The 72,089-nt window shown below is 47.1% G+C and overlaps 3 long non-coding RNA genes across 4 annotated transcripts; 1 reads left to right on the top strand and 2 right to left on the bottom strand.

Annotated features, from left to right (window-relative positions):
- Nucleotides 1-5,697: 5,697 nt before the first annotated feature.
- On the bottom strand, nt 5,698-9,561 carry LOC112653633 (uncharacterized). Its single transcript, XR_004814564.2, has 2 exons — nt 9,432-9,561; nt 5,698-6,384 (listed from the first exon to the last, which is right to left on the bottom strand). It is a non-coding gene; the product is annotated as an uncharacterized LOC112653633 (long non-coding RNA).
- Nucleotides 9,562-20,610: 11,049 nt separating this feature from the next.
- On the top strand, nt 20,611-41,838 carry LOC112653791 (uncharacterized). 2 transcript variants are annotated; one of them, XR_007409990.1, is made up of 5 exons: nt 20,611-21,577; nt 25,503-25,601; nt 30,760-30,895; nt 40,845-40,958; nt 41,066-41,838. It is a non-coding gene; the product is annotated as an uncharacterized LOC112653791 (long non-coding RNA). The 2 variants fall into 2 exon arrangements; XR_003132534.3 differs by having other exon boundaries at nt 40,845-41,838.
- On the bottom strand, nt 36,388-43,645 carry LOC118354320 (uncharacterized). Its single transcript, XR_004814667.2, has 3 exons — nt 43,574-43,645; nt 40,270-43,284; nt 36,388-37,272 (listed from the first exon to the last, which is right to left on the bottom strand). It is a non-coding gene; the product is annotated as an uncharacterized LOC118354320 (long non-coding RNA).
- Between the last annotated feature and the right edge of the window lie 28,444 nt (nt 43,646-72,089).

A 72,089-nucleotide genomic window follows, 5' to 3' on the forward strand; every position in this document is an offset into this window, starting at 1 on the left:
TGTGTGTTTGCGTGTAGGTGTAGTGATTGTCGGGCTGGGTAGATAAGGTCCCCGCCTTGAGGTCAGGAACAAATCACGTGTTTCTATCCCAAATTCCAAGAGCGCTTTAAGCTCCAATTAGTTATCACTCGGTGATGTTGCTATTCTAGTTTTCAACCGCCCTGTGGGGCTCCTCTGGGAAGTGGGGGAGGGGGCTAGGCTGTGGCCCACAGCACCCCCTTTCCACCCAAGTTGCTCCATGGGTATCTATTTTTGTGAGGCATTTCCTTACAAGGTGTCATTTGGAGCGAAGGGTCGGTGGCTCACAAATGCTTCAAAAACAGTTGAGAGGCAGGGGGAGAACGTGACTGAAGAGGCCTCTCCCCAGTGGCACAACAGCATACCAACCATTAAGCAACACCAACTGTAGGGACAGATGGCCTGGGTCCAAGCTGTGGGATCTTGGGCAAGTTGTTTCACGTCTCTGTGCTCTTTCCTGGGGAGTGAACGAGGATAACAGTAGCCGCCTCGTCGGGCTGCTGCGAGGGTTACACGAGTTTGCACTTGTGCAGCGCCAGGGGCTGTGCCTGGCACTGGGTGAGGGATCTGAAATGTCTGTGGTCCCTGGGAGCCGTGATGGCCGCTTCCCGGCCTTGCCACGTGCCGTGCTGGACACCTCCACATACATGTCTTCAGAGCATCTGCTCAGTGACCCTCAGAACTAAAAATGCACGTTGGCCCATTTTACAGATAAGGGCACTAAGGCTTGGGGAGGTCAGTGGAAGACTCAGCTAGAGCCCCCATCTTGAACCCCCCAAGTCCAGGGTTCCTGCGGCAGTACCCAGGCCTAGAAATGGGGGGCGGCCCCTTTCCGACACTCTGGCATCCTCTACCTGGCTCTGTGCATCCAGGTGAGTGGCCAGCTCCAGGGGTGAACTTGTCTGTCCCCCCGCAAACAGTAGGTGCAAGAGGCCCCAATCACAGCCAGCGGTGGGGCTGATGGCCGGCAGGCTCTCGGGGGCCCTTGTAGCCAGGAGCAGGTCTGAGGTTTTCCTGAGCTCTCTGTCCATCCATCCAAGTCAGTGGATGGACTACGGATCTCCGCTTCAGAGCCTTGGGGGGCTTTCATTAAAACGCGGGTATCAGGGCACCCGGGTGGCTCAGCCGGCTGGGCATCTGCCTTCAGCTCAGGTCATGATCCCCGGGGTCCTGGGACCGAGCCCCGTGTCTGGCTGTCCACTCAGCAGGGAGTCTGCTTCTCCCTCTCCCTCTCTCTCAACTAAAAAATAAATAAATCTTAAAAAAAAAATTTTTTTTTCATGGGAATGTCTTGGTCCCCAGAATATTAAATCTCAACCTCAAGAGAAGAGGCCCAGGAATCTGAATTTAACACACAGCCCAGTGGATTCCAAGATAGAGCCCTTATGTTCGAGCCCTGTGCGGGGTGGGGACAGGACGGGTTAGTTCATCTGAATTTCTCCCTGTACCTCTTGCCCCAGGCCCGGGGCTGAGCACCCCCTCCTAGAACCCTGGCCCCAGAGCAGTGAGCTTTCCCAGGCAGGGCTCAAGCCCACCTCACTTTGCAAAACTCGGCCTGCTGTGGACGGGCACTCAGACCCCGTGAGGCTCCCGAGACCTGGGCTATTCGGCTGCATCGGCCTGTCCTGGGTTTGGGTCCTGCCTCCACATCTTCTTCTCCTGCAGGTGATCCTTCCTCTCTTCTCCCTCTTGTCGGGTGCAAGGCCTTCTTCCCCATCCAACCATGACTACCCTTTTACCTTCTGTAGAACATAGGCATCGATTTTACATTATTCTGAGATCCCCTCCTAGAAATATTGAAGCAGCTGGGTCGCCAACACCTGCTGGCCCCTCTTCTACACGTGGCACCCCTACCTCACGCCGCACACATATATTTTCATGAAGTGATTCTGGTTGGGACCCCTAGGTGAGTGCTGGGGACAGACATGCACCCAAAGGGGGGGTTTGGGGCAACCACATCGTGGTTCTCTTCCTCACCAGGGGGGTATCGTGACCCTGACAGAACAAGGAATGTGAAGTGAGTCTGGTGAAAAGGTAACTTCACAGACAGTGTAGAGAATGTCAGTTAGGAGGGGCTCTGTTGGGAGGTGTGTTGTAAAAGGTGAAAATGCAAGGGGGGTCTTCATTCAGCAACCTGTCGTGGATATAAGAGGAAAGCAGGATGTGCTTTCATCCAACACGATACAGGTGAGCCGGGGGCGTCCTGAGGAAGGAGTAGGTGTAGTGGGACGGCAGGAGCAAGGGCCCGCTTTGCTGTTGGATCCGTCTGGGGCTTGATGCAGGCCCGTGGCAAGCTGTGTGGCCTCAGGCAAATTCCTGAGCCTCGCACCCCCATTTATACACTGTGACAGTCACAGAAACACCTCCCGGGCTTGTGGAGAAGACCACACATCAGGGGGGTGGTAGCACGCTCAGCCCAGGTGAGTGGCCCGTCCCACGTGTCCCGTGATACAGCCCGGAGACCGGGATTCCCAGGCTCCCTGGACGCTCCAAACCGACAGCTCGGGAAGGGACAGGATGTCTCCACTGAGTCATTGACCAAAAGACAATTGCAGGTTCTGGTCTCCGGGCAGCGAAGGAAAGGAAGCCATGTGACCACGAACGACAGTCATGTGATGCATGAAGCGCCTTGTCATAATAATACGGAGTCAATAAACGCCCCCACCCCGGGCCCTGCCACCGCCCGACCCGCAGGCACCGGCTTTGGTTCTGCTCGAGCTTCCAGCCTGTTCTCCCGGAGGCCGCTCAGGCTTCCAGGCTTTCTCTCTACCCGCTAATCTTCTGGAGGAAAGTTCAATTGTTTCACAAACAAGAGAATCAACCACACCAGCAGCAGCGACAGTGCCCGGGGCCTCGGGACGGTGCGCAGCCCTGTTCGGTCCCCGCGGCCCTGGGGGGGTGGGGGGGGCTGTGGCTGCTCGGCTCCATCTGCCCCCACAGGTGTCGGAGGGTGGCTTGCCCGGGGCCACGGCAGGTGCGGGCGGCCGGGACTCCTGCTGGGGCCTCTGCGGGCCGCTGAGCCGCCGGCCAAATGGTCAAAGGGAGAAAGTTGCCAGGGCAGGGGAGAAGGAGAAAAGAGAGTCTAGAAAACTCCAAGGGCGGGATGACAAACGACTACCCCCTGGATCATCCCTGGCGTGGCTGAAATGAAGAGGAGCCATGAGGAGGAGGGACGGAGACGGGCAGCTGGGCAGCGGGGTCGGGTGGGGGTGGGACCTCTGGCGGGCAGCCTCCTTTCTCACATGACCCCTGTGATCTCCAAATCTCTCAAGAGGTCAAACACTTTGCAATCAGATTAAAAATCAAACCAAACCTTGCCGAGGCCGGGAGAAGGTGGAGGTGGCAAGGCCGGCGGGGATTAAAGGGAAACTCCCAGAGCAAAGTTTGACAATGACGGCCTGTTTGTTCAAGGGCCACCAGGTCCGCGTGTGGCCAGCGGAGTGTGTGCGTGTGTGTGTGTGTGTGTGTGTGTGCAAGTGCACAAGGGCAGGGATGTGATAAACCTTCCCAGGCCGCTGCCCCCGGGGTTCCACATGCTGCCTCCCGAGTGGGGCAGGTGTAAGGGACAGAAGATGCTGGCAATGCACCAGAACCACAAGGGGGGACAGATGACTCGAGTGACGGGAAAGGAAGGACTTGACAGTGGCGAGGACTGAAAGAAGCGGGGCCGAACTTTCTGCAGGGGATGCGACAGTCAGCCACGGGACGGGACCCAAGGCTCTCCTTATGGCCTGCAGCCCGCAGCCCCCCGCCTCTCACGGCGCAGGAGCCCGGACACCTCTGCTCAGGCCACGTTGAAGGAGACCGTCACAGGATCACGCAGGAAGGGGGAGAAAGCACTGCATGGTGAGGTCTGGAAACCAGAGTTTAGAAGCTGGGGAGGGGGAAAGGGAGGGAGGAAGGAAGGAAGATGGAAGGCAGGCAGACCCAAAACAAAACAAAACAAACAAACAAACAAAAAACAACAACAAAGAAACCAACAACTACCTTAAAATTCCAGGCATTTGGTCATCCACAAAAGACTGCTAAAGCCCAACCCAACATACCGATGGTGTCGGTTCATAAGGAGAGGGAACGTCTCCTGATGGTGCAAACCAATGGGAATCCTACGTTGGGGTCAACTTAGGGGACTCACACATCCACACCCCAAGCCCTGGGTGATCAGAACCCCCAACAGAAATACGATAAGGAAGACAAAAGCTCACAGGAGTTATCAATGGGCCCCGGAGTCCTTTAGGCCCCGGCACAGCTCTCTTTCCACAAAACAAGCCCCAGAGCCACTTCATAGGCCAGCGCGTCCTTGCCCAGCGAGTGCTGATGCTGCCGTCAGGCGGCTCCGGGTACCAGCTCCAGCGCTGCCCTACCGCCACCCTCCTTGGCCTTGTGCAGGGACCTTAATCTCCTGGAGGCCCATCACTCTGGGCTCTAAAATAGGGTCCCCAGACCTGTAAGACATAACAGACGTTTTAATCATCGAGTGCCTATCACACGCCAAGCCCTACTCCAGGCAATAGGACTGCAAACAGGACAACGGTCTGCCTTTGTAGGGCTTACAGCCGCGAGGGGCCACGCGACAAACACGTAAACACGGGGTACACCTGGGTGGGAGCAGGAAGCAGGCGGGGCACGACGGCTCTTTGATTTAAGGGGCATCAGGAGAGGTTCGTGATGAGGAGACACGAGGCAGGGAGTCATGCACAGATCTGGGGGAGGAGGGTGCCGACGAAGGAACAGCCGGACAGAGATCCTGGGGCAGGAGCCTGCTCGTCGCCGTCCCGCAGCAAGGAGAGCACCGCAGCTGGAGCACGGTGAGTCAGGCGGGTGAGCCTGACGAAGGAGATAAAGTCAGACCGGGGCTCGAGCAGGAGGAGGCAGGAGAGAAGAGCTAAATGTTACCCCGGGGGGGCTAGGAACGCAGCCAAAGGGTACGTTTGGCTTCGGTGAAGAAAGGATCCCCTTGCCCAGTGCAAGGAAAAGAAGCTGGAAGGGACAAGAGCCGAGAGAGATGCCAGTCGGAGGCCACGGAGATACTGCTGGGAAGAGGCGATGGGTGTTTCAGGTACTTGGGCTGCGCGCGGGGCCGGAGACCCCGGGTTGCCACTGACTGAAAGGAGGGAAACTGCCCCAGGGGCAGGTCTGCAGAGAAGCAGGCAGCTTAGGGCACACTGAAGTTTGAGAAGGCCATCGGGCAAGCAAGTGGAGGCGCGGAGTCGACGGCTGGGTATACCTGCCGGTGGGTTGGGTGATGCTCAGCCAGGGTCTAAGTGCAGACAGAGAAGAGTTCAAGGACCCCAGAGAAGGCAAAGAAGACTAGGGGTGGTGGGGGAGGCATAGGAAAGCCAGGGTCCCCACGGAGTCTATGCCAGGGCTTGGCGAGCTTTTTCCATAAAGGACCACGTAAGAAGTATTTTCAGCTTTATCTGGTCTCTGTTGCTACCACTCGACTCTGCCACCGTGGTGGCCAGAGGTGATACGGAAACGAATGGCCATGGTTGAGCTCCAATAAATCTTTATTTACAAAAATAGGTGGCAAGGGGGCACCTGGGTGGCTCGGTCGGTTGATCGTCTGACTGTTCAGTTCAGTTCAGGTCGTGGTCTCGGGGTCTGGGCCTACCCTGGAGCCTTCCTGGCCCTCTCCCTCTGCTCCTCCCCTTCATCCCTAAAATAAATAATAAAATCTCTTTTAAAAATGTTTTATTTATTTGAAAGAGAGAGAAGAATGGGCAAGCTGGATCTGGTTTGCGGGTTCTGGTTTGCCAAACTCCGGTCAAGCCAGAAGGTGCCGTAAGGAGTCCTGCAGCGTGGAGACAGAGCTGAAGACACGGCGTTCTGGAAGCCAAGCCGTCCCTCCTGTTGCAAGAAAGAGCGACCTGATGGTATCAAATGCTGCTGACAAGGGGACTCCCACGAAGGAAGAGAATCAGCCCCTGGCTGTGAGGATGGCCGGGGTCACGGCGGCCTCAGCCAGAGCAGTTCTCCTGGGGCCGTGGGGGCAAAAGCCTGAGTGACACGGGCTCAAAAGAGGAGGGTAGGAGGGCCCGGGCCCAAGCAACTCTTTTGGAAAGGTCTAGCTCCCTGCAGAAAGGGGGTGCTCAATAAAGGGTCATCCCTTTTCCAAAGATGGACCCGTGATAGAGCACGGGTCTCAAGGCCCGTGTCGCGGCCTTGCAGTGATGGCACCAGGGTGCTTTCACGCTGCTTCAAGAAACTTGGTTGTTTGGATTCACAAGAAACACCGGGCTTTGGCGTCCAAAGTTGAGTTTGCAGCCACTAGGAGTTTGATGGTGTGATCCGCAGGCATCATTCAGACGAGCCGTCGTGTCCCAGATCCCGAGCACAGCGCCTATCATTTATGTCCGTCCTGCCCTGTGAGGAAAAATATTTGAGACAGGTGTCTGCACGGCGGTTAGAGCAAGTCCGCACCAGGCCAGAATATTCCATTCTGGACTCAGAGAGCAGCCTGCACAGACTGTATGGCCAAGTGAGTTTTGCATGCACTGGGGTGAGTTATTGGCATGGGGGGGTGGTGGCGGGGGAGGCATGCAGTGAAAAAGTCTAAATTTATGCCACACCTTGTTTCCCTGGGAGCCCAAACTATTTCATATAAATTACCTCATTGATCTCCGAAGCCCTTGTGTGAGATTTAGAATTATTATTTCTTTTTTGTCTTGACACCCGGTCTGTAGGAAGGCAATAAATACTACATTCTGATATTTATGATGTAGGATTGAGGACTAGGTGTGGAAAATTTGTATTGTAGCGGCCTCAGAGAGGAGCTCTGGGTGGGGAGAAGGGTCATAGTTGGGTGTAACGGATCATACGGGGTATGTTCCCTGGGCCCATCCACCTCCAGCTCTGCCTGGCATGGGGACCACATTTTGTATCTTATGGTCCCGCTTCCTTCCGCGTTCCCCCTCAACAAACTACAACTCACTGGGCCGGGAATGGATCCTAACCCCGGGGACAGTCAGTCTTCCGGCCGACCCGAAGCCCACGTCTATGCCTGGCATGACATGATGCCCGCCCCTCCTGGGAGAGCATAGCCCCGGTCAGACGCAAGGAGACGGAGGGGACGGGCCCCATCGCATCGACAGCGCAGCTCTAAAGCGAGATCCACGGATCTCTGGATGTAAGAGGTCCCTGGCACCGTCTTGGATACAGACGCCTGATGCATCTATTCTTACGGAGCCTGGGCCCCACTGCAGCCCCAGGTCCCAACTTTCCAGGAAATTCTGTCTCCATCATGACTGCACGTGTAGACCTGAGACCAGTCCCTGCTTTGTTTGGGGTTTTTTGGGGGGTGGTGGTTGGGGGCGGGGGGAGGAGTAGGAGGTCTCTGCAACCAAATGTGCTCAACTCAACCCCTGATAAGGCTGATCCACAATGACCAAGGCGTGGGAACCCCAAATATGAGACTATTTAAATGGCCTATTGCTCTCGAACTTCTGTCTGTTTAAAAAACAAACATCAAAAAAAAAAAAATCAAGTAAAGGGGGTGGAAGCAGGGTACCCAGGGGGGCCTCTCCTTTTGTCTGTCTCCCCCCGCCCCCCGTAAAGTTCTACATGATTCTAGGTCACCTCTGTCGCTTCTAGCCCAGAGAATCCACCTGCCCCAGCTTCTCATTTGGGTCAACAAACATTCACTGAGCAAGCACCTGCTGCGAGCCCACCACTCCAGGCCCTAGGGCTATGGACTGAATACGACAGACTCAGCCTCTGTCCTCCAGGGCTACCACCCAGATGGAGAAACAGACAATGGAATAAACCAAAGCACGCTCTGGGGTTGTGTGGCGTAACAGAGGATGATTGCAGGTAGAGGGAACCACAGAGCAGGGGAAGCAACATCCCTTCTGGAGGAAATCACGGAGGGCTTCCTGGAGAAAGTGGCGACTAAGCCAAGGCTTGACGGAAGGGTTGAGGTCACCCAAGCCAGAGGCAGAAGGGTGTTCAAGGCAGAGGAAGCCACACTCGCAAAGGCCAGGCCAAACCCCAGTCCCCGGAGCAAGCAGATTAAGGTAAAACATAATCGAGGGTCGCCCCCAGGGATGCCCCGTGGGAGACTGGACCAGACACACCCTTCTCACCCATAGAGTCCTGGTTCTCGCGGAAGCCTGGGGTTCAGTCTGGGTCCACCTCAGAGCTGCCTTAATTTCCTTCCTGGGCCCGGAGAATCTTTCGGCCAGAAAAGCAGAGCGAACATCGACGCGCCCCACTTGCAGGGTCCCCGTCCACCAGCCCCACGGCAGAGAACAGGGGCTGTGGCCACGTATCTGCTACCGGCGCAGGAGAGAACACACCGGGGCCTGGCTCCCTCGAGGGGCCGGGGACACGGAGAGTCACCCAGAAGAGGGTAATGGCACATTTCCCTAAGGGTCTCCCTCCCACCACCACCCTGAGCTGTGTCTGGGGACTGATTCCAACATCTCACCAGCCCAGGATGGGGAGACACAAGACCTGGATCTGGGGGGTGCAGGCACATCGTGGGGAAGAGGCTGCAGCTTCCTACTCTGCTCTGCTGTAGAGACAGCCGGCACCATGCACTCGTGTCTACATGCACGCGCGCACACACACACACACACGTGCACGCATGCATCCCCTTCTTTCCGGTGAGGTACTAGGGCTGAAGGGGGCCTTATCTGTATTGTAAGAGTCTGGAGTTCCTACCGTAGGTTCGCGCGGGGAAAACAGCCCAGGAGCCACCCTCGGCTCTAAGCTGCAGCATTCAGCTCCTGGCCCCCAAAGGAACGTTCCCATGTGCCAGGTGGGTGCTATTTTTATGATCCCCTTATACAGGTGAGGAAACTGAGGCCCAGAGAGGTAAAGTAACCGGCCCTCCATCACCCAGCTAGGAATGATGCTGGTAATCTGCTACTAGGGGGCAAGGGTCAGAGGTCGGGAACTACAACTATTTCATTTCCTCTGCGCAGCCCTCGGGGCAGCACCGCCAGGGGCCCGTGAGCACCCCTTGCGCGTGGGTTTGATGCTCACCCACGTGTTAGCGCCTCACTCCCGCTGCCCCATCCCCCCTCACCCCCCCACCCCTCCACCCCCGACCCTCCGCCTTGTGCAGCGGAGGTTCTGGACAGGTGGAGCAGCTGAGATTGCAGACACTCGTTGAACGAGATCATGCGGGAAGGAGGCCTCGCTTTGCCTTCACTGCCCTTCGTTCTCCACCCCTTCCGTTGGTTCCTCTCTCAAGCATCCTGTCCCCCAAGACACGCTTACCTCCCCGCAAGCTCCCCCTCTGCTTTCTGCCCAGCTCCACCACCTACGGGTCCCCTCTCCCCCCTCTCCGCGCTTCCCAGGCTCAGCTGGACTGTGGGGTGAAACCCCGGCTCTGCCTCTCACTAGTTCTGTGACTTTGTGCAACACCTATTAACCTCTCCGAGTCTCCGCCGAGCTAATAGCCCTACCTTCTAGCAGCGGTGGATCAAAAAGAACGAGGTAGAAAGTCACTCGCCAGTGCCCAGCCCATAGTAGGTGCTCAAAGGGTATTTATTCTCTTCCTCTTTCCCCTCCAAGCATAAACCTTTGGACTTTCCCCCTCTCACTCCCTTTATTCAAACATCATTCCTTTTCTCAAAATACCTGGAAGGCACATGATTTTTTGAATCTGGCTTCGAACCAATTCTAAGGCACCACACATTGTTGCGAAACCATAAAACAATTAGCAATACTCTGCTATCAAATAATTAATTATCAGGGAGTATAAATGTGTGCCCGAGGCTCCAATTTACGGACTAATAGGAGGGTTGAGCAGCTTGCAGTTCTCTGAACACTTGAACCCAATGGTTTCCTGGAAACTTGAGTGGCAGGGACACACAGCCGGAGGCCACGTCTACCTGGAGGCCGTGCCACCGGGAAGTGGCCGGAGGGACTTGGACCCGAACAGGCTGCCACCGAAGTCTAGTGATTGACATCTGGGGCCACCAGGTTCTCACCAGCGGTAGGAGCTGTGGGGCAAGGACGGTAAAGGGGCGAGTGGAACTCTGGAGGGAGGAGGAGCCCAGCACAAATTTGGGGGGGATATGGGGTTCTTGAGGAAGGAAACTCATGAGTTCTGTTTTTCCACCGTGGGCCCACGCTGCGTGACCACACTCGAAGTCGGTGAGTCTGAGTTCTCGGAACTGCCTTACCCGTTAAAGGTAGGCAGGCTCTCCAGTTCTTCCTTCCCCCCTCTGCCAGCCCAGATTTTTGAGATCAGCAGTAGAACTATCCCAAGGGCCCTCTCCCCTCCGTCTCTAACCCCTCCAGAGTACTTCAGCGAATGCCTGGCCTCAGATGACCCGCCGGGAACGACTCTTCACCTCGGATTTCCAGAACACTAAACGTTGTATCAGACCTAGAGAGAAATTGACATGTTCCGGAAGTTAAAAATTGAGGTGTTTCAGTTCCGTTCAACTTTTCTTGAGGGTTACTCCATGAATTTTAAAACAAATACCTACATCTACAGTTTTGTAATATGTCATTCTTATGTAATCTCTCCAGACTTCTGACCTTTAAGGAAAAAAAAGGCCGGAGATAAGTTAAATGGTTTCTGTTTGCTCTAATGAATAACACAAAGTTTGACTCAGTATTGGGGGTGGCTTTCGGGGTAAACACTACAACACTTTCCGAAGAGGATGAGTGTTGGCTTCAGAGTAGTTACCCTCAGAGGCATGTTTCGATACGGAACCGGTTGCAAGAGCTCAATCACCTTCTCCAACCCCTCCGTGAAGACGGCCTTCAACACCAATTTACAAGACTCTCCTAGAAACCTACTTTTGACCCCGACATAGCATCCGGTGACTTGCCTGCTCTGGACTGGTCTCCAGATTCGACCACAGATGATTTGTGTCTATGGCCAAACGTCAAATTCACCTTCAGAAGACTAAGCTTTGCCATCTTCACAGGTGTCCCGGCATCTAAAATGCACTGAAGGCTCTGAAGATGATTCTGGAGGAAGAGTCCCTGCCCGTGAAGAATGGACGCGCTGTTTGAAAAGGAAGCTTTCCCAGCAAGACCACATACCTCATTTTTATGCACCGAACCACAGACTGCCAGACCCAGGAGAGGCGGGATGGCAGGGCTGGGACGAGGGTGACGGGGGATCCCTGAGAACGAGCGCCTCCCTGCTCTGGGTCCATGTGCTTCCCTCTCAACACCCTCGTCCCAGCCCTGCGTCAAGACCTTCTAGCTCAAGTGTAGGCTGCTTGCTGCTGTCCCACAGCTTTGGTAAAAGTATCGATCACATTTTGGATTCCCATCTTATGAATGAGGTTCGAAACAGGGATACTAGCCCCACAAAGAGAAAGCCACCGTGCAGGCCTATGTTGGATTTACCGCCTCCCACAGCCTGGTGGCTGCTCAGTGACGTTGATGGAATGAACTGGTCTCCGGATGCGATCCTAGGAAATCTGTTGTAACTGAGAAATATGCTTTTAACCTGTTATCACGGCCAGGGTTAGTCACTGGTGCCACTGTCCTGCCTCGCAGACCTCACGGAGGATGACCGAGGTGCTGCTATTCAACCACCATGAACGGGCGCTTTGTGAATTTTTTAATTTTTATCTAAACTGTTGCTAGTATTGATTTGTCTTAATCCTGGCCATTTAAAAAACTGTACAGTAATCTGCTCAGCAGATTACCTTTAAGATTCAATCCCTTCCAATCACAGAGGGAAGAAATGAGAAAAATGCTCTCTGCCAGGGACTGGCGGAAGTTGAAAAGGAGGAAGAAAGAGTTTGGAGCAAATTTGAAAGCTGACCTCACCAAAAGTCCAAACCTCCTGTGACAGTGTATGGGCCACCCTGGAAGTCTTCACCTAGAGGTGGGATGACCTTTTTGTGGATGGCTTAGGGGTTTCTCCAATGAGCTGGTCCCTCCCGTGGTGGGGTTTCTAGAATTCTATGACATCGGCTTATTGGATGCAGATCTTCCTAACCCAGAAGTTAACACATTCCCTAAACCAACCATTATCCTCCATCTTTTTGTCTGTTTTGATAGAGCACATTTTTTTTTTATTCTTTTTCTTCTTTTTTTTTTTTTTTTTAAGAATCCTAAACCCTCTTTCTGCATGGAGTCTTCCTGGGTCTCTCAGGGAGGTATACCCAATTCCCACTCAATCAGGACAGGCTTTGCCTTCGCACTGGGATTTCTGAACGGCAGGAGGCACAGATGGGGCAAAAAATGGTCATTTCAGTAAGTCTTCATGAGGAGTCTATTAAGTAAAAGTATGGATCCATGTTTGTTTGTTTTTAAGATTTTATTTATTCCTTGAGAGAGAGAGAGAGCACACAAGGGGTGGGAGTGGGTAGAGAGAGAGAGGGAGGAGAAGACTCCCAGCTGAGCACAGAGCCCCATGCAGGGCTCGATCCCAGGACCCTGAGATCATGACCTCGGCCTCACTGGCTGAGCCACCCAGGGGTCCCCAGATCCATGTTTTATAAAAGAGGAACCTAGAGTTCCAGGACGGCTGGTTGCTTGCTCAGGGCCTCACAGCTTGCTGGTGACAAGCAGGCTTTCCTCCTCAGATCGGATGGCCCCATAGCAGGGTTCTTTCCCTCCTACCCCGGCGTACAGGGCGGACACGCCTTTATAAATACTGCACTGGTTGGTCCTCGGCTGCATCTTGTTACTCCACCTTCCACAGTAGAATCCAACAAAACAGTGAAAGCTAAGGTGAGCCACGTGCCAACCTCACCCTTCATGAGCTCATGTTACCCTAAGAAAAGACAGACTGTTATTACTCCCGCTTTTCAGGTGAAGAACCTGAGGTACAGGGAGTTTAAGTGACTTGTACAAGTCCCGCAGCTGGTAAGTAGTAAACCAGGGTTTAAGCCCAGACTTTCTATCATCAGGAGACAGTCTCTTGGCCTTAACCACTCAGCCGTTCTGCCTCCAGCACTTCAGGGGGAAGAGTCACGTTATATTTCTCTAAATCACCCATAGCGGTTAGCACCCTTCGAGGCCCCTAGTAGGGAATTGATAAATGTCACAATCATTGGGAAACGTGGGAAGGGTCAAGGGGGGACGAAGTGACTGATGACCGAGTAGGACGTGAACTGCAACAGCCTGCTGCACGCTCAGAGATCAGAGATGTCTGAGGGCCATTGGGAACGGAGGCCGAGCCAACGCCCTTCGAGAAGCAGCCGCGGTGGTCCAGAGGCAGTGCTGCTCCTCACCCCGGAAACCTAGACGCAGGGGCCCGAGGAGGAAAGAGCTTCTAGATCTGGAGATCTGGCCCTGCCTGTCTGCTCTGATGCCTCTGAGGGATTCAATCGTCTTCTTTGGCTTTTTGATTCAATCAATAAGTATTTCCTGGGAAAGAACTGCATGTCAGGCATGGGGGACAAGCGCAGGCCCTCATGGAGCTTGCAGCCTGGCAGGAGGATCAGAGCAATGAGTAATATATAATGAGCTACATGCTCTGAAGGGAAATAAATGCAAAGTGAAAGTGATGGGTGGGCATGGGGTGGGGGAGAGGGGGGTATATTAAATAAGGGAGTCAGGGAAGATTTCTCTGCTAAGGGAAGCTTTGAGAAGAACCTGAACGAAGTGCAAAGACAAGCAATGCTAATGGGGAGTATTCAGGCAGCCATGCAAAGGCCCTGGGGCTTGTTTAAGTCCAGAGCAAAGAGCCCTGTGAATCTGCAGCATGAGTACAACTTACTCTGTGGAGATCAAGTCAGAGTCAAAAGGGATTTGAAAGTTCCTATATAGCTCTGCAAACTTCGTCAAGGCAGACCTGGTTGAGTTTTTCTGCATTCCACCAAAAGGAGCGTGTCCATGATTGAGAACAGCTTGTATCTCTACCATGTATTCCAGTCTCAAAGTGCTGCTGCGTACACAGGCTCACAGGCCCCCCGGCCTGCGGGGGAGAAGCGCCGTGCTCCTTCCACCAGTTAAAGAAACCAAGGTGAAGACAGGTTACGAGGCGGGCCCAAGGTCACACGGGTTCAGGTCCAGGTCCCCCGCCCATATTAGCCTCTCTTCAAAGCCGGGACTCATCTTCTTTCCTCCCCTGTCACCACCCCCAGCCCAGAGCCTGCCAAGGCCCTCTAGATCCACAATAAATGCCACTTGACACTGTCGCCAAAGACCATCACGAAGGGTGCCAAGGGGGGCTTCCCGGGAGAGATGAGGTGGCCAGGGCGACCAGAATCTGACCCGGGCCAAGCAGGGTGGTGAGAGTATTCTTGGCATCACGCAGATGGAAATCCTGAGACCCAAGGAGGCAAGTGGCCACCCCAAGTTCCCAGAAGGAACAGAGATCTCTAGCTCACGCCCAGTCCCTCTGCACAACTTCCAAGGAAAAGACTGTATGTCTGTGCTTCACTTCCTTGAAAAGGCACGAGGCCTCGCAAGTCGGAATCTGGGAACTTGGCGCCAGAACCAGGCAGCCGGCCCCTGATCCCAAGCTTTCCTACCTTCTCCCCATGCGGCCTAAGTAGAAACACGTTCTTTTAAGGCTCAGGTGGGGTTTTTTTGTTTTTGTTTTCAAGACTTTATTTATTTATTTATTTATTTATTTATTTATTTATTTATTTATGGGAGTGAGTGGAGAGAGAGAGAGAGACCGAGAGCACAAGCAGGGAGAGGGAGAAGCAGGCTCCCCACTGAGCAGGGAATCTGACGCGGGACTCGACCCTGGGACCCCAGGATCATGACCTGAGCCAAAGGCAAAACACCCAACCGACTAAACCACCCAGGTGACCATAAGACTGTTTTTTGTTGTTGTCGCTGTTGTTGTTTCAGAGCAGTTTTAGCTTTACAACAAAACTGAGAGGAAGACACGGAGATTTCCCATTCACTCCCCACCCCGCCCCCGCACACCCCTAACCTCCCCGTTGTCAACATCACCAAGTCCATGGTTTCTACCCTAGGATTCATTGTTGGTGTTAGTACATTCTCTGGGCTTTGACAAGTGGATAATGACATGGACTCATCAGAATAGTTCGAGCGCTGTAATTCTCGGTGCTTGACCTGTTCGTCTCTGCCTCGACCCCTCTATCCCGTCTCTGGCAAGCACGGATCCTTTTACTGTCTCCATAGTGTCGCCTTTTCCAGAATGTCACATGGTTGGAGAAATACAGTGTGGAGCCTTTTCAGATTGACCTCTTTCGGTTAGCACTCTGCCCTTCAGCTTCTTCCATGTCTTTTCATGGCTTGATAGCTCATTTCTTTTTCTTTTATTTTTTAAAGATATTATTTATTTATTCATCACAGACACACAGAGAGAGGCAGAGACACAGGCAGAGGGAGAAGCAGGCTCGCTGCAGGGAGCCCGATGCGGGACTCGATCCCAGGACCCGGAGATCATGCCCTGAGCCTAAGGCAGATGCCCAACCATTGGGGACCCAGGGGCCCCCTCATTTCTTTTTAATGCTGCATAATATTCCCCTGTCTGGAGAGACCACAGCTTATTTATCCATTTACTTGCTGAAGGACATCTTGGTTGCTTCTGGGTTTTGGCAACTATGAATCAAGCTGCTATCAACATCCATATGCAAGTTTTTGTGTGGACAGAGGTTTTCAACTCATTTGAGTACAAACTAAGGATCACAACTGCTGGATGGAATGGTGAGAGTGTCTTTAGCTTTACAAGAAACTGCTAAGCTGTCATCCAAAGTGGCTGTGCCGTTTTGCATTCCCACCAGCAGCGAACGAGAGTTCCTGTTGCTCCACATCCTCATCAGCATTTGGTGGTGTGCGTGTTCCTGATTTGGGCCATCTTAATGGGTCAAGACTCAGTTTTCACACCTGTAAAATGGAACTATTTTACAGTGCTTATGGAATGAGACTGCCGTGGTAAAGGAGGCCACGCATGCAGTGCTTAGCGTGGCACCTAGCACAGAATAGCTCCGTAGCAAGTGGCAGCTGCTGTGCTATTATTAGCCTGATTAGTAATATTGAATACCTACTATCCACCTAACGCTTTCGTATAGTACCTCTGTCCATTACAAGAGCCACGGGAGGTAAATATTATTATCCCCAACTACGGATCCCAACAATTCTCTCAATTTCAGAGGTTAGGGAACTTGCCCCGGGAGTGTGGGCAGCTCTCAGAAAAGTCCCCCAAGGGCTGTGGGTTCCCACGACCGCACCCACAGTGACTTTGCCTCCTCCAGGGGAACAGCCTACGACTCTAGCTGTCTTTTGTTCTCGGGCAAGGTGTGTTGAGGTCTCAATGTGCCTCTGGAAGGGAGAGGCCACATTCTATAGCAAAGGGAAAGAACATGGGCTGCCAACACATTCCATGTTGGGACTTCCTCTTTGTTTAGAAATCATTCTGCCTTGATTTGTTTTTTTCTGTGAAAAAAATAGGGAGACTCTGCTCCTTGAAGTTTGAATGAGTTACGAGAAAGTTGTACCGGATGGGTCCCATGGCGCCATAACTTCTGCCCCATGATCAACAGTGAAGGGGTCAGACCCCCTGTCCCTGTGGCAGCAGTAGTCCACTGAGTCTTCACAGGAAGGCAAGGTCCCCTCTGTCATCACCCCCGAGGGTAAGGAGTGACACCAGATGGAAGGTGCTGCAGGTGGAAGTTTGAAGCACTGGCGGTGCTATATGCCTATTTGCAGAAGGAATAAAAGGCAAAGGGGAACCCCTCTCTATCTCCTGGGGCATCTCCTTGAAATGAAGGAAATGGGAGAACAGTCTGACCCAACGGATGAGAGCCCCGCTTTGACAGAGCTTGACGCACCAAGGCTCCAGGTTACAAGATGCTAGAACAAGGACACCCCTTTGCCCCACGTTGCACTGCCATTTAATCTCAAGATTCTGGAATAGTCTTTTCCAAAAGATGAGCCAAGTTCAAATGACAAACCCAATCCTACCTCTTAGACATTATTTAATTTACGAGGGTAAAATACACATAACATGAAATTTACCACTGTAGCCACTTTTAAGCATAGAGTTCAACGGTATTAAATACATTGATAACATGACGCCAGCATCACCGCCGTCCACACCATGACTCCTCATCTTGTAGAGCTGAAACACCATGCCTGCTACACGGCAACCCTCATTCCCCTCTCCCCCCAGCCCCTGGCAACCACCACCATTCAACTTTCGGCCTCTATGAATTTGACCAGTCTAGGCACCTCAGAAAGGTGGAATCACAGCGTGTCTGTCCTGTGATTGGCTTAATTCACTTCACCTACTGTCCCCAAGATTCATCCATGTTGTAGCATGTGTCAGAATTTTCTTCCTTTTTAGGGCTAAATAATATTTCATAATATATATCAATTTTTTTTGTTCATTTATTTCTCAATGGACCTAGGTGTTGCTTCTACCTTTGGTCATGGTGAATAATGCTGGGATGAACATGAGTGTACAAAGCTCTCTGAATCTTTGTTTTCAATTCCTTTGGATATATGCCCAGAAGTGGAATTGCCAGATCATATCTAGTTCTTTTTTTTTTTTTAAGATTTTACTTATTTATTCATGAGAGACACAGAGAGAGGCAGAGGAAGAAGCAGGCCCCATGCCAGGAGCCTGATGTGAGAGACTCAATCCCAGGACCCCAGGATCACAACCTGAGCCAAAGGCAGATGCTCAACCCCTGAGCCACCCAGGTGCCCCTATATGGTAGTTCTTATTTTAATTTGTTGAGGACTTTCCTTACCATTCTTCAGAGCATCTGTAACCTCTTCCATACCTACCGGTAGTACACAAGGATTCCAAGTTTCCACATTCTTGCCAATTCTTATTTTGTTCTTTGACAGCAGCCATCCACATGGGTGTGAAGTTTTAGGATATTCTTCTATTTCTTTACTTTAAGACTTTATTTTTTTAGAGCAGTTTTGGGTTCATGGCAACACTGAGAGGAAGGCCCAGAGGGGCTGAAGGCCTGTGGAAGCATCCAGGAGACCAAAGAGAGAAGATCCATAAAACGCAACCTGGGATCCTTTACTGGATCCTGGATTTTAAATGCTGTTTAAAAACTGAAACAGCTATATGGGGGCATCTGGGTAGCTCAGTCAGGTAAGCATCCGTCTCTTGGTTTTGGCTCACATCATAATCTCAGCATCATGAGATCGAACCCCGAGTCCAGCTCTGTGCTGAGCTCAGCGTGGAGCCTGCTTGGGATTTTCTCTCTCTCTCTCCCTCTCTGCCCCTCTCCCCTGCTCATGCTCTCTCTCTCTCTTAAAATATATATATATATAATTAAAAGAAAAAACTGAAACAGCTATAAAAGACATAATTGAGACAACTGGAGGAAGGAGATCATGGCCCGATCACACATTGATAATGACACTCCGTCAGTGCTATGTTCGCTGTGGGTGACAGTCATATGATGGTTATGATACTTGCTAAAGCAGCTAGACTGATGTCGTGATGTCTGCAGGTCACTGAAATGGTTCAGCAAAAAGAAACAGACAAACATAAACAGATAGATAAGGGTGGATACATATATATATATATATATATATAGAGAGAGAGAGAGAGAGAGCGCACAAATATGGCAAAAAAGTTAACAGTCTGTAAATCTAGGTGGAGGACATAGAGGTGCTCATTGTCCTCTCCTTGCAACTTATTTGAAGATTTGCACATTTTTCTTAAATGAAGGGAAGGAGGCTCCTAGACCCAGTCTGCTCTCTGCCTGTCCTTGCGGTGATTTTTCTCACCGTGTGACTTGTGACTATTACTGCCTCACATCCACTCTGGATCAAGAGTGCAGAATGCACATAATTTTTAAACAGCAGCTTCTTTCCAGGCACATTTAGCGGAACCAGTGGAAGGTGTGATTAAAAACAAAAAGGAAACAAAACCCACAGCTGCCTTGTCATTCAAAAATAATACCTACTCTGAAAAAGACAAAGCTACAGAGGCAAAAGCCTGACCAGTGGTTGCCAGGGCCGAGGGACAGGGGTGCAGACTGATCCATAAAGGAACTTTGGGGGATGATGAAAATATTCCCTATATCAATCGTGCTGGTAGTACCACACCTGTCTACATGTGTCACAATCCTAGAACTGCACACCTAACGAACGTGCCTATTACTATGTGCAAACTATACCTCAGTGAGGCCTGACTTTAAAAAAATTAAGAAGACTAATTTTCATCATTATGCCCATATTTCTTCCTACAGCTTGAAGGGGGTTCTTCCCCCCGTCGCCCCAGGCTTGTATATGTGCCCCAAGCAGGAAAGAAAGATGAGATGGGAGTAATGGAGAAAGGTAGGGGGCTGGGGAGAAGCAGAAAAAAAAAAAAATAGATCATTGAGGAAGGAAGATCAGGGGCACCAAACCAAGAGGGAAAGCTAATTTTTGGCAGGGAGGCCATTGTAGGAATGCTTTCCAGAGCTGGGGTGCATCGCTTCTGTTCTCAGGTCCCCGTGGGGACCTGGGTTTCTGTGTGTAGGTGGACCAGCACCTCCAGGGCAGAGAGATGGGAAGGCTTCCTCCAGGTGTCACTTGCTGCAAGCTTGTGTCCCACCAACTGCTCTGGGGGCCACCCCCAGCCCGTGCCACTGATCATATGTCTGAATTGGACACAAAAAATGAGGATCGAGGATCCATGGTCAGGAAACCTTCAGGGAGAGTGTATGTGCTTTTATGGAAGAAAGTATCTCACCGTTTTTTCTTATCCATGCTCAGTAAACATTTACCACATCCCTACAAGGCACCGGGCAGTGCACTCGGCACTGGAGGTGAAGCAGAATTTCTATCTTAACAGATACAGATTCAGTAGAATCATGGCATTTTAGGTCGAGAGGACTTTGGGGATCCCCATTTGATACCTTCATTTCATAAGTAGGGAAACTGACTGTTCTGGAATGTGTGTGTCCCCTACAAATTCATGTGCTAAACCCTGACCCCCAGTGCGATAGTGTTAGGAAGTGGGGGGCCTTTGGGAAGTGATTGCGTCACACGGGTGGAGCCTCATGAATAGGATCAGTCCCATGAATGGGTCTTACAGTCCCTTATAAGAAAAGACACAAGAGGGATGCCTGGTTGGCTCAGTCGGTTAAGCACCTGACTCTTGGTTTCAGCTCAGGTCATGATCTCGTGATCTCAGGTTGTGCGATCGAGCCGTGTGTCAAGCCCCACATTGGGCTCCCGGCTGAGTGCAGACTCTGCATGAGATTGTCTCTCTCCCTCTGTCCCTCCCTATGCACACATGTGCATGGTCTCTTTTGAAAGGAGGAAAGAAAGAAAGAAGAAGGAAAGGAAAGAAAGAAAGAAAGAAAGAAAGAAAGAAAGAAAGAAAGAAAGAAAGAAAGAAAGAAAGAAAGAAAGAAAGGAAGGAAGGAAGGAAGGAAGGAAGGAAGGAAGGAAGGAAGGAAGGAAGGAAGGAAGAGGGAGAGAGGGAGGGAGGGAGGAAGGAAGGAAGGAAGGAAGGAAGGAAGGAAGGAAGGAAGGAAGGAAGGAAGGAAGGAAGGAAGGAAGGAAAGACATGAGAGATGATCTTTCACTCTAGCACAAGGATGTCCTGAGACAGGTGTCTAGAAACCAGCAAGAGGGTCTTCACCAAGCACTCGGCCGGGCTAGCACCCTGATCTCAGACTCCCAGCCTCCAGAACTGTGAGAAATAAGTGCTCATTGTTCAACCACCCAGTCCGTGGTATTCTATTATAAGAATCCAAACACACTACGACACTGAGGTTCCGAGCAAGGTGGAAACTCACCCAAGACTGTACGGCAGGCTAGCTGGTGGGCAGGAGCAGGAGTCAGGGGACTCCTCACAAATTCACAAGTTAAGCTTGGCAACCTTATCCTGAAAGGTGGAACCACCTGAAGGCAAGAGCGGGCCCTTCTGGGCCAGATGCATATTCAGAACTGGGCTCAGCCTGTTGGCCGGGTGACGGTGGGCCTCAGCTCCTAATCTATAAAATGGGGTTGACAGTCCCCTCATTGTAGGGTCTCTGGCAAGAACTAGAATGGTTTCTGTAAGGTCCCTGGTGTAGAGTCGGCTACTTTTAGTAGCCCCTGGGGGAGGCACAGGCGGTAGGTACCAGCCACGGGGCAACAGTCTTCGGTAAGATTCTGGAAGGGAAGTGGGGTGAGGAGGAGAGAGATTCTCATGAACTTCGCCCACGTCACAGCTCTGCCTGGAGCCAGTCAATGATAAAACTCATTCAGTGTGTTGGGCTGAATCTGTATGAGAAACATGTTCTAAATGAAGTTTTATAATTAATGCTCTTCTCTGAAAGGCAGAGGAGAGGTGGCAGGGTTTCTGACAGCCAAAGCGTTTCCTGAATATTTGACAAATGCACGTAGCGTAGGCAGCACATTATTTAGGCGCTACCTGGAAACCTGAATGGATGGAAAGCTCCGATTCTGACCACACGATGCCCACAGGGAGGCACCTTCGGGCTCCCAGAGTCGCTGACACTGGGCTCCAATGTCGGGGTGAGGTCCCGGAGGGGTCTGCTATAAAGAAGCCGTGGGACTGTGTTATTGACCAAATCAACCTGTTCCTATGTAAATGAAGGCCTCTGGGGTGGCCCGAAACAGATTATTCTCCAAAAGATCGAAAATGCCAAAAGCATTTGCAACCTCCTGCAGACAGTCTGGCCGGACACACTCCTGGAGCAGGTCGGATGCACAGAGTCCATCCCGCCTCCCTCAGGTCAGGCACGCAGAATATTTGTAAGCAATTTACTCCTGGGCGATGCCTTTGCTCACAGCTGGAGCAGTTGGTTCTGAACTACAGGCACGGTGAAGGGAAATGGGTTCTCCAGAGACCGGGTCCCAAATGGCCAAGGCTTGCTCTCAGTGCTGCACGACATCCTCCCGGGCTGTCCCTGCCCAGGTGCCACCGGCCAGCTTAGCAGCCGTGGTCCTGGCGTCTCTGGGCAGTACCTGGCTCCTCCAACAAACCTACCTCGCCTTTCTTTCGCTGGCCAGGGAAGTGGGCACCATGCCCCACTCCTTTGCATCCGGGGGACCGCCAGCCAGCACCCATTCTGGGGGGGTTGGGCCCCAGTCCCTCAGGGGTGCTTCATGGAAGGTGGCCTGGGCTCTGGACCCAGTGTCTGGGTTTGAGTCCCGGCTTAGCCTTCCAGCAGCTCAGGTCCTGACGTGCAAGCTAACATCCCTACACCTGCCTTCTTTTTCCCACCTGCAAAATGGACAGAATGCTAATACCATGGGCCAACAATCAACACCTGCCCTCTCCCCCACAGACACAGTTCCGAGCACTGCCTGAGCCAGCCAGCTCATCCTCACACAGTGACAGGAGTCACTCGTGCTGTTCTCCTCCTGCCCCCCGCACCTCCCCATGATGGTCAAACAAATTCAAACCCCCGAAGGGACTGGCACAGTTCCTGGCCCCTAACGCTCAAAAAAAAATCTTAGCATGGGATGATTTTAAAGGTCATACTGATACAGTTTTTAAAGTTCATAGTGTGCATGTATAAAAAAAGTGGATCCTAGAAAGAAACCATGCATGCACCTTGCCCATAATTTCGATGATGTCACTACTGAAGTTGAAGATAGAAATGATATGAAAGTAAAACGAGAGAGTCAATTGTTAGAAAGATGCAGTAAACAACAGCCGAGGCACGAAAGAGATTCGGCAAAAAAATCACTAAGGTAGAACACAAAAGCCCACACATTGGGGAACACTGCCTGAGACCCCCAACGCTGCCTGCTTCCAGGCATTGTCCTCTCTGCTCCTTACAAATGCCTGCCTCTACTTGGGTCAGCCGTCCAGAAAGAAGTTGGCTGGGATGCGTCCCATTCCCTGAAACCAGTCTATCCTAACAGTTTCCTGCGTCAAGGTCATACCCTCAAGGAAAAAGCAGAGGGTGTGTTGCCCACACCCTAATCTAGAGGCAGCCGGAGACAGCTCCTACTAGACCGTGCCTGTCAGGGTGCACGATGACTGCGTGGGTCACGACCCAGAGGAGGAGGCGCCACCTGTCCCTCCCGACAGCGACAGGCCCCCGAGCAGCTGGAAGCCCTGATTGCCGCCCTGGCCCCTTCAGTTCATTCCCCACTTAACCATCAACAAGCCCCTTCTTGAGCAATTTGGAAGGCACTTGAGCAGTTGGCCCGAGCCCCGGGAGGCAGAGGGAAGGGGTTGGCTGGGCCACCTACACCTGCCCTTGAAAATATTTACAAATAGGTAACTCTTTAGCTTTTCAATAAGATCTTGAATCATGAGGAAGTTGTTGAGGCTCTGGGAGACCTATAAAAGCCTTGGTCAAGGGTGTTGTTTGCCTCTGCACCAAAGCACGTGGATGTCCCAGTCAACTCAAGCCTCTGGTCGTGTTATTGGGAAACCAGGGGAGGCGGCTGGCTTTGCACCAGGCTGGGCCTCTGCTTTGTACCACTGAGGCTTCTGGCTTTCCAGCTGCTTCCACATCACCTCTGTGGAATTCCTGTCATTCCCAGAGGAAAACACGTATAGAAAAAAAACAGAGATAACTTCCCTTTGAAGGCTTCCAAACCTTGTGCCACCAAACACTAGGATTCCCGGGCTCTCGGGCCTGCGCTCTCGCCTCGCTTTGTTGTTGTTGTCGCTCCTTCCAGGGCCTCTCAGGTGAACCCCGAGAGTAGCCACCCTACCTCCATGAATCCCTGATGCCTCAAGGTTCAGACTCATGTCTTGGCTGCTTGCAAGATACTCAAGACTCTCCTAAGTGCCCTTTGAGCATCATCTCATGCAAACCTTATGATGACCTTTGAGTCTGGGTCTATTTTTGTCCTGTTACAGGAAATCACTCAACAGGAGTCCGGAGTTAACATTCAGGCCTGGTGTAATGGTTCCCCCAGTCATCAATATTTCTGCTTGCCCCTCCTCCCTCCTCGCCCTCCTTCTCCCTGCAAACAGAGGTTCAAAGAACTTAAGCAACTTGCCGCAAATCCCAAAGTCAGTTAAAGAAGGGATGGGATCTGAAGTCAAGATTGTCTGCCTCCATCTTCATGCCAAGGCAGATGGAATCTCTCTGTGGGTGGAACATGCCAGCTCAGGGGCCCCGGACTGAATCCCAGACATAGAGGAGGGCTTGGACCCGTAACTGGCAGCCTGGTGGATGCGAGAGGGAAAGCGGCTGGGAGCTTCATCTCCTGGACATCGGCTCCCAACCTCTACTTTGTGTCAGCCCCTACAGACCTCCCCACCAGGATCTCAAATTCTGGACCCTCCTCACGCAGGGCTGCCAGATTCAGAGAAAAAAAAAAAAAAAAAAAACAAATCAGAGCTCCCAGTTAAATTCTAACTTCAGATACACAAGGGATAATTTTGTGATGTAAGTATGAACACCCATTCAATGGAATAACAGGTGGGGTAGCAAAGATGATTCATTAAAATATTATCACAGTTCTTTGATCTCCCAAGAAACAAACTGGGTAAGCAGAAAACATTATGACTTTAGTAGGCTATTATTATTTTATGTTTATCGTTGAGACTGACCTAATCTTAATCCACTAAAATGATATAGGTGTTAACCAAAGACATTAACAAACATAAAGCAAGATTTTAAAGACCTGCAACACAGATAAGTTATTTTGCAGTACAGCACTAAGAATCGGTGTCAGTGTGTAATATATAGTATATATTACTTCTTTTTCTCAGATGATTTACTGGAGCTAGAAGGATAAAAGTAAGCCTTTAAGCTATCTCACAGACCTTTAAAAAATATCAAAAACTGAACAAAAAGATGTAAAAAAAATGATTGACCTACTAATCCCCAAAGAAATTAGAATAATAAAATATGACTTTTCATTTATTAAATGAATAAATGAAATTTAATAAAGTTGACAGTGGCTAGTGTTATGATGGACGAGAAACCACTACATTTCCCATGAGCAATTTGGCAAAACACATCAAAAGTCTTAGAAATAGCCATATGCTCCGACTCAAAGACATTTCTCCTAGGAATTCATCCTAAGAAAATAACTTGGGATAAGTGCAAAGATTTCACTGCAAAGGTGTCCACTGCAGTATTGTTTTTTGTTTGTTTGTTGTTTTTAAAGATTTATTTATTTATTCAGAGAGAGAGAGAGAGAGGGCACAGGCAGAGGGAGAAGCGGGGTCTATGCAGGAAGCCTGACTTGGGACTTGATCCTGGGTCTCCAGGATCACACCCCAGGCTGCAGGCGGCGCTAAACCTCTGTGCCACCAGGGCTGCCCCACTGCAGTATTGTTAATGTATATATACTGTAATAATATATGTCATCATGGGTAATTATATGTTATTGGTAGTAATAAATATATGCATATATGTGTACATATGTCACATATAAATATATAATATATAGTATGTCTTTATATGGTATGTCTTTATATTATAGAAATATAGATAATTTATGTTATAGAAATATATAAATAAGAAATATAATTAATAAAATCAATATAAATATATTATATTTATATATAAATATAATATTAATTATAATTAATAAACACATGCACCAATGGGGGAAGAGGTAAATAAATTTTGGCACACCTGTTCCAAGGCAGGCATTTTAAATGATGCTGTAGAGGAATAGTCCAAAGTATAAAAGTGCTCACGAGTGCGCTCCTTCTTCCTTACATGGCCCCACAGCTGGAGGGGAGACAGCAAGCACAAGGGGATGATAAGCATGAGGACAAAAGCCACCCGCTAAAGATGACACCCAGGAAAGACAGAGGACGGGAAACACAGGTAACACTGTGGGGCCACTCCACCAGTGGTGAACTTGAACTCTAGACTTCTCAGGAAGCCATTTGCCTTTTCTCACTGGGAGCTTTCAGAATTTTCCCTTTCAATGAAAAGTACAGCACACCTAGGATATTAACAACTTAAAAAATAGACGAGTTCTATGTAAAGAAAGCTTGTAAGTCACAAAGATGCGAACTTGTGTTTTCTAGAAATGGGTATTATTTTATCTTTTTTGCAGAAGATTAAGTGAAGCTGCTTGAGTCCACAGAGTCACAGAGCCAAAATTCAAGCCTCTGTCCACTGGAGTCTTACATCTGTGCTCTGTGTGGTGACTCATGCTCACTGAAAGGAACCAATACAAATTGATGAAATAACTAAATAGGACTTCAAGTGTTCCTTTACCCCAAGATTATTCATTCCTTGGGGCGCCTGGGTAGCTCAGTGGTTGAGTGTCTGCCTTTGGCCCAGGTTGTGATCCTGGGGTCCTAGGATCAAGTCCCACAACCGGGTCCCCGCAGGGAGCCTGCTTCTCCCTCTGCCTATGTCTCTGCCTCTCCCTCTGCATCTCTCATGAATAAATAAAGTTTTTTTAAAGAAAAAAAGGGAATGGGCTCTCTACAGAGAAGAGGATTCTCTTTCTGGAAGGGATACGTGGAGAGATTTAAGTAAGAAATGATGCCTTTGACCCTTGAAACTGTCCATAGGACAGAAGACAAAAGATGAAGCTCAAAACAGATCCCAGCAAAAGTACTCAGAGTAATTTTTGAAAAAATACAAACAGAAACCAGAGCTTACAGCAAGGGGGAGGGGGCGGTCACTGGTTATTCTGCATCCTTGCCAGTGCTTGGTGTGATCAGACTCTTGTCAGAATTTTCACCATTCTAGTGATAGTAAAATGGTATCATCTTGTGGTTTTATTCTGAATTTCCCTGGCTCTGAATGAAGAGCCCCTTTGTAGGCCATGGTTTTGGTTTTTATCTTCTTTCGCTGTTCAAAATGATCATACCTGACTTGTACCCAGCCATCTCAGATTTTCTCATTCATATGCACCAGCAATGGAACAGGCATGCAAGGAGCTCACAAATAACTTTAATTGAACATTGGAGCCATCGGTGTTTTGTCTCAACACTTCCCCTTTGAAATCAATTCTGCTTCGCCGGTCATTACATCTAATTGAGAATCACAGTCTTTAGAAGTGGAAATTGTGAAAGCTAACACTTGGTGAGTGTTTATTATGTGCTAGTCACTGTGCTGTGGGCTTTACAGATATAAAGGAACGGAAAACTTGCTATTTAACAACTTCCGTCCATGGAGAGGGAGTCTCTTATCTGGAGAGCCCTATTCTGCTGAGCACCTTAGTTCAATTATGCAAAATGAGTGGAAGTAAATTTGGTGCTCAAATGCTCTGCTTCATGGACTGAGAAGAATATGGGTTTCTAAAGTCATCGTGGAGATAGAGGGTAAGGAAGAGAGGCGGGAGGGGAAGAGAGGAACACTGGTCCACAGGGCAGGTGGATGATCTCAAGATGGTGAAGTGACCAAGGGGTTCTTCAGTCTTTAGTTTAACGATGTTCTTCCTTATATCTGGTATGGGGCACACAGTGCCTTACAAGTGGCTTATGGCTTTATTTGGTATCTGTCAAATTTTCTCATATGAAATAACACTGTGTTGGAGAGGAATCGCATGTTCAGGATACAGAAGCAACTCCTAAATTGAGCAAATTTGCCACATGCTAAAATTCAGAAGCAGAAGTGAGTGGAAGAATGTAAAGTGCCACTACCACCCCATTCACCTCATATGAAAGAGAATTTGAGGACATTCTCTCAAAACTTAAGAGGGCACACTAAACTCTACCTCTGAAACTAATAATATGGTATATGTTAATTAGTTAATTTTTAAATTTTTTACAAATTAAAAAAAAGAGGGCAGCAAGACCCTAGCTGACATCTAAGTAACACTTCCATTATCTTCTTTCCTTGACCTTGACAACTATCCTGTTAAATAGCTGCTGATATTATTCTTATCCACAATTATAAGACCTCAAGACTCAAAAAGGACAAGGAATACTCTACGAACAAATTTGGAATAGTTGATTACTATATTTCCAATTCATCTTGCAGACTGATAGACCCTTCTATTTCCATCACATACAAATGATGGACAAAATTTAAACCCTTCCCCCCAATGTTTAAATACTTGACCAAGCTTGAAAACAAGAGAATCTCCCCAGGCTCTGGGAACCAGCCATAGGAGCTAAAAGGAAAGAGTCCACGTGGGTATTGGAACAAGGTTGCAGAGACTGGTTGGAAACAACTAACCAGAATCTCAGCCCATGAGAGATTGGAAGCTGAAACTGAGCCCTCTCTTGCCAGAAGTTGAGAGTCACAAAGTTTTCTGTCTCTGACACAGGCAGCAGAAGTCCATTCATTGGCCAGTGATACAAAAAGGAAGTTGACCATCTTTCAGGACCAAGGAAGGTAAAAAAAAACACTCAAAAGAAAGCAGAACTTCAATCTGCATCATGCATAAGCCCCTGATCAGAATCTGCACTACCGATGAAGCACAAGAACTCATTCTGACAAGCTTACATAAAACAGGCCTGGAATCTACAGAATTCTGATCAAGTACATGTATTTCATTAGAAACCATTCCCACTGAAGATGAGCTCACAATAAAAACAATTAACGATCTCATGAAGTAAATAATTGCTGCAAGAGAAAAATCAGCAAACATGACAAATGCAACAAAATTCCAAACCAAGAGCTATGCATATAAAGCAGCCTTAAAGAGGCCTTAAAATCATGTAATTTGAATATGCAATAATGTAAAGAAATAAAATGCATTAGAGTAAGAAAGAAAATAAAATGAGAGAACACAATACTAAGGGAGGGACTATAAAATTTTTAAAACGAGTTCAACTGAACTTCTAGAAATAAAAGTAGAGTCATTAAAATTAAAAATTCAGTGGACCCACATGTGAAAAGGGAACTAATGAACTGAATGGTAGATTTGAGAAAATCATCCAGAATGTAGCTCACAACTGGGAGGTAGGAAATATGAAAACAATTAAGAGATGCATAACATCAAAAGAAAATATCCAGCATACATTTAATAGGAGTCCCAGAGAAGGGAGAGAGACCCCAGGAGATACTACTGGAGGTCCAGGCCAAAGCAGGATGCAGGGGTGAATAGGCAAAGGTTTTTTGGACATAGAAGTCTGAGATAATTTACTATAACATTCCCTTACTAAAAGTAATACCAAAGGTGATATCTCAACAAGAAAGAAACTCAAAAAAAAAAGAAAGAAAGAAAGAAAGAGAAAGAAAGAAAGAAAGAAAGAAAGAAAGAAAGAAAGAAAGAAAGAAAGAAAGAAAGAAAGAAAGAAAGAAAGAAACTCAACCCGGAAGAAAGGGGTAGGATTCAAAAAGCAATGGTAAGCCAAGAAATTGATGAAAAAGTTGATAAATCTAAATAACACTGAATGTAAAATCTCAGTAACAATGATGATGACCAACTGAGAGGTTTTACTTTTTAAAGGAAGAGTCAAAATATTACCCAACAATAATATAGAAGTTTGGAGAGGGTATTAGGAGTTAAAGTACTCTTATTTCCTTGTATTGTTTAAGAAAATGATAGGGCTATTGATTAGATCCAAACTTTTAACCACATGTGCTATTAACCATGAAATGAATAGAAATCGAATGTGTAGCTTCCAAACACGTGAAGGGAAAGAGGTAGATGGAGAAGCAAAGAAAAATCATGGCAAATAGAAAAAATAACAATCTAGTATAAACAAATTCACACATATCAGTAATCATAAGAAATATAAATAACCATAGAGAAACCCTCCCACACAGACCCAGGAAAAAAATATACTAGGAGGCTCACTGCAGTATTATTTGCAACAAAAAAGAATTAGAAGCAACCCAAATTTACCATCCTTAGGAGACTAGATCAATACATTGCAGTATATTTATAAGTTGGAACTCTCTAGAAGAGTTTAAAACAAATAAAATGGACTTATGTATAAAATTGATTTCTATGTATCAATGTGGATAGGGCCCAACATATATTAATAAGTAAAAAAAAAAGGCAAGTTTCAGAATGATATATATAGTATGATGCCATTTGTTTAATTTGTTTAAACACTCAAACAATGGTACATATTGTTTATAGAGTGAAACTACAAAAACATAGATGGGAAGGATACACATGCTTCTGGGAATGGAAGGAGGAAGAAAGGGAGGGAAAAATCCATAACTGTGTCTTTAGTATCTTGTTTCTTTACAATTATCTGAAGCAAATACAGCAGAAAGTTACCTGTGTATTTAATCTAGTTGGTGCTTTATTCTTTCAAAGATTTTATTTATTTGAAAGAGAGAAAGAGACAAACAAGCAGAGAGGAGGGGCAGAGAGAGGGAGAAGCAGACTCCCCAATGAGCAGGCAGCCCCATGCAGGACTCGATCCCAGGACCCTGAGATCATGACTCGAGCTAAAGGCACCACTCAACCAACTGAGCCACCCAGGTGCCCCCAATCTAGTTGGTGGTTTATAATACTCTCTGTCCTTTTCTGAATGTTTGAAATGTGTCCTAATAAAAAAAGTATTTTTGATTCAAAATATCATAGAATCAGGCTTTTTAAAAAGATTTATTTATTTTAGAGAGAGAGAAAGAGAGAGTTGGGGAGGGGCAGGGGCAGAGGGAGAGAGAAACAAGCAGGCTCCACACCCAGCACAGAGCCCTACTCGGGGCCTGATCCCACAACCCTGAGATCACGACCTGAGCCAAAATCAAGAGTCAGATGTTTAACCAGCTGCACCACTCGGGCGCCCCAGAATTGGGCTTTCTAATCATTAAATTACACCTACATTCAAATCTTAATATAATTTAATTAAAAATTCACTTCCTATCAGAAAAGGAGACAGAACATGAAAGACTCCTAACTCTGGGAAACGAACTAGGGGTGCTGGAAGGGGAGGTGGGTGGGGGCCTGGGGTGACTGGGTAATGGGCACTGAGGTGGGCACTTAATGGGATGAGCACTGGGTATTATTCTATATGTTGACAAATTGAACACCAATAAAAATAAATTTATTAAAAATAAATAAAATAAAATAGCAAGAAAAAAATTTAAAATAAATAAAAATTCATTTCCTCAGCCACACTAGCCACATCTCAAATGCTCAGTTGGTGCTATTGTATTGGAAAGCACAGTTTTAGAACATTTCCACCATCACAGAAGTTGCAGAGCCTCAAGACCATCCTGGTCCATCAAACATCTCTTTATTTAATGCTGTAAGTAAATATCAAGGATAGTAATATGCAAAATGTAGAGCAAACGTGCCCTGAGCCCACAGCATACCTACCTACCACCATGGGAATTTGGTTAAGTTTTATCATTGCGTTGCGTCGTGTTTTACCAAATTGCTCGAAGTCCCCAGAAGGCTGACATCCAGCTAATTGAGATTTTCCTATAGTATTTCAATGGAAAACAGCCACAGTAATTTAGAGCCGGCAATAATGATAAGGTTGTTCCGGCCCCTATATATTTGATTCCCTAACTATTCCAATTGCACCCAATGTCTTCCCAAGGTATAAATCTGGTAAAATTAACACAAATAGAGACATTTCTCAGATTTTCTCATTTACTAAAGTAAATGCTTTAAACATTTCCCTGAATGGTCCGTATTTCACTAGGAATCTCTGCATTAAGAACAACAAAAACTCATTACAAAAGCATTGAGAAGGTTGGAAAAGCAAGCGTTGGCTTGAGGACGGAAGAGGCGTGAGACTTTGCCCTCAGACCTCAGAATGATTGCCCGTCATTAAATTCTTTTCACCGGGGCTCTAATTGACTTTCTCACCGGCACAAATTTTCCCACATCTCCTCTAGCTGTCTCATCAAGGGTGACCTGTGAGATAGACCAAGGCAAACGTGAACTGGTTTCTGGATGGACATGGCCACCAAAAGACAGTTGTTTTTACTAACCGTCATTGGGTTAAGACATGAAAAATTGTTTTACTTTTTTTTTTTTAAGATTTTATTTATTTATTCCTGAGAGACACAGCGAGAGAGGCAGAGACAGAGGCAGAGGGAGAAGCAGGCTCCATGCAAGGATCCTGATGTGAGACTCGATCCCGGTTTCCCAGGATGACACCCTGAGCCAAAGACAGACGCTCAACAGCTGAGCCACCCGGGCGTCCCAAGATATGAAAATTTTTTGGGCTACGGAAGGCCTTGGCTGATATAAAACCACTGATGATGTGGCCCAATGAGCAAGTCCATTTCAATACTATAATTCCATGAATGGGTGAGATATATTGACTTATTCATGGGACAACCATATTTTGAACACCTATGAGGCACCAGGCACCTGTCTTTAGGGGACACTGAAGTATAGAGACAGACGCAATCCTGTCCTCAGGTTGCTTAGTATCCACAGGAAGGCCTGATGTCCTGGTCTGTGACACCAGGTAACTCATGAGCTGAGCTGGGCCTAGCCAACTGAAAAGCTAACAGAGTGTTTTGAGGCCTGGCAAATTGTGGAGTCAGGTTCTCTCCATAAAGAGAATTGGGATCTTTGTCAAAAGATGAGGCTTAGTTTCCTCCAACACTGCAAGTCTTGGTGACGAAAATCTCACCCCGGCCTGCCACCCTTTAAGCCATTTGCATGGTTCTTGTTAAACATCCAAATCTCTCCAATCCCACTGGGATAAATATGCAGTTACCACCCTAGAGACTTTCTGAGGAGGACTCAAAGTCTAACCAAGAGATCTAATTAGATGGAGAAATGAGATGTTCTGTGGTCTTGGGCCGGAGATGATTATGCTTCCAGAGCAGGAGAAAGAACTCACAGCGGCCTATGTCCCCACCGGAAGCGGCTAACTTTTGTTGCTATCGCCTTGCTTTCAGGGGACATTCACTCATCACTCATTCAGTCCTTACGAGTCTGCCAAGTGGGCACCTTCACTCCTATCTTACCGTGAAGAAAATGAGTTCAGAGAAGTGCCTTGGAGGGGCCCCTCAATGTCTTAAGGTCAGAACTCAGGTGTACCAGCTTCACCTTCGTGCCCTTGAACACACCTGCTCTGACTTTCTAGTAAGGATAACCTACCTCTCAGGTCCCTTCCAGTGTCCTTCCCTGTCATGCAGCAGGAAGTCAGGAGAAGCAGTTAAGCTGCTGGCAATTAAAGGATTAGAAATGTAAACCAAAAGGAACACTAACTCATGTGTCCCTTTTTATTGCTTTCCAGTTTGATTCACTTGATAAGGTGATGAGAGAATACAGCCCATTGAGGCCTTTGATTACCTTGGTATCCAGAAAGCGGTGATACCTTCCTCATCATTGTATTTTTGTGGACAGATTAAGCATTTTGTTAAGATTTTATTTACTTATTTGAGAGAGAGAGAGAGAGAGCATAAGCAGGGGGCAGAGGGAGAAGCAGGCTTCCCACTGAACAGAGAGCCTAACACCGGACTCGATCCCAGGACCCCGGGATTATGACCTGACCCGAAGGCAGATGTTTACCCAACTGAGCCGCTCAAGTGCCCCTTAAGTTTTAAATTATAAAAACTAATCTGCTCTGATATCAGGAATAATGTCAACTTTGATAAAGCTTTACATGCCATGAAGATTGCTCTCAAAAGGACCTGATTTGACTCGATGAATAATTTAACAATTGATTTTCTGGCAGAGACACTAAAGAAGAAAAGACACTGTCTCCCAAAATAATCTCGGGAGGAAACATTTCCTTCGCCCTGAGACCTTTGTCTCGCCTGAGGTTTGATGGGCGATCCCACCTCTTGTCCCCATGATGCCTGATGGAGGGAGATTTATAGCTTTTCAAATAAACTGTGTATTTTAGTGTGAAGATGTGTACCCAAATCCTTGTCCAGGGCATCAAGGAGAGAGATGCTTCCCGAATGTTCATACCTGGGCTGGGCACAGGACTACAAAGACCAAGAGTATATGACCTTCACCCTGTCAGAACGGAAGGTCTGGAGGCAGAGGCTGCAAACAAGCAGAGACTCCAGTTCGGAATGAGCAACGCCCTGTTTGCTCGGAGGGGTGTCAGGGAAGGTTCTGGAGAAGTAAGGGAGGCATAGGGAGGGGGGCGGAGCCTGGCATGGTACCTTCTGGAAACTGTCTGCATCTGAGCAGCCTGGACCATAGCATGGTGAAGAAGTAGGCAGAAACCACATTATACAGGGACCTGTACTCACTGGAAGAAACTTGGCCTTTCCCCTGAGGGCTTCAATCCAGCAGGCCTGGGATGGGGCCCAGGAATCCGAATTTTAAAAAAATCTCCCTGTAGGAACAGACTCCATTTTTCAACACTGTGTTTTCATGAGCATCCTCCACTAGGACAGTATCAGACGCATGCCTCACTTTTAGAAGGAGTATTTCTGCAGCACCACCTTTGCTATCATGAAATGGGATATACAGTCAAATACAACCTAAGGGAAAAAATGTTTTAAAGATTTTATTTTTATTTTATTTTTTTTTATTATTAATTTTTTTTAAGATTTTTATTTATTTATTTATGAGAGAGACAGAGAGAGAGAGAGAGAGGCAGAGACACAGGCAGAGGGAGAAGCAGGCTCCATGCAGGGAGCCCGACGTGGGACTCGATCCCGGTCTCCAGGATCACACCCCAGGCTGCAGGCGGCGCTAAACTGCTGCGCCACCGGGGCTGCCCAAGATTTTATTTTTAAATGATCACTACACCCAACGTGGGGCTTGAACTCATAACCCCGAGATCAAGAGTCCCATGCTCTACCAACTGAGCCAGCCGGGCAATCCAGAAAAAAACAGATATTTTTTAAAATGATGATTCTAGCCTCACTGTAATGTAAGAGAGAAAAAGAAGGTAATTTTGAATAAGATGCATTTCAGTCTTGTACATACTGAGACACCAGTGTAAAGGAGCCAGACGTCTGTACCCACATGTGGAAACACGGTGAATGCAACAGCTACAGAGACTAGCGATACCGTGGTGACCATGACAATGACAACGTTGGAGTGGACGGCGATGAAAATACCGCAGGCAGCGTTACCATCAGTGACATAGTTTTCTGAAATATTAACAATCCTCAGATGAGTCCTCAATCCACCAACTTGTCATCAGCCCTCAATTCTCATAGCATGTGCTTCCTTAGAAAATTTAGTGTAAAATGTTTGTCAGCACTGGGCCACCTCCAATAAAATAAATAAATGAATACATAAATAAATACATAAATACATAAATAAAGACAGATCGCAAAAAGTGCTTTGATGATGTAAAAACAGGGCTCTGTTCTAGTCGCAGGTAGTGAGAAGCATCAGTCACCCATACTAATGCGCGGTGGACACTCGACGCTAGTGCAGGACTTGGGGTCTTCGATGCACAGGATCGTTCCACACGTTGTGATGCCTGGCACCCCTGGCCCCACCACGAAATGCCTTAGCACCCCAACCATTACAATGCACCTCAAGCAATGGAACCACCCTGGGATGGGGGGCAAGAGTCCTGGTCTCCGTCCTCACCCCTTCCTGCTTCTTCCCCATGGGAGGAACACGAGTTGACTTTTTTTTTTTTTAAGATCTTATGTATTTCTCCATGAGAGACATGGAGAGAGAGAGGCAGAGACACAGGCAGAGGGAGAAGCAGGCTCCTTGCAGGGAGCCCGATGCGGGACTCGATCCCAGGACCTCAGGGTCACTGCTCTGAGCCAGAGGCAGACGTGCAGCCACTGAGCTCCCGCACCCCGGAGGAGCACACTGGTGGGTGCTCTGGGGAAGTCATCACCCACCCAGCTTCTCTGGTGGGGGAGCCCCACTGGAGGAAACACGCTTTCTGGACTGCTCGCCAGCCCGACGGAAATGCTGGCGGAGGCTGCACAGCATCGGGCCGGCGCGGAGCTCTGGAAGCACAGCAGCCCACCTGGCTACATGTCCAGCGGCCCGGGCAGCAGTAAGGCTGACTCTACTCTCCTGTCTCCTGGGCCTCATTTCCCAATCAGCTTGAAGGAAGCACTGAGGGAAGAATGAGGGTGTTGCTTACCGCCCTCCCACCCCGCATTTGGAGGAAAGAGAGGAACTGTTACTTCCAGGAAGAACGAGGTCATCCGGGGAGGGTGGTGGAGGCAGACACGAGGAGGCCGAGTCAGAGGCCGCGTAGAACCTCAACAGCGGAGGTGGCTTCTCAGAGCTCGGGATCCGGAGAGGTGCCTCCCAGCTTCTGGGAGAGGAGCCAGGGAGGGGAAAGTGCTTCCCTGTACCACCAGCCCCTCCCAGCTCAAACTCAGCAGCTGGGGTTTTCTGGGTCTTTTACAGTGGGATAGGAGGTACATAAAGTTTCATCTGGTTAAAAAAAAAAAGATTTCACTGCAAAAAAAAAATTTTTTGGAAAACCACTGATTTGAAGAATGGGCAGAGGGGCACATGGGGGGCTCACTGGTTGAGTGTCTGCCTTTGGCTCAGGGTGTGACCCCAGGGTCCCAGGATCAAGTTCCGCATCAGGCTCCCTGCCTGGAGCCTGCTTCTCCCTCTGTCTGTGTCTCTGCCTCTCTCTGTGTGTCTCTTCTGAATAAATAAAATCTGAAAGAAGAAAGAAAAGAAAGAAAGAAAGAAAGAAAGAAAGAAAGAAAGAAAGAAAGAAAGAAAGAAAGAAAGAAAGAAAGAAAGAAAGAAAGAAAGAAAGAAAAAGAAAGAAAGAAAGAAAGAAAGAAGAAAGAAAGAAAGAAAGAAAGAGAAAGAAAGAAAGAAAGAAAGAAAGAAAGAAAGAAAGAAGAAAGAAAGAAAAAAGAAAGAAAGAAAGAAAGAAGGAAGGAAGGAAGGAAGGAAGGAAGGAAGGAAGGAAGGAAGGAAGGAAGGAAGGAAGGAAGACAACACACACAAAAAAAAATCCAAAGAAATAAAGGGCAGAGAAAAGAGCAATTCACAAAGGTGAGAGAATTTGCTAAAAATGCAAGAGAAGGAGGAATGAATATTCACTGACAAGGAAGCCTAAGGAGTGGAGCTTTTCAGGAAGGAGGGAACCATCAGAGGCTCCAGGGGCTGGGGGGATGGCGGAGAGGATGAGGACGGAGATGTGACCAGAGGGTCTCCAGGCCTTGCAATCTTGGCAGGAACAGGCTCAGCAGAGAGCCAAGGGCGAGGAAAGAGGTGAGGAGGTTGGCTAATATTTCTCCATCGTGCAAAAGGCAATGGGGATGGCATGGCATCAGTTTCCCCAGTGCCCTTGGATTGTCAAAAGGATCCAGGCACAAAGGAAATTCAATCAAATGTTATTTGTTGTAGAAATGGAGAAATCCTTTGTCGAAGAGAGTGGCAGGAATAGAAGGAGCAGGAGGGCAAGGAGGAGTACAAGGCACACCTTTCTTTGGCGTCTTTCTTGGAAGGCCTGGGTGGTTTGCTTTTTGCCCTCTTTTTTCCCTCCGTGTTGAAAAGAACATTAATCTTTCGAAGAAGTCTGTCTCCGATGGGAGCTGCAGTTAACAATATATTAATGAACTGTGGGACCAGCAGGAGAGAATGGCTCCTCCTTCCCCTATATTCCACATCGTGCTGGGAGCAAGGACATAAATGTCGCTGGCTGGCTGCCTAATGGCCCATGGAAGTCACTTAGTTGACATCATTAATGCTGACCACTTCAAAAGGGCTTCCTCCTTCATTCTTCTAGAGAAACTACTGGAAAGAATCAGAAAGATAACAGACGAAATGACATCTCACGTAACCCTGGGTAAGTGACAGGGAAAAAATTAAGAATCCTAGGTGTCACTTGGCTAAGTGCGGCTCTGAGATTCAAACTCTGTCCGACATCTCCCATACCAGGCGTGGTGAGGAGTCGGAAATATTTGCATGGCCTTCTGAACCCTCTGGACAAGCCACCTGCCAGCCTCACAACTCACGGTAGGCCATTGGAAGGAATGAAGACCGAGTTTTTCAGCCCCTAGCTCTGATTTTACGAGTGACCAGATGCTTTCTCTGTGTCTCCCACCACCCTTCAGCAAAATTGACAAGTCATCAGGGCCTGCCATAGTCCTGGACCCACAGAGTGGCGGCAGCTCAAGGGTCAGGCAGGAAAAGGTGCCTGGTGTACTCTACTGGGTTAAATCCTCAAAACAGCTTGGGAGGCATTGCAACCCATTTTGCAGATGGGAAAAAAGAAACCAAGAAAACAGGTCACTGGCTTAAGGTCTCCCAGCTGATAAGTGGCAGAGCTAAGTCAAGAACAGAGCTATGTCTGGCTCTAAAAAATGTGAAATGATGAACGTATGAGAAATAATCCGATGAATGATAAAGGAATCATGAATGAACATTATTATGTATTTTAGAAATGTAAGAGTCCTCACTTGGGAACTTTTGTTTTTCTCCCTGTCGACTTCCAGAGTCACTTCTTTTCCATAAACAACTGTTAGGCCGACAGTCACGTTCGTGGTAGGCTATTTCATGATCGAAAAGGGATAACTAGGCAAGTTCTGGCACCTTCTTCCTACAGCACAATAAGGCTGATTGGTGGAACTTAAAGTATCCAGAAAATATTAAGTAGAGGGCAGCTAGAGAATACCATTTGTGGTTAAATAAATGTTTATATATCCACAAGCGGCTATCTGATTTTTTTATATATCAAATTTTTTATACGTCCACGAAATGGAATGCAATGCAACCACTAAGAACTTGATATTAAAGAGTCATGAATGGCATATCATAATGCAAAGTGGGAAAGAGATGCGCGTATACAATGCTAATAATAATCAACATGGAGGGTTAGAATTACAGACAATATTTTTTCTTTTTTATACTTTCTTGCGTGTCTCACATGTCCTTCAATTAGGATTCATGATTTTTAGAATTCGAAAATATGTCAAACTTTCCGCTGTCATTGAGCACTTGCCAAAATCAGCCCACTGTTCACCTTCCCGTGGGGTGCATGCGGTGTGTTCGGAAACCTCAGATCAGGGGCACTTGGGGGGCTCAGTGGGTGAAGCATCTGCCTTCGGCTCAGGTCATGATCCCGAGGTCCTGGGATCCAGCCCCGCATGGAGCTCCCTGCTCAACGGGGAGCCTGCTTCTCCTTCTACTTCTGCCTGCCACTCCCCCTACTTAAGCTCTATGTCAAATAAATAAATAAAAACTTTTTAAAAAAGAAAAGAAAAAAAACAACAAAAAAATAACAAAAAAAAAAGAAAAAAGAAAAAAGAAAAGAAAGGAAATCTCAGATCACCCTCTACTCCCATCCTCTGTGGACACCTTGACTCCCTGGGTCCTGGTTTCTCATTATACGACTTCCCGCCATTTTGCCTGTCCCTTGAATGGACTTGGCTAGAGGCTGAGGCTTCCAGGCAGTACCACTAAAGTCAACTTTCTTCCTGCCTTGGTATTTTCCACATTAGAATTTAGAACTAGGGGTTGAGGGCTCATTATACACCCAGTCAAGCATCTCCCAGGGTGTGTTGGTTCCCTGAGGAGGCTTTGAGAGCCAGCTCCAGCATCCCCAAGGAGACCACTGCCTCTCACCTGTGGACCTCCACAGAGCTGATGTTGGACTTGACGTCCATTCATTGTTACATGGTGTTTTTCTCCATGTCTCTTTGGGGCTCCTCAATAGCTCTTATCCAATTTACCCCATGAGCAAATTGAGCATTTGGAGGTTATACGGCCTCCCAACATCCTGTGGCTGGAAGAAGGCAGAAATAGAACCTGAACCTGAGGGCTTCCAGGTCTAAATCCCTGATGCCTTCCAGCTCAGCACTGTGACCTGGGGGTGCTTTTCAGAGGCACTCCCTGAGGGGCTTCATGTGCCCTCAAAAGCCACCCTAGTTTGGCCTGAAGGATCTGTCACTCTGGACACAAATAGCCCCTTTGGTGACAGCCAAGGTGTTAACAAGTACCCAGTGCTCACTCCTAAATTCCAGCATGGCAGCCAGGGCCTCTGGCAAAGCTGAATAAGACCACCAATAATCTCAGGAACAGTTCGTAAAAATGAATTTCTGCCTCTGATATGGAGGGGAAGACAATAGGCGAAACCCAGTAAGAATGCAACATCATTACTTACCAGGGAAATATGAATTAAAATCACTATGAGATAATCCCTACACATCTACCAGAGTGGCTAAAATTGTGGGTTTTTTTTTTTTTTAAGATTTATTTATTTATTTATTTATTTATTTATTTATTTATTTATTTAAGAGAGAAAGAGAGAGAGCACGAGCAGGGTGTAGGGGCAGAGGGAGAGCAAGAAGCCGACTCTGCACTGAGCTGAAAGCCCAACTCAGAGCTCGATCCCAGGACCTTGGGATCATGACCTGAGCGGAAGGCGGCTGCCCAACTGACCGAGCCACCCAGGTGCCTCTAGAGTGGCTAAAATTTAAAGACAGACAATGCCAGGTGTTGGCAAGGAAGCAGAGCAAAGAAACTCTCAAACATTGTAAATGGAAGGGCCAACTGGTTCAATCAGTGGTAAAACTACTTGGCCTAATCTTCTAAAGACAAATCAAATCCATTCCTAGGTATATATCCAAGGGAAACGAAAGCCTACGGCCATTAAAATATATGTACATGAACGATCCTACCAGCTTACTAATTAAATTGAGAACAAAGGTAGTAAATTTTCAAAGCCCTTCACTTCCTAATTCTTTTACTACACATTTACTATTATCTATGTATGCGTTTGAGGCAACTTACATCGGTTGCGTCTGCATGACGGGAGTACTAATAACTGCGGCCTGCTGCGCATCCATTCTCAACTCCGTGTTCAAAGACGTCGCGTTGAGATCTTCCAACCGGTGGCGGTGGTGGTGGCCGAGGAAGCTGACAAAAACCACAAATCAGGCTTTACTATTATTATTTTACCATTGGTACCAAGGTGGGAGAGCCTGTTGCCGAACACCTGCCAGCACACCACGGGTACTGAAGTTTTTTTTATGTACTTCATTTTATGTACTTTTTTTAAGTACTTCATTTTTATGAAGTTCATGCACAGGAAGGACAAATACATATTATTCGACGTCAGTGAGGAGAGTCCCAGGAGGGGCGGCCTCCTGCCCGGGGTGAGGCATGCGGGACTCTCACGGATCATGGTGATGTTACATGGGTGTAAACACACGTATGCACTTTCTTTACCATATGTAGGTGATACCTCAGTTTAAAAAACAAACAATTTTTTTTCCCAAACTGCTACCTTTCAAGGACTCCCCACCCCCACCCTAGGAAGGTGGGAAGCTTGGCATCCCTCCAATATCTCCTTTTTGTCTCTGCAGCACCATTCGAGAAGGAGAAAACGTCTCCAGTAACGATTTCCTGCGACTTCAGAGAACAGGGCCTGCACTGGCTGACCTTTATCATTGGCCACAAGTCCTCACTCTGTACAGATAGTGAGCAATGACTAATGTGTTCTGAGTACTGGTCTAAGGGCCTTGCCTGGGGCCTTGCCTCATTTAACCCCCTCAAAAACGGGGGGCCTTTCTGTCTCATTTTTCAGATAAGGCAAGGAGGCTAATGGTCAGCAGGTCATGCTGCTGGGAGGAGGCAGTCAGGATCTCGACCCAAAGAACCTGCCTCCGGTGACTTTGTCAACCACTCCACCCTCCTGACAATAAGTGATCAAAACAAGCTATTAAGTTATTAAACAGCTATCACTCCGATAGCATGGCACGCTGCCCCCTCCCGTGCCTGCATCGCCTGCCCCTGAGAAAAGAGGCACGAGAAGGTCCCAACACTTGGTCTCGTGGCCTGCTTTCCTGCCCTTCCCGACACACTGGGCATGTTCTGGAACTCGTCTGATGTGATGTTCAACTTCGCAGTGGTGAACGTGGTCAGCTATGAACGATCCAAAAGGGGAACCAGACTGGCAGTTTCAGGGGTGCGACTTGGTTAGCTGTGCCCCACGAGGTCACCTGTTCCATCTGAGAAAGGGAAACTCGGAGCATCCAGCTTCCCCGGCAAGAGAACTGTCGAGATCCTAATGTGTAGCTGGAAATTAATTATCGTGGCCCTGCCCTGTCTGGGCATGCGACTCTCCTCACACACAAATGACTCTGCAACATGACGGGGGCACCATGAAATCCACTCACCTCTGGATGAACCTGGGTGACTTACCGAGTCATGGGGGGGCAGGCGCGGGAGGTGCAGAGAGCCACTGGCTAACGGGACCCCATGAATAGGTCAGACAACCCCATCTCCACACCTGCCACTTAGCCTGCTACAGTGTCCAACGTGTAAGGTACCACGAAGTGTGTCTCCAGTTTCGCAGATGCCGTGCGTCATGCCCGAGCCTCACCAATGGGAGGCCCCCCCCGCCAAGATCACGCAGTCTCAGGGATGACATTCACTGAATGCCTAGGTTGGCTTTTCAGTTTCTGGATCTTGCCTATGAAAGAGTCCTGTCTAGTGGGGGGATGGAGATGGGCCCAGAAAAATCTGGGAAGCAAACGGGAGCCCATCTCGGGCTGCTGGTGGTAGTGGGGCCCTGCTGGGTGTCCACAAGGAGGATCTCGTGGATCCAGCTCCTGGAGCTGAGCCCAGGGGAGGATTCCTGGTGCGGTGAAACGCCCCTCTCCTTAGCTCTCCTCCAAACCCTCATGTAACCTTTCCTCTTCTCCGATCCTGTCTCTCCCCTTCTCCATCTCCATCTCTCTCTCTCCTCCTGGGAGAGCCGAAACACGTCAGTGACATGGCACAAAGGGAAGCTCTGGGGCTACACGTGGCCGCAGACATTACCCCAGACCCTGACCAGCTTACCCATTGGTCTCTAAGTGATCCTGATCTAGGAAGTTGGGGGGTTTCATGAGGCTCCTAAAGTGTTTGGAAGAGGTTAGTTACACTCTTGTGATTGTATACACACACACACAGACACACACACACGCACGCACACTGTTTTGATGTGATAGGTTCACCAGAAAGAAAAAAAAAAGTGAAAATTTCCCCCTTCATTATTCTACCCTCAACCTCTCCCAACCCCCAGAAAGAGAGATTAGGCTTGTAATTCTGGAAATTTGCCCCCAGGCCCAATTGAAAGGCATTTTGGACGTTTAGGGTCCTCGGATCTCCCACCTTTATGTAAGATGGGCTTTCCACCTGGCTCTACTCTCTCATTCTCCTTCTTTATCCGGTTAATTCCTATTCCTAGATTAAGACTCGGATCAAGAATCCCTTCTTCCTAGAAGCCAGAGATACCCACCGGCTCCCAGGCTCTCTGAGCCTCTTCCCAATCACGCCCTTAACCCCCCGGACACAGCCTCCTCAGTGGGAGTTTCGGCTTTGTCATCCCCTTCTGGACCACACTCGTCACGGTATCCACAGGTCTGGCGGGACACCTGGCACAGAGCGGATAGATCCCGGTGACAGGATACGTCGTCGGTAGTAGCAGGACAGTAGAATGCGCTGATGGACACCACAGTGTTGGTGACCTAGAGTCTCCTTTCCCGGGTAACTTTGCTCCCTGCCAACGCCTCACCACCCCCACCCCTGCCCACATCACCCTCCCTGAAAGGAGAGAGGAAGGCTGAATTTGGTGAAATCACCGGAGCTTGTGATTCGCTTTTTTAGATGATAGAACCAGGGCTCAGAGTCCGCAGCTCATCCTTGGTGACTCCAGGCCAGTGCGAAGCGAGGAAGAACGTGCCACCCAGGGTGAGCCTCCGATGCACCAGAGCCCCTTCCCACGACTCTGAAATCACGTGCTGCGATCATCGGTTCCTCCTGCTAAGACCATTTGCAGTAATTTCCTCCTTTCCCCCCCCCCCCCCCCCCCCCCCGCCCTTACCCTGCCCCAAAGTGGTTAGGCCCTTCTGGGTCCTTACATCACATTACAAACTGCCTGCTTGCTCGGACCTGCCCGCCACCAGGCAGAGAGGCCACACAAAGAAAAGGCACAAAGGGCCCCGTCATCCCCGGGGGGGATGTTTCCCTCAAGTGTGTCTTCTGGAAACCAGCTCCCAGAAGACAATCGTCCTTTAAGGATTTACCACCAACTGGAACCGCAAATTACCGTAGGTGCCTCTGGAAAGCCCAAGACAAACCGCTCCCCGGGGAGAAGCTGAAGAAGCGCTGTTTCACTTCCTGTGGCTTCTGACTTTTAAAGCGTCCTTCCCTTCTAATAAGAGTTTTTTTTTTTTTTTTTTTTTTGCATTTTTTGGTCCCTGCCTCCGATTTGTCTGCTTTACTGTTACTGTGGGAAATGCGGTCCCCGAACGGAGCTCAAATCAAGACCCAAGGGAGGCCCATGAGGCCTTCACAAAGAAAGATAAGAAGAACAGAGGGCGCTGAGTGCTTGGCACCCGCCAGGTGCTCCTGGAGGCCTTTACCTCACCAGGTGCTCCCCGAGGCCTTACCTTGCCAGGTGCTCCCCGAGGCCTTTACCTCACCAGGTGCTCCCCGAGGCCTTACCTTGCCAGGTGCTCCTCGAGGCCTTTACCTCATCAGGTGCTCCCCGAGGCCTTTACCTCACCAGGTGCTCCCCAAGGCCTTTACCTCGCTAGGTGCTCCCCGGAGGCCTTCATCTCACCAGGTGCTCCCCCGAGGCCTTCACCTCACCAGGTGCTCCCCAAGGCCTTTACCTCGCTAGGTGCTCCCCGGAGGCCTTCATCTCACCAGGTGCTCCCCCGAGGCCTTCACCTCCCCAGGTGCTCCCCGAGGCCTTCACCTCCCCAGGTGCTCCCTGAGGCCTTCACCTCCCCAGGTGCTCACCCCAAGGCCTTTACCTCACCAGGTGCTCCCCAAGGCCTTACCTCGCCAGGTGCTCCCCGAGGCCTTCACCTCCCCAGGTGCTCCCCTCAAGGCCTTCACCTCCCCAGATGCTCCCCGAGGCCTTTACCTCCCCAGGTGCTCCCCGGAGGCCTTCACCTCGCCAGGTGCTCCCCCCAAGGCCTTTACCTCACCAGGTGCTCCCCCGAGGCCTTCACCTCGCCTGGTGCTCCCCGAGGCCTTCACCTTCCCAGGTGCTCCCCCCAAGGCCTTTACCTCACCAGGTGCTCCCCGGGGCCTTACCTTGCCAGGTGCTCCCCTCCCCAGGCCTTCACCTCCCCAGGTGCTCCCCGAGGCCTTTACCTGGGAGGGCAGCTGGTCGCACAGGAGCCCCGGCAGGTGGGCGCCCCCAAGGCCGGGTGCGTTTTGCAGCGGAGGGGGCCGAGGCCCGGCGTCCCCAGCTCGCCCCAGGGCGCCCAGCGCTCGCGAGGGCCCGAAGGGGGCCCCAGGCCCAGGCGCCTTCACCGCGGGGCCAGCAGTCGGGCCTTCGCGAAGCTGCAGCTCCGGGGCTGGGCGGGTGGCGCGAGGGAGCTGGTGCGGCCCGGGGGTGAGCAAGGGGCGCAGGCCTTCCTCGGCGGGGCCTGCCTTAGTCTGGGCCACAGGACAGAGCGCCCCGAGACCCCGGGTCATCCCTCTCCCCAGCGGCTCCTCCGCCACTTCTGGCAGATCGCGCCGTGCTCTGCGCCTCCACCTTCTCGTCTGTGAAATGGGGAGACGCCGCCTAGGCCCAAGCGACGCTGGGAGAGCTCGGGGAGGGCACGGAGGGCGGCGGGGCACGCGGGACGCGGGGTGGCCTTCCTCGTGCGGCCCCGGGGCACCTGCCATCCGCCACCCGAGGCCTGTCCCCGCCCCCTCCCCCGCCCCCCGCCTCATCCCCCCCATCGGGACCCCTCGCTCCCCGTCCCCGTCGCCGGACGCGGACTCCGAAGCCTGGCTCGGACACGCTGGCTGCAGCGAGGCTTCCTACCCCGGGGCCTCCCACTCCCGCCGCGCCCTGGAGACCCTGTGCACCTGCCGCGCCCTGGAGACCCTGTGCACCTGCCGCGCCCTGGAGACCCTGTGCACCTGTCGCTGGGCCCTCGGTGCGCATGCGCGAGTGAGGCGCTGCAGGCGCTCCACGGCTCGAACTTCCCTCTCACTCCCCGCTTGTGTTAAACCAAACGCTGCTTCCCTAAAATCCCCGCCCTGTGACCCCGCTTAGGGCCTGCGGGACTGGCCAGTGGCTGCTGTCGCCGAGCACCGCAGACCCGCGGCGTCAACGTCAGAGCTGCGCTGGCCCCGGCTCTGCAGGCCGCACGTCCAGGACAGGGGGAGGGCAGGGCTGCCCTTGCAAGGGCTGCCAGGGCGAGGCTGTGCCGTGCCCCTCTCCCAGCTCCTGGCGCTCCCCTCTATGCTTGTTTGTCTTGGCGTCCCAATTTCCCTTTTTATAAGGACACCAGTCACATTGGATTAGGGTCTGTCCTAATGACCTCATCCGAACCTGATCATCTGCAAGGACCCTATTTCCAAAGGCCACAGTTACAGGTAGTGGGGTTAGGACTTCACTATGTTTGCAGAGGGGTGAGGCGGGGTGGGGGGCCACCTGTCAGCCCATGCCACGCACTAGGGAATTAGGCCAAAGAAGCCAATTCCCTGCTCCAGACATCAATACTTAGAGCACTTAAACATAGCCGCCTTGTCTCCGCCTTGCATCCCTTTTTCCTGTCGGGGGAACTTGCTCTTACTGGCCACAATTTCCAAATGGCTCCGAGTCTCGGGAACCCTCCTCTGGACACCCTCAGCTTTGGTAGGATCCCTTTTAGTTCCATTTCCGGAACAGAACAGGTTTCTCCATATGCAGCACGACTACAGGGAACACAGTGAATCCACCACTTGACAGGAAAAAGAAATTCTGATTCCGTGAGTGCAACCCATCAACTTGGTTTTCCTCTAGGCTGTCTGTGCAAATGAATTTTTGAATTTGGGTGCAGGAGTTTAATATCGAAGGCTTGTTGGTGAGAATCTAATGATTCCAAACTTTGGAAAATCTGGAATCTGTCACCTGTTATATCCCCTATCCCTTCCTTATTGTTCCACCCGAGTCTTGTCAGCATGCCTTCCCCATCTTTCACTCCAGGTCGTTAGTAAGGCTATTGAGAGCATGAGGGTAACATCACCTCCAAAGGGGCAAAACCCATCTTGCTCTTTTTATGCATAAATCATAGATATCCATGTAGGACATAAATGAGCATATAGTATATCATCTGTAGTGTTAAAATTTCCTAAGAGGGATAGGTATTTGGGGGAAAGTGTCTAATAAAGCTCTTTATGGGGACGATAATGAACAAATGGTTGAAAAACACTAACCTAGAGGATATGACTCAGAGCAAACATCATGAGCCCACTGGACGTCTCCCCAGAGCTGCCAACACCCCTCAGTAGGATTAGCTAATTGCAGCAGGGTCCCTCCACCTTGATCAGAGCTGGCTGCCCATTTTCAGATAGACAGGAACCCATAAAGGTTTTAATGTATTCCAATACATTTTGCTACAAAACTCTCAACAACTAACAAAGAGGACACATAGATCAACAAATCACTCAGCTCCAAAGGGTCATTAAGTCACTCATCCACTCGTTCACTTATTCATCATTCAGCAAATATCTACTGAGTGCCTACAGTTTGGTGGCCAACAGTCTAGGAGCTGGGGAATGCAACAACCAACAAAACAGATAAAAATCTGCACCTTCATGGAGCTTGCACTCTAGAAAGGGTTAAGGTGAGGGAAAGACAGTAAAAATACAAAAATAATAATACTAATAATTCAACTCGAGAGTGTTGTCAAGTAGAGATGAAATGCCATGGAGAAAAAAAAAAGGAATCCTGAAAGCTATGGCGTGGGGGGGTTATTATTTTGGCATAACTGTTCTATAAGAAACTGTACTGATGGATACATGTCATACCATTTGTCAAAACCCATCGAAGTGCCCAACACCAAGAGTGAACTTTTACATAAACTACAGACTATAGCTAATAGTAGTGCATTGGTATTGGTTCATTAATTGTAAAGAAGTGTGACACACGAATGCAAGATGTTGATAACAGGAGAGCCTGTGGGTAAAAGCAGGTGAGTATGTTGAACTCTATGTACTAAGACTTCTTTTTGACAGAGAGAGCACAAGCAGGGGGTGCAGCAGGCAGAGGAAGAAGCAGGCTCCCCGCTGAGCAGGAGCCCAATGCAGGGCTCGATCCAGGACCCTGGGACCATGACCTGAGCCAAAGGCAGACGCTCAACTGACTGAGCCACTCAGGTGCCCCAGGCCTTTTTGGTTTTTTTTAAGCTGTGGTCTGAAGCCATACAAAAATACAGAAAAAATGGAGCCATCACCTCCAGTATGCTTGGAGTGGAAAAGTTTGGCAGGAAGAGAGCATCAAAGGGAATGTGATTGTGAGTGAGGCTGACTTTGGTTAGGGGAGATGAATCCATGAGCCGACAGGAGTCAGGTGAAATCATCCGACCAGGAAGCCAGAGGAGGAATGGATTCCAAGAGATGACGTGCAACCGTGAGAGCGGAGGAGCTCAAGGAGGCCACTCACAGCAGTTTTGAAAAGAGCTTTAACCATAAAATAGAGAAGCCACATGGATTCAAGGAGGAGAAGGAGAGGAGGCCAAGTTGTGATCAATCCTAAAGGGAGTTTAGGGCCAGAAACAAGGCAGGTGTAATCAACACACGGAGAAGAATTTAGAAATTAGGACCTGGAAGGAAATCGTGTGCTATTTTTGATACCCTCCTCCCAGACACAGTTCCCAGCTGACCATGAATTACAATCAGTTTCATGAGTTTTCCCAACTACACTGAACTCGGAGACATAATAAGAAAGAAAAGGCACATTTTATCATACCTACATTCATTCATCATTCATCACAGGAGTCCGAACAGCTGATAAGTTTCTCGTGTGGGGACTTGAAAAGCCACAAGCGGGCAACAGGAACTCCCATTCATTGTGAGCTGGGTGTAAATTGATCCGAGCTCTTTGGAAAACTATTTGCAAGTGTCCCCTGAAGTTAGATTGAAACTTGCTCTCTGAACCAGCAATTCCACTCTTAGATTATATGACCAATAGCAACGAGTGTTTATGTTCACCAGGAGCTATGCATAGTGTTCACAGCAATGGTAATCATAATAGCCCCAGACTGAAGATAAACCAAATGCCCACCAGCCAGAGAATAGATTTTTTTAAATGATCTATCTACTTGTACAATGGCATGCGGTACAGCGATGAAAACAAACTACCGCTACACACCGCAATAGGGGTGAACCCTGTAGGTACCACACTGAGAATCCAGGTGGAAACAAACAACCAAAAACGCCATGCTAAATGATTCCATTTTATACAAAGTCAAGAACCAGCAAGTCTGATGGTAATGGGTGTCTGCAGAGGTTACTTTTGGGGTATTAACAGGGAAGGGCATTGGGGAAACTTTGGAGAGCTGAAAATGTTTTACGTATGATCTGGGTGGTGGGGACCCATATATATGAAAACAATATGTAAAATGTAAGAAAAAAAGAAAGAAAACTATAGAAATTAACCAAGCTATGCCCTTTAGATTTCTGCATTTTACATCAAGCCCTACTTCAACTTAAAAATAAGTCATTAGGATAAAAGAGTGATGGGCCTTGCTCAGAGTATCAACAATGGCCAAGGTATGTAATGGCAGGAGGGATCTTGGCTGCTGTGTGGCTGGTTCCTTCAAGACTCAGCCCCATGGAATCTGAGGCCACCCTCCCATCTCTACCCCTAGCCCGCTGTCAGATTCCTCTGTTTTGATTTTCTTTGTAGCACTTATTAACAGAATTGGAAGCTACCATATTTTCTGATTGTGGATTTACTGGCTTAATGTCCATCCCCAACTCCGTGCAGTGGTGGCATCTGTCTAAGTGACCAAAACCCAGCACGGACCTGGCTCACAATAAGCCCTAATTCATGTTCGTTGGATGGATGCATACGTGGAGGAAGAATGCATGTCCGATGTTGTGCTAGAAAACCAGGAACACAAACATTAACAAGTCATATTTCTCTCCCCGAAGGAGATCATGGTGATCCGTTCTGGTTGCTTCTACCTTAAAGAGGTCCTTAGAAACCCAGTGCTCCTCTCTGTCTGATGGCCATCGTCACTTCCCTGGACTTGATTAGCAGCCCCCTACCTGGTCTCCCTGTCTTTTGGGCTCTCCCACCCCCACCCCAACACACACACACACACACACACACACACACACTCCACAATCTCTGTATTGCCACCAATTGACTTACTGTACAGTAATTTCTGACCCTATGACCCACTGCTTAGACAATCCTCTGGCTCTTCTCTGCTCAGAATTGCACAGGCCGACTCCTAGCTCTGCCCCCACTCACCTCCCAGCCCCGAGCAGTCCCTCCTACGCTTGTCCCCACCCTCTCCACATGCTGTTCTTCACCTCTCATGACATTCAGCCCCTGCACCACCCTCATGTCCTCCTGGGCCTTCGGGGTCTTTTTCAGCCTCCAAAACACCCTGCATGATGCCTCTCTGACCAAGGAGCCTATGGCTTGAGGGCTGGGATCATTGGAGCGAGGCTGAAAGGCAGGGGAAGCTCCTCTGAGTTTGTTTCATGAACTTTTATTGTTTTTTTCCAGATTTTTCTCAAAATACACCTTTATTTTAGATTATCGAGAGAGAAAGAAAGAAAGAAAGAGAAATCAAGCCAGATTCCTGAACATTTATTTTGTAAACTGCCTTTTCCCCAACATGTATACATAATAGGTATTTGATTTGAGGGTAGAAGCGTGCATAGCAAATGTACAGTCGAGCCAGATCGCTGAACTGCAAATCATTAAAAACTCCATCTAGGTGGAAAATACTGTTTGCGTGAAAATTCTGTTTTCTTCAAGGGGCACTTGAAGAACAATTAGTACTTTCTGCAGACCAGTGGGCAGAGAGAGGGAGACAAGGTCAAATTTATTTAGGGTTTTACTCTTCGGTCTCTATTCCCTTAGTATTTTCCCCAAGAACTGAGTTCACAGAGTCAGGGCAACAGCCATTCTCATTCCCCCTTGGGGGCAGGGGGTGGGGTGGGGGGAGCCCCTGGTAGACTCCCACAGGCTGACACAGGGCTGGTACCAAGCAGATGCAAAAATCGATATCAAGGGGAGCCTGGGTGGCTCAGTTGGTGAAGCATCTACCTTCTGCTCAGGTCGCGATCCCGGGGTCCTGGGATCAAACCCTGCTCCTTGCTCAGCAGGGAGCCTGCTTCTCCCTCTCCCCCTGCCGCTCCCCCTACTTGTGCTCTCTCTCCCTCTGTCAAATCAATAAAATGTTTTAAAACCCAATCAATAAATATCAAGTTGAATAGGAACCAGTTAAACTCCGCTTCAAGCTGAAGATAGCCTATCCCTCTCTTCTCCATGTAAACATGGTGGGGAAAAGGCAGTTTACAAAATAAATGTTCAGGAATCTGCCTTTCTTTCTTTCTTTCTTTCTTTCTTTCTTTCTTTCTTTCTTTCTTCTTTCTTTCTAGATAATCTAAAATAAACATGTGTATTTTGAGAAAAATCAGGAGAAAAACAATAAAAGTTCATGAAACAAACTCAGAGGAGCTTCCCCTGGTTTTCAGCCTCACTCCAATGTCACAGGCCTAGAAACCTATGACACATCCCTTTGTTCACTACCTCCCTGTCGCTCAAGGCCTGGTGATCCTCCTATTCCAACGGCATCAACTCACCTTCTCCCTGTGTTCCCATCACCTTTGTACACCCTGACTTCTGCCCCTGCCTGGCCTTTGGGCTTTCCAGCTCCCCATCCACCACTTCACTTCCCTGAGTTCCTCCCAGCATCCTTTGCTGAAGTCCATACTCATGACCCCCTCTGCCCTAAGGTTCAGGTCAAATCCCTTAGCCCAATTTTCAGAGCATGACGTAATCGAGATTCACAATCCACCAGTGTGGAAACCACTGAGCATTTGAAATGAGCCTGGTGAGACTCAGGACAGTCTTACTGGTGTGAGAAACGCTCTTGTTCTGCCATTAACACAACGTGATTGTTGTGCCGGAACTACATTTCATTTTAACCACTGCCTTACACAATATATTATTGTAGTGCACATGTAGAGCACAGATGTCATTTTTACATGCGAACTTGTCAGTGAATTGTTTCAGTTCCAATGGCTTTTCTCTATGCACCTACATAACATTATAATGTGTTTATTCAAATATTTTCAGCAGACAATAAGGATACAGAGATACCTATGGAAGTCATAATTGGTAATTAAATCGTAAAACTTATTATTTTAATTATAATGTCATTAATTTTTTCTAGTTAAAAAAAGGTTTAGCCAAAATTTTTTTTATTTTAATGATTATTTATTTGAGAGAGAAAGAGAGAGATTATGGGGGAGGCAGAAGGGCAGAAAAGATGGAGAGAGAGAAACCCAAGACTCCACACTGAGCCTGGGGTCCAACATGGGGCTCAGTCTCACGACCCTGAGAGAGTCTGGTGCCAGGCTCAATCTCATGACCCAGAGATCACGACCCAAGTCAGAACCAAGAGTTGGATGCTTAATTGACTGGGCCATCCATGCACCACACCAAATTAAAAAATTCTAAACAAAGGTATACTAAAGATTCAGAATCTTGTGGAGACACAGAAGCTAGCACTATAATAGAAAGAGTAAAGCAACAACAAATAAAAGATAATGGAAAGCAATTGCAATTTGCTGCAGCAGATAGTGGTGTAAAACAAATTTTTAAAGATGATAAAGTTAATAATGTAAAAAGACATATTCAGCCAATGCACAGTGAATTTGATAAGTTTCTTTTCAATGGTCAAAAAATAAATAAATGAAATTAGAATTAAAAACAGAATTAAATGTTTAACAAAAAAATTAATTTTTTAATTTAAATTTTTTTAAACTTCTTAGGCTTTTGAAAATAAACTTAAAAAGAGTCTGTGCTTATAAATTTAGCCAGCAATAAAAGAGCTTAGATTCTTACACAAAAGAAAAATATTTCTAGATGAAGAACTGGTAAAAGGAATTATTCTTCAGTCATAGAAATATTATTAAAAGATCCTAAGAAAAGACTAAAAAAAAGATATTTTATGAAAAGAGAAGCCCTTCCATTAAGTCGCCATAAAATATAAGGCTTTTCTAACAATAGCAAAGACCAATCAATACACTTGAAAAATCACAATGACCTTCCTCAGCTTTAGATGAGTCATGCCATATAATAGACAATTAATACTTTGGGTACATTTTGTCTCAAAGTACTTCCAATTTACGAAGACATGTTGTCAATTCACAACCTAAAAGATTTAACAGAGAAGAGGGAGAGAGAATCTTAAATGGACTTCACACCTGGGGCAGAGCCCAGCAAAGGGCTCAATCTCAAGACCCTGAGATCACTACCTGAGCTTAACTGACTGAGCCACCTAGGGGCCCCTGGATTTACGGGAATTTTCAAATAAGAAACCAATATTTTCCTTATTGCTTATTCCACTTATTCCACAAATGAACAGCATTTATGGATATAGTTGTTCAAATTGTTTTTTATATACATTTAATTAAATACTATAAATGATCTCCAGTTTATGAAACAGTTGAAAGCAATAGATGATTTTAATGAACTTCTGTTCCTTGCCAATGCTCTGTGTTTGAGTCATGGAAGGGTTTTACAAAGACTTATGGAACCTTTAACTCCCATCCAAGATTTTTGAAACAAAAGAATGCTTGTCAAATATTCAATAATCAAAGACAGAAAAGAGCTGTGTGATTTATGTCTTCTCATCAAAATCATACTGCATATGAAGGAGCTAAATTGTAAATTCCAAGGTAAGAAAAGCTTTTTTGCGACATAGAGATGAGAATTTATGTTGAAATTGAAACTTTTAAAATACAAATCAACGATAATGATTTTATACTTTTTCCTGATATGATTAGTATGCAAATTATTTTCATTGTAATTGACAGGTGTTAGGTAAATTGGACATAAAGACAAAAAAATATAAAGAACATTTCATTGTCACTGATAAGTTTTAAGTTGCTTTTCAACTTAAACAGTAGGCTTCTGAATTGGCCCAAAAGTTGAATTTACTTCACTTGGACAGATGTAGTTTTGAAACTGATATGCTTGTGTTTCAGAGTCGAATTAATTCTTTTAGAAAAGATAAATAGGTTTTGTCAATATGGATGTAAATATTAAAGAAAAATTGGTTTTTGTCCTTTTGTTGGCTAGTGAAAACTTTTATGTTTGGAATATATTAGGTATACAAAGTACCTTTTAAACTGTAAATTTTATGCAATGTAACCGAGATCAAATGTATCCAATGAAAATTTTGTGTTTGAGTCAAAATGTGTTTTAAGTAAAAACAAAACACTGAATTTCCAAGACTTAGTATGAAAAAATATTTATGAAATATATCCTTAAGAATTATTTTTATTAATCACATGTTGAAATAAAAATATTTTGGATATATTAGATTAAGTAAAATATATTATTAAAGTTAATTTCACCTGGGTTTTTACTTTTTTTTATGATGTGGATACTAGAAATTGTAAACTACACATGCAGCTCACGTGTGTTTCTATTGGATAACTCTGCCCTAGACCATAATTGCCATGACAATATGATGAAAATTACATGACTTTTGTCTTCTTCATTGTATTCCCAGAGCCTAAAACGAGGACATGTTAGGTGTTCAGAAACTATTGACCAAATAAATGAATCTGGGGGTACCTCGATAGTATCAGGAAGGGCTCAGCAGCAGGAATTAGAAGCCACTCCAACTATTTCAAGCAAAAAGGGATTTAACCTGAGGAATTAAAAATTTACAGACATTTTGGGGATCCCTGGGTGGCTCAGTGGTTTAACGCCTGCCTTCGGCCCAGGGCGTGATCCTGGAGACCCGGGATCAAGTCCCGCATCAGGCTCCTACATGGAGCCTGCTTCTCCCTCTGCCTGTGTCTCTGCCTCTCTCTCTCTCTGTGTCTCTCATGAATAAATAAATGAAATCGTTTAAAAAAAAATTACAGACATTTCTTATCAGATAAAGGGCTAATATCCAAAATCTATAAAGAATTTATCAAACTCAACACCCAAAGAACAAATAATCCAATCAAGAAATGGGCAGTAGACATGAACAGACATTTCTCCAGAGAAGACATACAGATGGGCAACAGACACATTAAAAAAAGAAAAATCCTCCACAGCACTTGGCATCAGGGAAATACAAATCAAAACCACAGCAAGATACCACCTCACACCAGTCAGAACAGCTAAAATTAACAAGTCAGGAAACTGCAGATGTTGGTGAGGATGCAGAGAAAGACGCATCCTCTTACAGTGTTGGTGAGAATGCAAGCTGGTGCAGCCACTCTGGAAAACAGTATGGAGATGCCTGAAAAAAAATTAAAAATAGGACTACTATATAATCCAGCAATCCCACTTCCGGATATTTATCCAGAAAAAAATGAAAACACTAACTCAAATGATATATGCATCTCCATGCTCACTGCAGCATTACTTACAGCAGCCAAGACTTGGGAGCAATCTACATATCTATTATGGATGAATAGACAAAGAACATCTGGTGTATATCTATATCTACATATTTCAGAATATTATTCATCCATAAAAAAGAAGGAAATCTTGCCATTTACAATATGGATGCACCTTGAGGCATTATACTAGACAAAATAAGTCAGAGAAAGACAAATACTATATAATTTCACTTATATGTGGAATATGGAAAAAAATAAAAGTTTAAAAAAGGAAAATGAGCAGAAATAGAGAATAAATTGGTGGTTGCCAGAGGCGGGAGGTGGCAGGTAGGCAAAATGGGTGAAAGGAGTCAAAAGGTACAAACTCCCTGTTATAAAATAACTAAGTAACGTTCAGCATGGTGATTATGGTTAATAATATCATATTGTACATAGGGCACCTGGATGGCCCAGTTGGTTGAGCATCCAGCTCATGGTTTCGGCTCAGGTCGTGATCTCAGGGCCCTGGGATCGAGTTCCACGTCGGGCTCTGCACTCAGCAAGGAGTCTGCTTGAGGATTCTCTCTCTCTCTGACTCTCCTCCCACTCATGTGCTCTCTCTCTAATAAATAAATCTTTAAAAAAATATCATATTCTTTACATTTGAAAGTTGCTAAGAGAATAGATCTCAAGAGTTCTCATCACAAGAAAAAAAAAAATGTGTGACTGCGTGTGCTAAATGGAAGTCAGCTTATGGCCATGACCATTTCACAACACATACAAATATTGAATCATTATGTTATACCCCCGAGACTAATACAAGACATGGTTGTACATTATGTTCAATTATGTTTCCATTAAAAAGAAAAATAATTTACAAAAATCGCTGGAAGGGCCAGAGCAGTGAGCTCTAGACCAGACAGATGCCAGGACCACGGTGCCCGGGACAGCAATGCAGAGCCAGCCAGCCAGAGGAGCTGCATTTCCGCCACCAGCAGGCCTACAGGACTGAGAGGCCCCTCTCGGAGCTGCTGGCTCCTCAAACACAACTCCTTAAGCTTCAAGTGTTTATTTTGGCACCAAATGTTAGATTTGGAATCACACCACACCTGAGAGTCTATTGAAAAAGATGGCCCGTGGAGCTGGTGTCAGGGCACTGGAACATTTGCAGAAAATGAGCAACACTGTTCTGCGCATGGCCCCAAGTGGATTCCTTCCAATTCTCATGCAGATGAATTTAAGTTATGAAGCCTAAATCACTCCCAAAAGCCATTACAAAGAAGCCTCTCCCAACTCCTTATCTCCTTACTGGTGAACTCTTCCATATTAAACATCCCTTCCTCCTGGAAGCCTTCCTTGACTTTCACAAAACTAAGTGAAGTCAGCTCTCGAGGTACTTTATCCGCATTCTTGGCTCACTCCATTGAATTTATCTATTCTCCGTGTTTAATCGTCTTTCTTTCCTGATAGACCATCAGCTCCAGCTCTGTTAGCTTATTCATCCATCATTATGTTCTCACCCCCTAGTGGTAGATGCTAAATTCACATGTGTTGAATGAATGAATGAATGAATGGGCACACAAAGTGTCAGGGGTGGGATTTGAATTCATCTTTCTCCACGCCACGAATCCTCTCGTAACACGCTCCATGTTCCCTCACAGATGCCCAACACCTGCCGAAGAAAGACCAGAGTTGGCACAGCTCTCACCAGCAGGCTAACTTGCCCTCCCAAGGAGGATGGCCTGGGGCTGCTTCTAAGAAATGGGGAGGGACTGTTGCTTGTGCAGTGACTTTCAAGAAAATGCCTTGGGCTGTCCAGGCTGCAGAACAATCAAGGGAAGATAAGACCAAGGGGTTAGGCTGGACCCCACACAGAACACACCCAGCCACCCGCCTGCCATCAAGGAAGATGTGTGTCACTTAAGGGAGGGACCAGGAAGAGGATGGGGGCCATGCAAATAGTGGCACTTGACACAGGAGCATTTTCGAAGCTTAGGAAGCTTATTCACCTGCACTGGCTCATCCGTTGCCACCCCCTCCCCCATTTTATAGACGAGGAAACTGAAGCATAGCAAGATCAGCAGCTTTTCCAAGGGCAAGTGTCGAATCCAAGTCTTGAACCCAAGCAGCAGAGCTCTGTGCTTACGACACATTCTGTAGAATCAGAGCCAAGTTCAAAGTCATCTCTTGCCAAACACCAGCGGGATGTCCTTGAGCAAGTCACTCTCTGAGTCTCCATTTTCTCACACATGAAACAGATGATACCATCTCGCTCCCAGGGTTATAGAAATTAAATGACACTCAGGCAAGGAACTTACCTCGGCACCATGTGCAGAATAGGGATTTGGTCCTTAGTCTCTATTATTATTATTACTCTTCTAAATTTAAGACTTTTTCTATTATCTCAGGTTGTTTTTTAATTGTATAAATCTTACTATGATACTAATGATTTACTTTAAAATACTTCAGCAAGGGATGCCTGGGTGACTCAGTCGGTTCAGCATCTGCCTTCGGCTCAGGTCATGATCTCAGGGTCCTTGGATCAAGCCCCACATTGGGCTCCTTGCTCAGTGGGGAATCTGCTTCTCCCTCTCCCTGTGCCCCTCGCCCTGCTCGTGCTCTCTCTTTCTCTCAAATAAATAAATAAAATCTTTAAAAAATAAAATAAAGGGGCACCTGGGTGGCTCAGTGATTGAGTGTCTGCCTTGGGCTCAGGTCATGATCCCGGGGTCCTGGGATCAAGTCCCTCATAGGGTTCCCCTCAGGGAGCCTGCTTCTCCCTCTGCCTGGTCTCAGCCTCTCTCTCTCTCTGTGTCTCTCATGAATAATAAATAAAAACTTTTTTAAAATAAATAGATAAAAATAAAATCCAGCATGATACAAATGAGGGAGGATGTTAACAGGCATGACAAGGGGCACTCAGTCACCTTAAGTACGGACACTTGAGGCCTGGTGAGCGATCACTAAACCCCAGAAAGTCCCCCCCAGAGGACAGTCCTATAAGCATTTCCTCTATTTTTATGTCCAACCGTGACACTTAGAGGCTCTGTTAATCCACATAATGAATGTCAGAACGCGTTTCTACCGGGGGTATTAGTGAGTTGTTGATCTGCATAGTGGATGTACCGAATGGGCTCCATTGGTAGAATTAGTGGTATTCAATATACAGAGTAAAATATAAGATAAGATAGTTTAGACACTTCCTAGCCTTACTAGATCCTTTGCCCTTAACCTTCAGGGATGGCACCAGAGGGTTGATCCCTAGAACACCCAATATCCCACATAGAACCACCATAGGACTATTCTGTAGGGCTCTTCTGAGCCCATGGGCTAGTATCTACCTGTGTAGTAACATTTAATCTAATACATATTTTGTTTCTTGCCTTTTATCCAGGTTGTAGGTGAGTAACTAACTCTAACTCCCAGGGCTCCAAGACTTACCTTAAAGAACCTGATATCCAGGCATCACCCAATCGGCTTAGGTCAGTTTGCACCAAAGGTTCTAATGAGTATCTCAACAGGATTGTCAGGAAGCCCAAATGACAAAGCACATGGCTAAGTCCCCTGTGAATGTTCAAGAGCTAAAGGAGATGAGGGTAAGAGACCTAGGCAAATCTGTCCACCCAGCTTCCTTTGCTGGTTCTTCTCTAGGACCCAATCCTTAATCCTTCTTTTCTCTCTAGGTGAGTTCATTTAGTCCCTCAGCCCTAAATATCCATCCTATGTTGAGGACTTCTATGATTTTATATTTAGCCTTGGCCTCTCAACTGAACTCCTGATGACACATACTCAACTGTCCCCTAGACATCTCCGATGGAAGATGACTAACAGGCATCCATTCTAAACTCACCATGGCCAAAAACAACTCCTGACCCCTTGTCTCCCAACCCCCCTCACCTAGTACTACCACCTTGAGTCTTCCCGTCTCAGAAGTGGCTGCTCAGCTCAAAGACCTAGGAGTCATCATCCTTGGTTCCCCTTGGTCATTGTGCTATCCCTTCCACTACCAGGGCCCCCTACTCATTGGTGATGGTGTTCCCCTAATCACTACCATCTCACGCACACCTACCAGAAGCCTCCTAACTGAAAGGCTTTTTAAAATGTAAATCATCAGACCCTATTTCAACCTCCCACTGGCCTTTCATCACTCCCGGAATAAAACCCAAGCTCCTTTCCCACACACACCTCCTGCTTCTCCCCCTCTTCTTCTATGGCCCCATATCCTGCCACTTGCGCCCATATTCACATCATTCCAGTCCCCTGGCTCATTTCTGTTCCTTCAGCATTGATGTGTGGCCCTTTCAGTCCTGCCTTAGGGCCTTTAGGCCAGTTGTTGTCTAGACCTGAGTGCTCTTCTTCTGGGTCTTTACCTTCACCTGGCCACCTTTCTGTCACCCCATGTCGGCCAAGTCCCCTCCTCAGAGAGGCCAGTCCCAACCACCCAAGCTAAAGAAGACTCAGGGTCCTTACAAGCCACTTTCATGCCATCGTGGAAATGGAGGACACTCAACACACTTCTCACCACCGGCCTGCTCATGGTTTTAATTGCTTGTATATTGTTTCTCTCCCCACTAGAATAAGAGCCCTATGAGGACAAGGGGTTTGTCTTGTTCACTATAGTTTCCCAGCACCTCCAACACTGCCTGGCATAGAGAAAGCTCTGGGGAAAAAAACATTTGCCTGATGAGTAGATGAGTGATTATATATGATCACCTCTACTCTACATGACCTGTAGACGTGGGAAAACCAGTTTACGAGAATGGGTAAACAAACTGTACATTCATACCACAGAATACCATACAGCCACGAGAAAGAACACACTGCTGATACACCCACAACATGATTGGATCTTGAAAGCATGCTGAGCAACAGAGAATGCTCTGTAGGATTCTGCTCATTGGAAATGCCAAGGACAGGGGCAGCAGGCCGGCTCAGTCAGGAGAGCATGCGACTCTTGATCTCAGGGTCATGAGTTCAAGCCTCATAAGCAAGGGGCTTACCTAAAAAAAAAAAGAAAAAAAAAAAAAAGGAAAGAAAAGGGAAAGGAAAGGCCAAGGACAAAGTCAATCTATGGTGTTAGAAATCAGAACAGTAGCTAGTTATTCTCTAAGGATGAGAACCAACCAGAGGGACGCAAGGAATCCTCTAACACTGAAGCCACTCTGTTTTGCTTGGACTATAGGATACAGGGGCTTCTACACTTGCTGAAAGTCACCAAGTCATACACTCCAGATACGTACACCTCTCTGTAGGGAAATTTTCCCTCAAAACAAAACCAAACCTACTCTTATAAATAGAACAGCCAACTTCTTAGTATCAATCGATTCAGAATGAAACATCAATTTGCTTTAGCTCCAGTTCAGAGACTCTTTTGGAATCCTGGGTCCCAATCGTTTTAGAATATCAACTTAAGTTTCTTTCAGCTTCTATGGGCTGTGTGGATAGGAGGACACAGTCTGGCCCTATTTTGTCATACCATAAAAAATGATAATATATCTAGTGCGGTTCTGCTCAGAGACCGACTCTTTTCCGTTTGGGTTTTTTGCTTTGTTTGTTTGCAAAGTAGATTTGACCTTGCTCCTGGGGAGTATTTTCAGGCAAGTAACGCATGATGCCAAATATATACTCCTCACCCCAGACTTCTGACCATCACGCCTAAGTACAAATACCAAATCATCTCGAAAGTATCCATCAGTTTGGGCCAAAGAAATGAATCTGCAGTAGCCAACGGTAGCCACACTTTATTCTTGTCAGGGCCACTGTTACCCCAGACTCTTCCATTGGTTATCCCCTCACCACACCCACAAGAGGTGAGGCCTTGACACCCAGTAGCTTGCTTTACAGATTAAGAGAAACTCAGGGAAGTTGGGGGCTGGGGGAGTCAGTGTCGAATAGGTTCTGGTCTAGCCCTGGAGGAGGCTGCTGAGTGGAGGTAAAATAAATTTTCCAACTAGAAATAGACCCTGAAGAAAGGGCCACACTCTAATATCCTCAACCTGCTCGACAAATACTGCAAGTTTCCAATCACCTCCTCATCGTACAGTAAGTTAAAAAGAATCTGCATCTGGACACCTGGGTGGCTCAGTGGGGGAGCATCTGCCTTCAGCTCAGTGCATGACCCCCGGGGTTCTGGGATCGAGCCCCGCATCAACCTCCCTGCATGGAGCCTGCTTCTCCCTTTGCCTGTGTCTCTGCCCCTCTGTGTGTGTGTGTCTCATGAATAAACAAATAAAATCTTAAAAATAAAGATAAAAATAAATAATAATAAATAAAAAGAACCTGCTGCTTCTCTCTGAACAGCTTCACCTAAAAGACGAACTCTCTCAGGCACTCAGAGGCAGGTTGCTGGGTGGTATGTGTGGCTGGATTGGCATGATTTTTGTGGGTGACAGCTTTGTATCCTTTCGACTCCCTTCAGGGAAGTTTTTCTGTGGGCAGGCAGGCCAAGTGTGGAGAAATATCTATCTGAGAAATCACACGGGGCATCCCGGGCAGGAAGCTTTCTTGCCCCGGTGTCAGAAACTCTGCTGTTCCAAAGCCAGGGCCGTTCTTTCTCAACGAGGCCCACACAGCAGGAAACCGAGTGGGAGGTGACCCCAATTTGTCTGGGAGAACAGGGAGAGGATAGGAAGGGGCGCCACGGTGGTCTCACTGCACACCTACGAGCAGCTCAAGAGTAACTCAACCAACCAAAAAAAAAAAAAAAGAGTAACTCAACCTCCCGGGGGAGGCGGGAGGCAGGGTGCGCGATGAGGAGGCCGTAAAGCCCTGGCTGACGCGAGTTCAAAGCTCTCCCTTGGATCTGATGAGGATCACATCAACCTAGGGTGTGGTCGACGTGTTCAGAACATTTAGCTCTTGCCTGAGCAGGGAGTGTTCCAGAGGCAAAGGGAGAGCATCCATAAATTAGAGGAACCAACCACGCACTAACTACCGCGCTTTGTCCCTCCAGCTGTGCAAGCCACCAGCTCAGGAGGTGATGCCACGGTCACGGGCACGCAGGCTTCGGAGTCCGCCGGGCCTGAGCCCAAATCCCACTGTGCCACTTGCTGGCTGCATGAACTTGGGTGCTTACTTGACCTCTCTGTGCCTTAGTTTCATCATCTGTAAAGTGGGAATAATGCTAGCACTTAGCTTTGACGTTTATTTGGAGAACTCAGTGCCCGCAAATGAGTTAGTAGTACAGCGCATGACACAGAAAAAGGGCTCCTTAAACATTATGCCTTTTCTAAGTAAATTCTTTAGTAAGTAGCTACCAGAGCATGAGTGATTAGTTTAACTGAGTGATTTAATTAACTAGAGGCAAAATGGCCCTTCCCGAATTCCTAACCCCGGAGCCACCTCTCTAGCATGGCTGGAACGCAGCCCTGCCTATGGTAATTTGGGGAGGGGGGATATTGCTTATCCACTAAGGGGCCTTCTCAGTAGGCAATGTGTTTGGAAGCCTAGAGCTAAGATATGGGGAGGGGAGAAAGAGTAGGATCGTCTGAAATTACTCAGAGGTAATTTAGAGATCTGCAGATTAGGGATTACATTTTATCCAGGGACCCCCAGAGACCGGATTAAATCCAGTTAGGAGGAAATTGCAGGGAACAGACTTCTTCCCAGGGTCTGAAAGGACTTTTTGTATCTCAGAGTGCCCCCCCCCCATGCCCCTTCCCAACACACTCACAAAATGGGCTGCCTCTGGAAGGAAGTCCCCATCAATCGGTGAGCAACCCTAGGGTGATGCCAGGGCACGAGCTCATGAGTCTTAGGTCTGTATAGCGTCTTACAGATTCATAGGCACATGTGAGCTATCAGGGAATTCGTTGTCCTTATTTCTTTTTTACAGATGAAGAAACTGAGGCTCAGACAGATTGCATCCCTTGCCCAATGTCACACAGGTGGGAGGTGGCAATCCAGGTAGGACCTCTGATCTTTTAGCGCCAAGTCTAGTGCTCAGGCCACTCAGCCAAGCCTCAGTGATGACGGGCATCCACCAATTCTGGCTCCTCATCGAAGGGACTTAGGGAACTTTTTAAAAACCAGATTCCTGGGCAGCCCGGGTGGCTCAGCGGTTTAGTGCCACCTTCAGCCCAGGGCGTGATCCTGGAGACCCGGGATTGAGTCCCACGTCGGGCTCGCTGCACAGAGCCTGCTTCTTCCTCTGCCTATGTCTCTGCCTCTCTCTCTCTCTCTGTGTGTGTGTGTGTGTGTGTGTCTCATGAATAAATAAATAAAATCTGGGGAAAAAAAAAAACAGATTCCTGGGGTGTCTGGGTGGCTCAGTCGGTTAGGTGCCTGATCCTTGATTTCGGCTCAAGTCATGATCTCAGGGTCGTGAGGTCAAACCCCCACATCTGGCTCTGGGCTCAGCAGGGGATCTGCTTCTCTCCCTCTCCCTCTGCCCCTCCTGCCACTCATGTGCTCTCATTCTCTCTCTCTCTCTCTCTTTCACTCTCTCTCTCTCATAAATAAATAAATCTTAAAAAAGAAAATAAAACAAAACAGATTCCTAAGCATCATCCCAGCTGCACTGGATCCAAACCTTCAGAGATAACTTTTATTTTTAAGGTGTTTCCCTAATTGGAATGATAAACATCCAGCTCTGGTTGAAGTCACCTTTGGGTTGAGGGGAGAAGGAGATCCAGTTGGGAGTAGGTACCTACCCAGGGACTTCAGCTGTACTGGAAAAGTTGGTTTCTTAAATTGGGTGAAATGTACAATGATATAGTCACATTGTCTTATGTGCGTGAACTAACCCATCATAAGAAAGTTGGAAGCTCCCCCAGTGACCCCGGAAGCAGCCAGGCCTGGGATCTACTAGACGATCCCTGGGGCCCTCTTCAGCTCTAAAATGATCTGACCTAAATCAGCTGGAATTTGGGGCAATGTCTGCAGATCCACTGAAATCTCTCATCAGGAACCAGACCCAGTTCCCACGAGGTTTACCAGTCACCATTGTTCATGTGGCACCACCAGCAACGTCCCTGGACAGAGTCAAGGCTTAGCTGGTGCTCCCCACATACCAATCAATCATTCAACAAGTCCCAATGCAGCCAGCCACTTTCAGGATTTCCAGGGTCAGCAGCTCCCTGGCCGCTGGAGCTCTCTGGTTTGGCCAAGTGTCAAGAAGGGCAGCTGCTGGCAGCAGGGGACTGAGTGTGAGCATACTCCAAACCTGTCTTTAGGTAGCTCTGTTTTAATCAGCTGTTACCACATTTGATTACACTGATGGCTGGTTTCACAGCACAGACGACCATGCAGCTGTTCCCATGGGCTTAGAGCTCCCTGGGTTTAAGCTGGGTAGGAGTTGCTTAAGCCTAGGGAGGCCCAGACGAAGCACAGAGCAAAGCCCGGGCACCGCTCCATCCCGAGTAATGATTAGGCAGGCAGGACTGGCCGGGACGCCAAGGACTCACCTAACCCCATGCTCAGCCCCACCTGATTACTGTTTACAAGCAGAGAAGCCAGGAGATTAGTGTAGAAATGAGAGTGCACATAATCCACATGTGGGGAAGTCCACCCACAGTCCTCCAAGCTTTACAAGATACCTAGAGAGCCGAATACTTAAGGACACGGTATGTTCTTCTCATTGCTGATTTCGGGAGTCTCCCGGGGGGGGGGGTAACCCCAGGGTTCCCAAGATAACCCACGAATGTCAAGGATTTGACATATTCGAACTTCTATTGCTATTTTGTCACATAAATCTAAATTTTCTCTTTTTTTCTACTTTCTTTGTATTTTACAATACACCAGTTTCATTACGTAACAGTCATATTAATAGACCATATTACTTAGTTCTTATTCCATGCCAGGCAATTCTTTTTTTTTTTTTTTTTAAGATTTATTTATTTTGGAGGGGCAGGGGCAGAGGGAGAGAGGCAGATTCCCCTCTGAGCACTGAGTCAATGCAGCGTAAGGCTCGATCTCACCACCCTGAGATCATGATCTGAGCTGAAATCAAGAGTTAGACGTTTAGCCCACTGAGTCACCCAGGTGCCCATGCCAGGCAATTTTCTAAAAACTTACATATGTCATTTTATTTAACCTATACGAGAACCTGATGATGTAGTATTATTATTTTTACTTTACAAGCACAGACAAGTCAAGCGATCCTTCCAATATCACACAGCTGAGATGAGGCATGGCTGGGATTTGAACCCCACCGCCTGGCTACAGATTTCACATTTTATAACTACTACATTATTCTATTCTCATACACAAATATAATTTACAAATTTTAAGCAAACATACAGTGGGGTTGTGTGCCTACATGTTTGTTTTGTTTTTAACTGAAGAAGTTTGGTTCAATCAGAAGACAAAAGCAGGGGCGCCTGGGTGGCTCAGTCGGTTAAGTGTCTGCCTTCGGCTTGGGTCATGATCCCAGGGTTCTGGGATAGAGCTCCGTATCAGGCTCCCCGCTCAGTGAGAAGTTTGCTTCTCCCGCTCCCTCTCTCTCTTTCTCAAATAAATAAATAAAACCTTAAAAAAAAAATAAAACCCCCCTTTGAAGAAAATTGGTAAGTTCACATAAAAAAGTAAACTACCGCTATGTGAGCGCCTGGGCAGGGAAGGCAACTGTCAGGCCCTTCCAAGCTTTGGGTACCATTGTGAGCTCACAGACCAGATCTGTGGCTTCCAGGACCGATCACCTCCACGCCTTCCCAATTTTTGTCATGTTTTCTAACACTTTTGTCTTAGCTCATATTTTTCTTTAAACCACTTTTTAAACTTAAAAAAAAATATGAATCTTTGAAAGAAGCACCCTATCACCACTAAAAGGGAAAACCAGCATTCTTTGTAGAGATTGCCACCATCTCATTGTAAAGTATCATAAAGATTCTGCCCCTAAAGGTCTTGTTTTTTATAAAAACAATAATAGCTAGGGATCCCTGGGTGGCGCAGCGGTTTGGCGCCTGCCTTTGGCCCAGGGCGTGATCCTGGAGACCCGGGATCGAATCCCACATCAGGCTCCCGGTGCATGGAGCCTGCTTCTCCCTCTGACTATGTCTCTGCCCCCCTCTCTCTCTCTCTCTATGACTATCATAAATAAATTAAAAAAAAATTAAAAAAAAAACAATAATAGCTAATAGTTTATAGTATCAGGTACTTTATAATGCCATGTACTATTCCAGCTGTTGAAACCATATTGAGCTTACAAAAGCCCTACTAAGCAGGCATTCATATTATCCTCATTTTATAAATGAGGGACAGGGATTTTCAGCCACTCGTGCAAAGCTGGCACACGCACTGACACAGAGGTAGGATTGGAACATAGGCAGCCTGGCGGTAAGATCAGCGTGGCCGCCGCTGCATACACAGTGATGGTGTCTATAGCACTTGGTCTGGGCTGGGAGGCAGTACCCTCCTACCCTCTGCTTAGTGAGGGACTATCTGGAAACCAGAAACTTGGCCTCCATGAACTGGCCTGACTCCCTCCGGTCAGGTCAGGGAAGCCACTGCTCTCTTCTTCCAATAGTGGGGCCAAAAGAATGTTGGCCTGGGCCAGTTTGGAAGGGATCCGCCCAAGACGGCGGCCTTCAGCCAGCAAGACCCACCTGGTAAGAGGCAGCGGCTGGAACTACTGGAGGTAGAAACTGAGGCTGGACGGGGAGCAGCAAGGTGCAGAAGAAGCACTTCCTATCAGCCCAAGTTGTGGTGGGGCAGGCCTAGCGCAAGAATCCTGAAGAACCCACAGGAGGCCTGCAAAAAAAAAAAAAAAAAAAAAAAAAAAAACCAGCTTCAAAAATCTCCCATGTCTGGAGACCATAGGCTCAGATTATTCCAGCACCAGCCAAGGAAGACCTCTCCACCCCTTAGCTCTCTTCCCATCTCCTGCATCCAGCCCTCAGAGAGGCCAGGCCTACAGGGAAAGAAGCTGGCCATCACTACTGCCCCCTTGGCCAGAGGCATGAAGCCAGGGAGAAAGGCCATGCCTGCATCCTCATTCAGAGGACAGCGCAAGGAAATCCCCACAAGAGATTTTTAAAGGGACTTTTCTGATTACGTCCAAAGAGTCCTGCGTGTTCCATTTCCAAGAATCTTTTTTGAGCTACAGCCTTTGGGGCTGGGAGGAAGGAGCTTGGAAATCCATCCACATAAGCGGGCTCATGGGATCTGCAGTACTTCCCAGTAAACTGAAAGTATGTCTTAGGGAATTGGGGAATTTCAAATGTGTCTTCCTCTCCCAGGCCCTGTATATTAGGGAATTCCCAACATGAGCACGATTCAGGACACCACATGACAGACGAAGAAGGCTCCCCAGGGACAATCCACATATGAGATGTGCATTACCAAAGCTGAATTTCTTTCTTAATTTTTGGATTAACCATCAACAGAATATCTAATATTTCCTTCTTGGTTTCCAATAGAACATCTGTGACTTCATTTTGAAAATTCGTTGGGGAAATATTACAGGTTTCTAAGCAAGAGAGAAATGTGATAAAACTTGTGCTTTGGGAAGTTGAACTTGACCTTGTCGTGGCAGGAGACTAGGAGTAAAAAGGCACAGGAGGGTTTGAGGGGGGGAAAGGGATTGTGGTTGAGATTAGCAGGGTTTACTAAATCCCCGATTCAACTCTCAGGGGGACTTGGGGGGAGGGGAATACTTACTAAGAAGCAGTCAGCCTTTCTAGGACATTCTAAATAATGATGACTGCCCCTCTTGCAACAACATAGGACAGCCCACATCTCAGTCAGAAGAGGACCCACGATGTTCTTCGACAGATGAATGGATAAAGATGTGGGATATAGACACAGTGGGATATCCCTCAGCCATCAGGAATGACCAAGACCCACCATTTGCTTCCATGTGGCTGGAACTGGAGGGTATTATGCTGAGTGAAGTAAGTCAGTCGGAGAAGGACAAACATTATATGGTTTCACTCACATGGGGAATATAAGAAATAGTGGAAGGGACCATAAGGGAAAGGAGGGAAACTGAGTGGGGAAAATTAGAGAGGGAGACAAACCATGAGAGATGCCTGACTCTGGGGAACAAACAAAGGGCTGCAGAAGGGGAGGTGGGTGGGGGGATGGGGTGACTGATGGCCACTGAGGAGGGCATGTAATGGGATGAGCACTGGGTGTCATACTATGTGTTGGCAAATTGAATTTAAATAAAATTTTAAAAAAAGAAACAGAGTGAGCCAAAGCAGGGAGGGGACACAAGAAGGAAATGGAAGAGCAGGTCAAGCCAGTCCAGTGGCGCCCTGGATTAGCCCACCCACAGCACAATCCGTGAGTTCCAGAGGGCTCACCCAAACTGCTCTTTGGGTCAGGAGTAAATGTAGAAGGGGAAGAGGGAAATGTAGAAGTGGTGAGACCAGAGGAAGACAACCGTGCCCAGGACTCCCTGCCCACCCCCCATCCCCGAGCCAAGGGCTGATAATAAGGGCACCCAGGAAACTCAGAAGCCAAAGAAGTAAGTGGCTACTTGTCCCCCGCGAGTTCATGAGAAGACATGGCACAGAATCATGACCCATTGCCCATCCTCACTTCAGGACTCTCTCCACCAGTAGAATCAAGCTTCCCGGACAAGCTACCCAAAAGCAAACAAAGCAAAACCACTAAGAATAAGCCAAGTGACTCTACAGGGTGAGAAATCACGCTAGCTTCTGAGGAGGGAAGTGGTGGAGGAGGCTGGAGTCAGACGAGGTCTGGGGTCGAATCCCAATTCACCTTGGAGCCATGAGGTTTGGGCACAATACTTAAGATGTCACGCCCTCAGTTTCTTCATCTGTAAAATGGGTAGGTCACTGCTACTTCAGAGACTCAGTTTGAAGGTTACATGAGATAACATAAATGAACGTGTCCCACGCAAGGTCTCACACACAGTAGATCCCCAAGGTTGTAAGTGCTGTTATCCAGTATCCATAATACAACAAATATTTTCTCCTCATCGGACACCTGTCTTCACATTTTGCTTTTTTATTTATTCATCATGCAAAATTTTTAAATGTTTGTATACTCGAATCTGTCCATTTTTTTCCTCTGCAGTTTTGGGGTTTTATATCTCACTTTAAAACGTGCTTCCCAAATCCATGTATCTGTATTATGAAATTATTTTTCTACATTTTCTTCAGGTACTTTTTATATCATATGTGTGTGTGTATTTGTTTTGGGATGTGTTATAAAATAGTGATCTCAGAATCCCTGGGTGGCTCAGCAGTTGGGCGTCTGCCTTCAGCTGAAGGGTCCTGGGATCAAGTCCCACATGGGGGTCCCTGCATGGAGCCTGCTTCTCCTTCTGTCTGTGTCTCTGTCTCCCTCCCTCTCTCTCTCTCTCTCTCTCTCTCTGTCTCTCATTAATAAATAAGTAAAATCTTTTTTAAAATATTAAAGTAAAATAGTGATCTGACTTAACTTTTTTCCATATAGAGTGCTAGTTGTCCCAATATCGTTAGTCAAATAGCTCACCCATGTCCCCCTGACTTCAAATACACTTTTATTTATATATAGATCTCCATACATCCCCATATGCATTGCTGGATTCTCCATTCAGGTCCAATTGATCTATTTTATCAGCCCTGTAAAAATACCACAATAATACAATTATAATAACCTTGAAGAAGCTTTTGCTATATCTGGGACAAATTCTCCATCCCTCATTATTTTTCTTTTCCTTTTATTTACTAGAAGTCTTCTGCACATTCTCTTCTTCATGAATTTTAGACTCTATTTATTGAGTTCCTTAAAAAATTGCATTGGCTTTTTTATTGAAATGACAGTGAGTTTATATATTATTTTGTATATATTATGTATATATTCATTTACAATATGGAGTATCCCCATCCTACAGCGTAAGACGTCTATTTATTCAAAAATCCTTTTGTGTACTTGTACATTTCTTCAGGTTCATTCCATGGTTTTTTGTTTTGGTTTGCTTTGGACACTTTTATGCATGAGATTTTTTCATGGCATTTTATGATTGATTATTGGTGGCATGTGGAAAAATCTATATATTTTTAAATTTTAACTTACTTTATTTAAATTCAATTAGTTAGCATATAGTATATTATTGGTTTTAAATGTGGAATTCAGTAATTCATCAGTTTAATAATTCATCAGTAATTCATCGATGTTGCATACAACACTCAGTGCTCATTATACTATATGCCCTCCTTAATGCCCATCACCCAGTTACCCATCCTCCCACCCCCCCTCCTCTCCAACAACCTTCAGTTTGTTTCCTATAGTTAAGAGCCTCTTATGGTTTGTCTCCCTCTCTGATGTCATCTTATTTTATTTTTCCTTCCCTTCCCCTACAATTCTCTGTTTTGTTTCTTAAATTCCACATATGATCATTGTCTTTCTCTGATTGACTTATTTTGCTTGGCATAATACCTTCCAGTTCCAACCATCTCAATGTAAATAGTAAGATCCCATCCTTTTTGATGACTAAGTAATATTCCATAATATATATATCCCACATACTCTTTATCCATTCATCTGTCAATGGACATCTGGTCTCCCTCTTCAACACATGGTGTTGGGAAAATTGGACAGCCATGTGCAGAAGAATGAAACTGGACCTTTCTCTTATACCAGACACAGAAATAGACTCAACATGGATAAAAGACCAAAATGTGAGACAGTAATCTATCAAAATTCTAGAGGAGAACACAGGCACCAACCTCTTTGACCTCGGCCACAGGAACTTCTAGCTAGACATGTCTCCAAAGGCAAGAGAAACAAAGGCAAAAATGAACTATTGGGACTTCATCAAGATAAAAAGCTTTTGCACAGCAGTTGACAAAACCAAAGGCAACCTACAGAGTAGGAGAAGATACTTGCAAATGTGTCATCAGATAAAGATCTAGTATCCAAAATCTGTAAAGAAGTAACTCGACACCCAAAAAACAAATAATCCAGTCAAGAAATGGGCAGAAGATGTGAATAGACATTTCTCCAAAGAAGACATAGAGATGGCCAACAGACACACGAAAAATGTTCCACATCACTGGGCATCAGAGAAATACAAGTCAAAACCACAATGAGATACCCCCTTCTACCAGTCAGAATGGCTAAAACTGACAAGTCAGGACACAACAAATGGTGAGGATGTGGAGAAAGGGGAACCCTCTTACACTGTTGGTGGGAATGCAAGTTGGTACAGTGACTTGGAAAACAGTGTGGAGGTTACTCAAGAAATTAAGAAGAGAGCTACCCTACAACCCAGCAATTGCACCACTAGATATTTACCCAAAGGATACAAACATTGTGATCCGAAGGGGCACCTGCACCCCAATGTTTATAGTGGCGATATTGTGGACTATCCTACAAACTATGGAAAACCTACTAATAGTTTAACACTAATGTTATATCTAGCAATCATACTAAGCTCATCAGTTTTATAGACTTTTTAAAACTTATTATTTTGTATTCTCAGCAAATAATCATATCACTTGTAAGTAATGACAATTTTGTCTCTTCTCTTGATATATTTACTTTCTTTTTTTTTTCTGGTTTTGTCACAATGGAAGAAACTATCTTCCTTTGGCTGGATTTTGGAATATTGAACAGATGTGGTACTAGTGGGCATTCTTGTCTTATTCCTGACTTCAATAGGAATGCTTGCAGTTTTTTACTATTAATGTGATATTTGGTACAGACTTCTAGAAGATACCTGATATAAGTTAAGGTAAATTTTTTCATTTCCAAACTTGCTAAGATTTTTAACCAGATATTTGTTTACATTTAATACCCTTTGAATCAGCTTTATTGAAGTATAATTGACATGCAGGAATTGTATCTACTTAAGGTATATGACTTGATATGTATATACATATATTTTGAAATGATCACAAGCTAATTCACATATATTTCACCTCACATAGTTACCATTTTCTCTGTGTGTTGAGAACACTCAAGTTCTACCCTCTCAGAGAATTTTAGTGACACAGTATGACAATCATACAGTATTGTTAACTATAGGCACCATGCTGTACATTAGATCTCCAGCACTCACCCATCTTGTATAACTGAAACTCTACAACTTAGATGTTAAATACTTTTCAACACTTAATCAGTGGATCATGATTATTTTCCTCCATGAATGTATTGCTAGAAAGGATTTCTTAATACATTTCCTGATGTTGAACCATCCTTGAAGCTTTGGAATCAACTCTACTGGCTTTTTACTATTCAATTAGTTAATGTGATGTTTAGGATATTTGCATCTTGGCTCATAGATACATTAGTCTATAGTTTCTTTGTTCTTTTTTCTTTTATGCTGTCATGATCTCATTTCATTATATGGTCAAGTAATACTGGCCAAGTCAAGTGAG

Source organism: Canis lupus, chromosome 3, assembly GCF_003254725.2.
Source record: "Canis lupus dingo isolate Sandy chromosome 3, ASM325472v2, whole genome shotgun sequence".
In the NCBI taxonomy this organism is placed as follows: Eukaryota; Metazoa; Chordata; class Mammalia; order Carnivora; family Canidae; genus Canis; species Canis lupus.